Source organism: Osmia lignaria, unplaced genomic scaffold, assembly GCF_051020975.1.
Source record: "Osmia lignaria lignaria isolate PbOS001 unplaced genomic scaffold, iyOsmLign1 scaffold0002, whole genome shotgun sequence".
Classification (NCBI taxonomy): domain Eukaryota; kingdom Metazoa; phylum Arthropoda; class Insecta; order Hymenoptera; family Megachilidae; genus Osmia; species Osmia lignaria.
Window position 1 is genome coordinate 20,602,796 of NW_027478159.1, and position 72,089 is coordinate 20,674,884.

Consider the following 72,089-nt stretch of genomic DNA (forward strand, 5'->3'; position numbering starts at 1 on the left):
AGGTCTCTTAACATTTCGCCATAGCTCGCTTCGTTTCCGAGATATTTGCAGATTTATCTCAAGGGAAGGGGCCTGTCGGACATATTTCGAGATATTTCTTCTTCTTGTTGTTCTTCTTCTGCACAGCTAAGCTGGAAGTGGCATTTGCGGCTCGCACTAGTGCAGACTTATCTCAAAGAAAGGGGCCACGGTGTTTCTGTATCTCTATTATGTTGGTGCGGCTTCGGAACTTTTAAATATCTCGATATATCTCGAAAACTACGCTTCTGATCAAAAAATATGATAGAACATAAATTGTAGGAAACATAATTCTCTACAAAAAACGTCTCTTAACATTTTGCCATAGCTCGCTTCGTTTCCGAGATATTTGCAGATTCAGCTCAAAGGAACTGGCCTGACGGACATATTTCGAGATATTTCTTCTTCTTGTTGTTCTTCCTCTGCACAGCTAAGCTGGAAGTGGCATTAGCAGCTCGCAATAGTGCAGAGTTATCTCAAAGAAAGGGGCCACGGTGTTTCTGTATCTCTATTATGTTGGTGCGGCTTCGGAACTTTTAAATATCTCGATATATCTCGAAAACTACGCTTCTGATCAAAAAATGTCATAGAACGTAAATTGTAGGAAACATTATTCTCTACAAAAAAGGTCTGTTAACATTTTGCCATAGCTCGCTTCGTTTCCGAGATATTTGCAGATTTATCTCAAGGGAAGGGGCCTGACGGACATATTTCGAGATATTTCTTCTTCTTGTTGTTCTTCTTCTGCACAGCTGAGGTGGAAGTGGCATTTGCAGGTCGCAATAGTGCAGAGTTATCTCAAAGAAAGGGGCCACGGTGTTTCGGTATCTCTATTATGTTGGTGCGGCTTTGGAACTTTTAAATATCTCGATATATCTCGAAAACCACGCTTCTGATCAAAAAATATCATAGAACATAAATTGTAGGAAACTTAATTCTCTACAAAAAAGGTCTCTTAACATTTTGCCATAGCTCGCTTCGTTTCCGAGATATTTGCAGATTTATCTCAAGGGAAGGGGCCTGACGGGCATATTTCGAGATATTTCTTCTTCTTGTTGTTCTTCTTCTGCACAGCTAAGCTGGAAGTGGCATTTGCAGCGCGCAATAGTGCAGAGTTATCTCAAAGAAAGGGGCCACGGTGTTTCTGTATCTCTATTATGTTGGTGCGGCTTCGGAACTTTTAAATATCTTGATATATCTCGAGAACTACGCATCTGATCAAAAAATATCGTAGAAGATAAAAAGTAGGAAACTTAATTCTCTACAAAAAAGGTCTCTTAACATTTCGCCATAGCTCGCTTCGTTTCCGAGATATTTGCAGATTTATCTCAAGGGAAGGGGCCTGTCGGACATATTTCGAGATATTTCTTCTTCTTGTTGTTCTTCTTCTGCACAGCTAAGCTGGAAGTGGCATTTGCGGCTCGCACTAGTGCAGAGTTATCTCAAAGAAAGGGGCCACGGTGTTTCTGTATCTCTATTATGTTGGTGCGGCTTCGGAACTTTTAAATATCTCGATATATCTCGAAAACTACGCTTCTGATCAAAAAATATGATAGAACATAAATTGTAGGAAACATAATTCTCTACAAAAAACGTCTCTTAACATTTTGCCATAGCTCGCTTCGTTTCCGAGATATTTGCAGATTCAGCTCAAAGGAACGGGCCTGACGGACATATTTCGAGATACTTCTTCTTCTTGTTGTTCTTCCTCTGCACAGCTAAGCTGGAAGTGGCATTTGCAGCTCGCAATAGTGCAGAGTTATCAAAGAAAGGGGCCACGGTGTTTCTGTATCTCTATTATGTTGGTGCGGCTTCGGAACTTTTAAATATCTTGATATATCTCGAGAACTACGCATCTGATCAAAAAATATCATAGAACATAAAAAGTAGGAAACTTAATTCTCTACAAAAAAGGTCTCTGAACATTTTGCCATAGCTCGCTTCGTTTCCGAGATATTTGCAGATTTATCTCAAGGGAAGGGGCCTGACGGACATATTTCGAGATATTTCTTCTTCTTGTTGTTCTTCTTCTGCACAGCTAAGCTGGAAGTGGCATTTGCGGCTCGCACTAGTGCAGAGTTATCTCAAAGAAAGGGGCCACGGTGTTTCTGTATCTCTATTATGTTGGTGCGGCTTCGGAACTTTTAAATATCTCGATATATCTCGAAAACTACGCTTCTGATCAAAAAATATCATACAACATAAATTGTAGGAAACAGAATTCTCTACAAAAAACGTCTCTTAACATTTTGCCATAGCTCGCTTCGTTTCCGAGATATTTGCAGATATATCTCAAGGGAAGGGGCCTGACGGACATATTTCGAGATATTTCTTCTTCTTGTTGTTCTTCTTCTGCACAGCTAAGCTGGAAGTGGCATTTGCAGCTCGCAATAGTGCAGAGTTATCTCAAAGAAAGGGGCCACGGTGTTTCTGTATCTCTATTATGTTGGTGCGGCTTCGGAACTTTTAAATATCTTAATATATCTCGAGAACTACGCGTCTGATCAAAAAATATCATAGAACATAAAAAGTAGGAAACATAATTCTGTACCAAAAAGGTCTCCTAACATTTTGCCATAGCTCGCTTCGTTTCCGAGATATTTGCAGATTTATCTAAAGGGAAGGGGCCTGTCGGACATATTTCGAGATATTTCTTCTTCTTGTTGTTCTTCTTCTGCACAGCTAAGCTGGAAGTGGCATTTGCGGCTCGCACTAGTGCAGACTTATCTCAAAGAAAGGGGCCACGGTGTTTCTGTATCTCTATTATGTTGGTGCGGCTTCGGAACTTTTAAATATCTCGATATATCTCGAAAACTACGCTTCTGATCAAAAAATATGATAGAACATAAATTATAGGAAACATAATTCTCTACAAAAAACGTCTCTTAACATTTTGCCATAGCTCGCTTCGTTTCCGAGATATTTGCAGATTCAGCTCAAAGGAACTGGCCTGACGGACATATTTCGAGATATTTCTTCTTCTTGTTGTTCTTCCTCTGCACAGCTAAGCTGGAAGTGGCATTAGCAGCTCGCAATAGTGCAGAGTTATCTCAAAGAAAGGGGCCACGGTGTTTCTGTATCTCTATTATGTTGGTGCGGCTTCGGAACTTTTAAATATCTCGATATATCTCGAAAACTACGCTTCTGATCAAAAAATGTCATAGAACGTAAATTGTAGGAAACATTATTCTCTACAAAAAAGGTCTTTTAACATTTTGCCATAGCTCGCTTCGTTTCCGAGATATTTGCAGATTTATCTCAAGGGAAGGGGCCTGACGGACATATTTCGAGATACTTCTTCTTCTTGTTGTTCTTCCTCTGCACAGCTAAGCTGGAAGTGGCATTTGCAGCTCGCAATAGTGCAGAGTTATCAAAGAAAGGGGCCACGGTGTTTCTGTATCTCTATTATGTTGGTGCGGCTTCGGAACTTTTAAATATCTTGATATATCTCGAGAACTACGCATCTGATCAAAAAATATCATAGAACATAAAAAGTAGGAAACTTAATTCTCTACAAAAAAGGTCTCTGAACATTTTGCCATAGCTCGCTTCGTTTCCGAGATATTTGCAGATTTATCTCAAGGGAAGGGGCCTGACGGACATATTTCGAGATATTTCTTCTTCTTGTTGTTCTTCTTCTGCACAGCTAAGCTGGAAGTGGCATTTGCGGCTCGCACTAGTGCAGAGTTATCTCAAAGAAAGGGGCCACGGTGTTTCTGTATCTCTATTATGTTGGTGCGGCTTCGGAACTTTTAAATATCTCGATATATCTCGAAAACTACGCTTCTGATCAAAAAATATCATACAACATAAATTGTAGGAAACAGAATTCTCTACAAAAAACGTCTCTTAACATTTTGCCATAGCTCGCTTCGTTTCCGAGATATTTGCAGATATATCTCAAGGGAAGGGGCCTGACGGACATATTTCGAGATATTTCTTCTTCTTGTTGTTCTTCTTCTGCACAGCTAAGCTGGAAGTGGCATTTGCAGCTCGCAATAGTGCAGAGTTATCTCAAAGAAAGGGGCCACGGTGTTTCTGTATCTCTATTATGTTGGTGCGGCTTCGGAACTTTTAAATATCTTAATATATCTCGAGAACTACGCGTCTGATCAAAAAATATCATAGAACATAAAAAGTAGGAAACATAATTCTGTACCAAAAAGGTCTCCTAACATTTTGCCATAGCTCGCTTCGTTTCCGAGATATTTGCAGATTTATCTAAAGGGAAGGGGCCTGTCGGACATATTTCGAGATATTTCTTCTTCTTGTTGTTCTTCTTCTGCACAGCTAAGCTGGAAGTGGCATTTGCGGCTCGCACTAGTGCAGACTTATCTCAAAGAAAGGGGCCACGGTGTTTCTGTATCTCTATTATGTTGGTGCGGCTTCGGAACTTTTAAATATCTCGATATATCTCGAAAACTACGCTTCTGATCAAAAAATATGATAGAACATAAATTATAGGAAACATAATTCTCTACAAAAAACGTCTCTTAACATTTTGCCATAGCTCGCTTCGTTTCCGAGATATTTGCAGATTCAGCTCAAAGGAACTGGCCTGACGGACATATTTCGAGATATTTCTTCTTCTTGTTGTTCTTCCTCTGCACAGCTAAGCTGGAAGTGGCATTAGCAGCTCGCAATAGTGCAGAGTTATCTCAAAGAAAGGGGCCACGGTGTTTCTGTATCTCTATTATGTTGGTGCGGCTTCGGAACTTTTAAATATCTCGATATATCTCGAAAACTACGCTTCTGATCAAAAAATGTCATAGAACGTAAATTGTAGGAAACATTATTCTCTACAAAAAAGGTCTTTTAACATTTTGCCATAGCTCGCTTCGTTTCCGAGATATTTGCAGATTTATCTCAAGGGAAGGGGCCTGACGGACATATTTCGAGATACTTCTTCTTCTTGTTGTTCTTCCTCTGCACAGCTAAGCTGGAAGTGGCATTTGCAGCTCGCAATAGTGCAGAGTTATCAAAGAAAGGGGCCACGGTGTTTCTGTATCTCTATTATGTTGGTGCGGCTTCGGAACTTTTAAATATCTTGATATATCTCGAGAACTACGCATCTGATCAAAAAATATCATAGAACATAAAAAGTAGGAAACATAATTCTCTATAAAAAACGTCTCTTAACATTTTGCCATAGCTCGCTTCGTTTCCGAGATATTTGCAGATTCAGCTCAAAGGAACTGGCCTGACGGACATATTTCGAGATATTTCTTCTTCTTGTTGTTCTTCCTCTGCACAGCTAAGCTGGAAGTGGCATTTGCAGCTCGCAATAGTGCAGAGTTATCTCAAAGAAAGGGGCCACGGTGTTTCTGTATCTCTATTATGTTGGTGCGGCTTCGGAACTTTTAAATATCTCGATATATCTCGAAAACTACGCTTCTGATCAAAAAATATCATAGAACATAAATTGTAGGAAACAGAATTCTCTACAAAAAAGGTCTCTTAACATTTTGCCATAGCTCGCTTCGTTTCCGAGATATTTGCAGATATATCTCAAGGGAAGGGGCCTGACGGACATATTTCGAGATATTTCTTCTTCTTGTTGTTCTTCTTCTGCACAGCTAAGCGGGAAGTGGCATTTGCGGCTCGCACTAGTGCAGAGTTATCTCAAAGAAAGGGGCCACGGTGTTTCTGTATCCCTATTATGTTGGTGCGGCTTCGGAACTTTTAAATATCTCGATATATCTCGAAAACTACGCTTCTGATCAAAAAATATCATAGAACATAAATTGTAGGAAACATAATTCTCTACAAAAAACGTCTCTTAACATTTTGCCATAGCTCGCTTCGTTTCCGAGATATTTGCAGATTCAGCTCAAAGGAACTGGCCTGACGGACATATTTCGAGATATTTCTTCTTCTTGTTGTTCTTCCTCTGCACAGCTAAGCTGGAAGTGGCATTTGCAGCTCGCAATAGTGCAGAGTTATCTCAAAGAAAGGGGCCACGGTGTTTCTGTATCTCTATTATGTTGGTGCGGCTTCGGAACTTTTAAATATCTTGATATATCTCGAGATCTACGCATCTCATCAAAAAATATCATACAACATAAAAAGTAGGAAACTTAATTCTCTACAAAAAAGGTCTCTTAACATTTTGCCATAGCTCGCTTCGTTTCCGAGATATTTGCAGATTTATCTCAAGGGAAGGGGCCTGACGGACATATTTCGAGATATTTCTTCTTCTTGTTGTTCTTCTTCTGCACAGCTAAGCTGGAAGTGGCATTTGCGGCTCGCACTAGTGCAGAGTTATCTCAAAGAAAGGGGCCACGGTGTTTCTGTATCTCTATTATGTTGGTGCGGCTTCGGAACTTTTAAATATCTTGATATATCTCGAGAACTACGCATCTGATCAAAAAATATCATAGAACATAAAAAGTAGGAAACTTAATTCTCTACAAAAAAGGTCTCTTAACATTTCGCCATAGCTCGCTTCGTTTCCGAGATATTTGCAGATTTATCTCAAGGGAAGGGGCCTGACGGACATATTTCGAGATATTTCTTCTTCTTGTTGTTCTTCTTCTGCACAGCTAAGCTGGAAGTGGCATTTACAGCTCGCAATCGTGCAGAGTTATCTCAAAGAAAGGGGCCACGGTGTTTCTGTATCTCTTATTATGTTGGTGCGGCTTCGGAACTTTTAAATATCTTGATATATCTCGAGAACTACGCATCTGATCAAAAAATATCATAGAACATAAAAAGTAGGAAACTTAATTCTCTACAAAAAAGGTCTCTTAACATTTCGCCATAGCTCGCTTCGTTTCCGAGATATTTGCAGATTTATCTCAAGGGAAGGGGCCTGACGGACATATTTCGAGATATTTCTTCTTCTTGTTGTTCTTCTTCTGCACAGCTAAGCTGGAAGTGGCATTTGCGGCTCGCACTAGTGCAGAGTTATCTCAAAGAAAGGGGCCACGGTGTTTCTGTATCCCTATTATGTTGGTGCGGCTTCGGAACTTTTAAATATCTCGATATATCTCGAAAACTACGCTTCTGATCAAAAAATATCATAGAACATAAATTGTAGGAAACATAATTCTCTATAAAAAACGTCTCTTAACATTTTGCCATAGCTCGCTTCGTTTCCGAGATATTTGCAGATTCAGCTCAAAGGAACTGGCCTGACGGACATATTTCGAGATATTTCTTCTTCTTGTTGTTCTTCCTCTGCACAGCTAAGCTGGAAGTGGCATTTGCAGCCCGCAATAGTGCAGAGTTATCTCAAAGAAAGGGGCCACGGTGTTTCTGTATCTCTATTATGTTGGTGCGGCTTCGGAACTTTTAAATATCTTGATATATCTCGAGAACTACGCATCTGATCAAAAAATATCATACAACATAAAAAGTAGGAAACTTAATTCTCTACAAAAAAGGTCTCTTAACATTTTGCCATAGCTCGCTTCGTTTCCGAGATATTTGCAGATATATCTCAAGGGAAGGGGCCTGACGGACATATTTCGAGATATTTCTTCTTCTTGTTGTTCTTCTTCTGCACAGCTAAACTGGAAGTGGCATTTCCAGCTCGCAATAGTGCAGAGTTATCTCAAAGAGAGGGGCCACGGTGTTTCTGTATCTCTATTATGTTGGTGCGGCTTCGGAACTTTTAAATATCTTGATATATCTCGAGAGCTACGCGTCTGATCAAAAAATATCATAGAAGATAAAAAGTGGGAAACATAATTCTCTACAAAAAAGGTCTCTTAACATTTTGCCATAGCTCGCTTCGTTTCCGAGATATTTGCAGATTTATCTCAAGGGAAGTGGCCTGACGGACATATTTCGAGATATTTCTTCTTCTTGTTGTTCTTCTTCTGCACAGCTAAGCTGGAAGTGGCATTTGCGGCTCGCACTAGTGCAGAGTTATCTCAAAGAAAGGGGCCACGGTGTTTCTGTATCTCTATTATGTTGGTGCGGCTTTGGAACTTTTAAATATCTCGATATATCTCGAAAACTACGCTTCTGATCAAAAAATATCATAGAACATAAATTGTAGGAAACATAATTCTCTACAAAAAAGGTCTCTTAACATTTTGCCATAGCTCGCTTCGTTTCCGAGATATTTGCAGATATATCTCAAGGGAAGGGGCCTGACGGACATATTTCGAGATATTTCTTCTTCTTGTTGTTCTTCTCCTGCACAGCTAAGCTGGAAGTGGCATTTACAGCTCGCAATACTGCAGAGTTATCTCAAAGAAAGGGGCCACGGTGTTTCTGTATCTCTATTATGTTGGTGCGGCTTCGGAACTTTTAAATATCTTGATATATCTCGAGAACTACGCATCTGATCAAAAAATATCATAGAACATAAAAAGTAGGAAACTTAATTCTCTACAAAAAAGGTCTCTTAACATTTTGCCATAGCTCGCTTCGTTTCCGAGATATTTGCAGATTTATCTCAAGGGAAGGGGCCTGACGGACATATTTCGAGATATTTCTTCTTCTTGTTGTTCTTCTTCTGCACAGCTAAGCTGGAAGTGGCATTTGCGGCTCGCACTAGTGCAGAGTTATCTCAAAGAAAGGGGCCACGGTGTTTCTGTATCCCTATTATGTTGGTGCGGCTTCGGAACTTTTAAATATCTCGATACATCTCGAAAACTACGCTTCTGATCAAAAAATATCATAGAACATAAATTGTAGGAAACATAATTCTCTACAAAAAACGTCTCTTAACATTTTGCCATAGCTCGCTTCGTTTCCGAGATATTTGCAGATATATCTCAAGGGAAGGGGCCTGACGGACATATTTCGAGATATGTCTTCTTCTTGTTGTTCTTCTTCTGCACAGCTAAGCTGGAAGTGGCATTTGCGGCTCGCACTAGTGCAGAGTTATTTCAAAGAAAGGGGCCACGGTGTTTCTGTATCTCTATTATGTTGGTGCGGCTTCGGAACTTTTAAATATCTTGATATATCTCGAGAACTACGCATCTGATCAGAAAATATCATAGAAGATAAAAAGTAGGAAACTTAATTCTCTACAAAAAAGGTCTCTTAACATTTTGCCATAGCTCGCTTCGTTTCCGAGATATTTGCAGATTCAGCTCAAAGGAACTGGCCTGACGGACATATTTCGAGATATTTCTTCTTCTTGTTGTTCTTCCTCTGCACAGCTAAGCTGGAAGTGGCATTTGCAGCTCGCAATAGTGCAGAGTTATCTCAAAGAAAGGGGCCACGGTGTTTCTGTATCTCTATTATGTTGGTGCGGCTTCGGAACTTTTAAATATCTCGATATATCTCGAAAACTACGCTTCTGATCAAAAAATATCATAGAACATAAAAAGTAGGAAACATAATTCTCTACAAAAAAGGTCTCTTAACATTTTGCCATAGCTCGCTTCGTTTCCGAGATATTTGCAGATTTATCTCAAGGGAAGGGGCCTAACGGACATATTTCGAGATATTTCTTCTTCTTGTTGTTCTTCTTCTGCACAGCTAAACTGGAAGTGGCATTTCCAGCTCGCAATAGTGCAGAGTTATCTCAAAGAGAGGGGCCACGGTGTTTCTGTATCTCTATTATGTTGGTGCGGCTTCGGAACTTTTAAATATCTTGATATATCTCGAGAGCTACGCGTCTGATCAAAAAATATCATAGAACATAAAAAGTAGGAAACATAATTCTGTACAAAAAAGGTCTCTTAACATTTTGCCATAGCTCGCTTCGTTTCCGAGATATTTGCTGATTTATCTCAAGGGAAGTGGCCTGACGGACATATTTCGAGATATTTCTTCTTCTTGTTGTTCTTCTTCTGCACCGCTAAGCTGGAAGTGGCATTTGCGGCTCGCACTAGTGCAGAGTTATCTCAAAGAAAGGGGCCACGGTGTTTCTGTATCTCTATTATGTTGGTGCGGCTTCGGAACTTTTAAATATTTTGATATATCTCGAGAACTACGCATCTGATCAGAAAATATCATAGAAGATAAAAAGTAGGAAACTTAATTCTCTACAAAAAACGTCTCTTAACATTTTGCCATAGCTCGCTTCGTTTCCGAGATATTTGCAGATTTATCTCAAGGTAAGGGGCCTGACGGACATATTTCGAGATATTTCTTCTTCTTGTTGTTCTTCTTCTGCACAGCTAAGCTGGAAGTGGCATTTACAGCTCGCAATAGTGCATAGTTATCTGAAAGAAAGGGGCCACGGTGTTTCTGTATCTCTATTATGTTGGTGCGGCTTCGGAACTTTTAAATATCTTGATATATCTCGAGAACTACGCATCTGATCAAAAAATATCATAGAACATAAAAAGTAGGAAACTCAATTCTCTACAAAAAAGGTCTCTTAACATTTTGCAATAGCTCGCTTCGTTTCCGAGATATTTGCAGATTTATCTCAAGGGAAGGGGCCTGACGGACATATTTCGAGATATTTCTTCTTCTTGTTGTTCTTCTTCTGCACAGCTAAGCTGGAAGTGGCATTTGCGGCTCGCACTAGTGCAGAGTTATCTCAAAGAAAGGGGCCACGGTGTTTCTGTATCCCTATTATGTTGGTGCGGCTTCGGAACTTTTAAATATCTCGATACATCTCGAAAACTACGCTTCTGATCAAAAAATATCATAGAACATAAATTGTAGGAAACATAATTCTCTACAAAAAACGTCTCTTAACATTTTGCCATAGCTCGCTTCGTTTCCGAGATATTTGCAGATATATCTCAAGGGAAGGGGCCTGACGGACATATTTCGAGATATGTCTTCTTCTTGTTGTTCTTCTTCTGCACAGCTAAGCTGGAAGTGGCATTTGCGGCTCGCACTAGTGCAGAGTTATTTCAAAGAAAGGGGCCACGGTGTTTCTGTATCTCTATTATGTTGGTGCGGCTTCGGAACTTTTAAATATCTTGATATATCTCGAGAACTACGCATCTGATCAGAAAATATCATAGAAGATAAAAAGTAGGAAACTTAATTCTCTACAAAAAAGGTCTCTTAACATTTTGCCATAGCTCGCTTCGTTTCCGAGATATTTGCAGATTCAGCTCAAAGGAACTGGCCTGACGGACATATTTCGAGATATTTCTTCTTCTTGTTGTTCTTCCTCTGCACAGCTAAGCTGGAAGTGGCATTTGCAGCTCGCAATAGTGCAGAGTTATCTCAAAGAAAGGGGCCACGGTGTTTCTGTATCTCTATTATGTTGGTGCGGCTTCGGAACTTTTAAATATCTCGATATATCTCGAAAACTACGCTTCTGATCAAAAAATATCATAGAACATAAAAAGTAGGAAACATAATTCTCTACAAAAAAGGTCTCTTAACATTTTGCCATAGCTCGCTTCGTTTCCGAGATATTTGCAGATTTATCTCAAGGGAAGGGGCCTAACGGACATATTTCGAGATATTTCTTCTTCTTGTTGTTCTTCTTCTGCACAGCTAAACTGGAAGTGGCATTTCCAGCTCGCAATAGTGCAGAGTTATCTGAAAGAAAGGGGCCACGGTGTTTCTGTATCTCTATTATGTTGGTGCGGCTTCGGAACTTTTAAATATCTTGATATATCTCGAGAACTACGCATCTGATCAAAAAATATCATAGAACATAAAAAGTAGGAAACTTAATTCTCTACAAAAATGGTCTCTTAACATTTTGCCATAGCTCTCTTCGTTTCCGAGATATTTGCAGATTTATCTCAAGGGAAGGGGCCTGACGGATACATTTCGAGATATTTCTTCTTCTTGTTGTTCTTCTTCTGCACAGCTAAGCTGGAAGTGGCATTTGCAGCTCGCAATAGTGCAGAGTTATCTCAAAGAGAGGCGCCACGGTGTTTCTGTATCTCTATTATGTTGGTGCGGCTTCGGAACTTTTAAATATCTTGATATATCTCGAGAACTACGCATCTGATCAAAAAATATCATAGAACATAAAAAGTAGGAAACTTAATTCTCTACAAAAAGGTCTCTCAACATTTTGCCATAGCTCGCTTCGTTTCCGAGATATTTGCAGATTTATCTCAAGGGAAGGGGCCTGACGGACATATTTCGAGATATTTCTTCTTCTTGTTGTTCTTCTTCTGCACAGCTAAGCTGGAAGTGGCATTTGCGGCTCGCACTAGTGCAGAGTTATCTCAAAGAAAGGGGCCACGGTGTTTCTGTATCTCTATTATGTTGGTGCTGCTTCGGAACTTTTAAATATCTCGATATATCTCGAAAACTACGCTTCTGATCAAAAAATATCATAGAACATAAATTGTAGGAAACATAATTCTCTACAAAAAACGTCTCTTAACATTTTGCCATAGCTCGCTTCGTTTCCGAGATATTTGCAGATTTATCTCAAGGGAAGGGGCCTAACGGACATATTTCGAGATATTTCTTCTTCTTGTTGTTCTTCTTCTGCACAGCTAAACTGGAAGTGGCATTTCCAGCTCGCAATAGTACAGAGTTATCTCAAAGAAAGGGGCCACGGTGTTTCTGTATCTCTATTATGTTGGTGCGGCTTCGGAACTTTTAAATATCTTGATATATCTCGAGAACTACGCATCTGATCAAAAAATATCATAGAACATAAAAAGTAGGAAACTTAATTCTCTACAAAAATGGTCTCTTAACATTTTGCCATAGCTCTCTTCGTTTCCGAGATATTTGCAGATTTATCTCAAGGGAAGGGGCCTGACGGACACATTTCGAGATATTTCTTCTTCTTGTTGTTCTTCTTCTGCACAGCTAAGCTGGAAGTGGCATTTGCAGCTCGCAATAGTGCAGAGTTATCTCAAAGAGAGGCGCCACGGTGTTTCTGTATCTCTATTATGTTGGTGCGGCTTCGGAACTTTTAAATATCTTGATATATCTCGAGAACTACGCATCTGATCAAAAAATATCATAGAACATAAAAAGTAGGAAACTTAATTCTCTACAAAAAAGGTCTCTCAACATTTTGCCATAGCTCGCTTCGTTTCCGAGATATTTGCAGATTTATCTCAAGGGAAGGGGCCTGACGGACATATTTCGAGATATTTCTTCTTCTTGTTGTTCTTCTTCTGCACAGCTAAGCTGGAAGTGGCATTTGCGGCTCGCACTAGTGCAGAGTTATCTCAAAGAAAGGGGCCACGGTGTTTCTGTATCTCTATTATGTTGGTGCGGCTTTGGAACTTTTAAATATCTCGATATATCTCGAAAACTACGCTTCTGATCAAAAAATATCATAGAACATAAATTGTAGGAAACATAATTCTCTACAAAAAAGGTCTCTTAACATTTTGCCATAGCTCGCTTCGTTTCCGAGATATTTGCAGATATATCTCAAGGGAAGGGGCCTGACGGACATATTTCGAGATATTTCTTCTTCTTGTTGTTCTTCTCCTGCACAGCTAAGCTGGAAGTGGCATTTACAGCTCGCAATACTGCAGAGTTATCTCAAAGAAAGGGGCCACGGTGTTTCTGTATCTCTATTATGTTGGTGCGGCTTCGGGACTTTTAAATATCTTGATATATCTCGAGAACTACGCATCTGATCAAAAAATATCATAGAACATAAAAAGTAGGAAACTTAATTCTCTACAAAAAAGGTCTCTTAACATTTTGCCATAGCTCGCTTCGTTTCCGAGATATTTGCAGATTTATCTCAAGGGAAGGGGCCTGACGGACATATTTCGAGATATTTCTTCTTCTTGTTGTTCTTCTTCTGCACAGCTAAGCTGGAAGTGGCATTTGCGGCTCGCACTAGTGCAGAGTTATCTCAAAGAAAGGGGCCACGGTGTTTCTGTATCCCTATTATGTTGGTGCGGCTTCGGAACTTTTAAATATCTCGATATATCTCGAGAACTACGCTTCTGATCAAAAAATATCATAGAACATAAATTGTAGGAAACATAATTCTCTACAAAAAACGTCTCTTAACATTTTGCCATAGCTCGCTTCGTTTCCGAGATATTTGCAGATTCAGCTCAAAGGAACTGGCCTGACGGACATATTTCGAGATATTTCTTCTTCTTGTTGTTCTTCCTCTGCACAGCTAAGCTGGAAGTGGCATTTGCAGCTCGCAATAGTGCAGAGTTATCTCAAAGAAAGGGGCCACGGTGTTTCTGTATCTCTATTATGTTGGTGCGGCTTCGGAACTTTTAAATATCTTGATATATCTCGAGAACTACGCATCTGATCAAAAAATATCATAGAACATAAAAAGTAGGAAACTTAATTCTCTACAAAAAAGGTCTCTCAACATTTTACCATAGCTCGCTTCGTTTCCTAGATATTTGCAGATTTATCTCAAGGGAAGGGGCCTGACGGACATATTTCGAGATATTTCTTCTTCTTGTTGTTCTTCTTCTGCACAGCTAAACTGGAAGTGGCATTTCCAGCTCGCAATAGTGCAGAGTTATCTCAAAGAGAGGGGCCACGGTGTTTCTGTATCTCTATTATGTTGGTGCGGCTTCGGAACTTTTAAATATCTTGATATATCTCGAGAGCTACGCGTCTGATCAAAAAATATCATAGAACATAAAAAGTAGGAAACATAATTCTCTACAAAAAAGGTCTCTTAACATTTTGCCATAGCTCGCTTCGTTTCCGAGATATTTGCAGATTTATCTCAAGGGAAGTGGCCTGACGGACATATTTCGAGATATTTCTTCTTCTTGTTGTTCTTCTGCTGCACAGCTAAGCTGGAAGTGGCATTTGCGGCTCGCACTAGTGCAGAGTTATTTCAAAGAAAGGGGCCACGGTGTTTCTGTATCTCTATTATGTTGGTGCGGCTTCGGAACTTTTAAATATCTTGATATATCTCGAGAACTACGCATCTGATCAGAAAATATCATAGAAGATAAAAAGTAGGAAACTTAATTCTCTACAAAAAAGGTCTCTTAACATTTTGCCATAGCTCGCTTCTTTTCCGAGATATTTGCAGATTCAGCTCAAAGGAACTGGCCTGACGGACATATTTCGAGATATTTCTTCTTCTTGTTGTTCTTCCTCTGCACAGCTAAGCTGGAAGTGACATTTGCAGCTCGCAATAGTGCAGAGTTATCTCAAAGAAAGGGGCCACGGTGTTTCTGTATCTCTATTATGTTGGTGCGGCTTCGGAACTTTTAAATATCTCGATATATCTCGAAAACTACGCGTCTGATCAAAAAATATCATAGAACATAAAAAGTAGGAAACATAATTCTCTACAAAAAAGGTCTCTTAACATTTTGCCATAGCTCGCTTCGTTTCCGAGATATTTGCAGATTTATCTCAAGGGAAGTGGCCTGACGGACATATTTCGAGATATTCCTTCTTCTTGTTGTTCTTCTTCTGCACAGCTAAACTGGAAGTGGCATTTCCAGCTCGCAATAGTGCAGAGTTATCTCAAAGAGAGGGGCCACGGTGTTTCTGTATCTCTATTATGTTGGTGCTGCTTCGGAACTTTTAAATATCTTGATATATCTCGAGAACTACGCATCTGATCAAAAAATATCATAGAACATAAAAAGTAGGAAACTCAATTCTCTACAAAAAAGGTCTGTTAACATTTTGCAATAGCTCGCTTCGTTTCCGAGATGTTTGCAGATTTATCTCAAGGGAAGGGGCCTGACGGACATATTTCGAGATATTTCTTCTTCTTGTTGTTCTTCTTCTGCACAGCTAAACTGGAAGTGGCATTTCCAGCTCGCAATAGTACAGAGTTATCTCAAAGAAAGGGGCCACGGTGTTTCTGTATCTCTATTATGTTGGTGCGGCTTCGGAACTTTTAAATATCTTGATATATCTCGAGAACTACGCATCTGATCAAAAAATATCATAGAACATAAAAAGTAGGAAACTTAATTCTCTACAAAAAAGGTCTCTTAACATTTTGCCATAGCTCTCTTCGTTTCCGAGATATTTGCAGATTTATCTCAAGGGAAGGGGCCTGACGGACACATTTCGAGATATTTCTTCTTCTTGTTGTTCTTCTTCTGCACAGCTAAGCTGGAAGTGGCATTTGCAGCTCGCAATAGTGCAGAGTTATCTCAAAGAAAGGGGCCACGGTGTTTCTGTATCTCTATTATGTTGGTGCGGCTTCGGAACTTTTAAATATCTTGATATATCTCGAGAACTACGCATCTGATCAAAAAATATCATAGAACATAAAAAGTAGGAAACTTAATTCTCTACAAAAAAGTCTCGTAAGATTTTGCCATAGCTCGCTTCGTTTCCGAGATATTTGCAGATTTATCTCAAGGGAAGGGGCCTGACGGACATATTTCGAGATATTTCTTCTTCTTGTTGTTCTTCTTCTGCACAGCTAAGCTGGAAGTGGCATTTGCAGCTCGCAATTGTGCAGAGTTATCTCAAAGAAAGGGGCCACGGTGTGTCTGTATCTCTATTATGTTGGTGCGGCTTCGGAACTTTTAAGTATCTTGATATATCTCGAGAACTACGCATCTGATCAAAAAATATCATAGAACATAAAAAGTAGGAAACTTAATTCGCTACAAAAAGGTCTCTTAACATTTTGCCATAGCTCGCTTCGTTTCCGAGATATTTGCAGATTTATCTCAAGGGAAGGGGCCTAACGGACATATTTCGTGATATTTCTTCTTCTTGTTGTTCTTCTTCTGCACAGCTAAGCTGGAAGTGGCATTTGCAGCTCGCATTAGTGCAGAGTTATGTCAAAGAAAGGGGCCACGGTGTTTCTGTATCTCTATTATGTTGGTGCGGCTTCTGAACTTTTAAATATCTTGATATATCTCGAGAACTACGCATCTGATCAAAAAATATCATAGAACATAGAAAGTAGGAAACTCAATCCTCTACAAAAAAGGTCTCTTAACATTTTGCAATAGCTCGCTTCGTTTCCGAGATATTTGCAGATTTATCTCAAGGGAAGGGGCCTGACGGACATATTTCGAGATATTTCTTCTTCTTGTTGTTCTTCTTCTGCACAGCTAAGCTGGAAGTGGCATTTGCAGCTCGCAATTGTGCAGAGTTATCTCAAAGAGAGGGGCCACGGTGTTTCTGTATCTCTATTATGTTGGTGCGGCTTCGGAACTTTTAAATATCTTGATATATCTCGAGAACTACGCATCTGATCAAAAAATATCATAGAACATAGAAAGTAGGAAACTCAATCCTCTACAAAAAAGGTCTCTTAACATTTTGCAATAGCTCGCTTCGTTTCCGAGATATTTGCAGATTTATCTCAAGGGAAGGGGCCTGACGGACATATTTCGAGATATTTCTTCTTCTTGTTGTTCTTCTTCTGCACAGCTAAGCTGGAAGTGGCATTTGCAGCTCGCAATTGTGCAGAGTTATCTCAAAGAGAGGGGCCACGGTGTTTCTGTATCTCTATTATGTTGGTGCGGCTTCGGAACTTTTAAATATCTTGATATATCTCGAGAACTACGCATCTGATCAAAAAATATCATAGAACATAAAAAGTAGGAAACTTAATTCTCTACAAAAAAGTCTCGTAAGATTTTGCCATAGCTCGCTTCGTTTCCGAGATATTTGCAGATTTATCTCAAGGGAAGGGGCCTGACGGACATATTTCGAGATATTTCTTCTTCTTGTTGTTCTTCTTCTGCACAGCTAAGCTGGAAGTGGCATTTGCAGCTCGCAATTGTGCAGAGTTATCTCAAAGAGAGGGGCCACGGTGTTTCTGTATCTCTATTATGTTGGTGCGGCTTCGGAACTTTTAAATATCTTGATATATCTCGAGAACTACGCATCTGATCAAAAAATATCATAGAACATAAAAAGTAGGAAACTTAATTCGCTACAAAAAAGGTCTCTTAACATTTTGCCATAGCTCGCTTCGTTTCCGAGATATTTGCAGATTTATCTCAAGGGAAGGGGCCTAACGGACATATTTCGTGATATTTCTTCTTCTTGTTGTTCTTCTTCTGCACAGCTAAACTGGAAGTGGCATTTGCAGCTCGCAATAGTGCAGAGTTATCTCAAAGAGAGGGGCCACGGTGTTTCTGTATCTCTATTATGTTGGTGCGGCTTCGGAACTTTTAAATATCTTGATATATCTCGAGAACTACGAATCTGATCAGAAAATATCATAGAAGATAAAAAGTAGGAAACTTAATTCTCTACAAAAAAGGTCTGTTAACATTTTGCCATAGCTCGCTTCGTTTCCGAGATATTTGCAGATTTATCTCAAGGGAAGGGGCCTGACGGACATATTTCGAGATATTTCTTCTTCTTGTTGTTCTTCTTCTGCACAGCTAAGCTGGAAGTGGCATTTGCAGCTCGCAATAGTGCACAGTTATCTCAAAGAAAGGGGCCACGGTGTTTCTGTATCTCTATTATGTTGGTGCGGCTTCGGAACTTTTAAATATCTCGATATATCTCGAGAACTACGCATCTGATCAAAAAATATCATAGAACATAAAAAGTAGGAAACTTAATTCTCTACAAATAAGGTCTCTTAACATTTTGGCATAGCTCGCATTCGTTTCCGAGATATTTGCAGATTTATCTCAAGGGAAGGGGCCTGACGGACATATTTCGAGATATTTCTTCTTCTTGTTGTTCTTCTTCTCCACAGCTAAGCTGGAAGTGGCATTTGCAGCTCGCAATAGTGCAGAGTTATCTCAAAGAAAGGGGCCACGGTGTTTCTGTACCTCTATTATGTTGGTGCAGCTTCGGAGCTTTTAAATATCTTGATATATCTCGAGAACTACGCATCTGATCAAAAAATATCATAGAACATAAAAAGTAGGAAACCTAATTTTCTACAAAACAGGTCTCTTAACATTTTGCCATAGCTCGCTTCGTTTCCGAGATATTTGCAGATTTATCTCAAGGGAAGGGGCCTGACGGACATATTTCGAGATATTTCTTCTTCTTGTTGTTCTTCTTCTGCACAGCTAAGCTGGAAGTGGCATTTGCAGCTCGCAGTAGTGCAGAGTTGTCTCAAAGAAAGGGGCCACGGTGTTTCTGTATCTCTATTATGTTGGTGCGGCTTCGGAACTTTTAAATATCTTGATATATCTCGAGAACTACGCATCTGATCAAAAAATATCATAGAACATAAAAAGTAGGAATCCTAATTTTCTACAAAAAAGGTCTCTTAACATTTTGCCGTAGCTCGCTTCGTTTCCGAGATATTTGCAGATTTATCTCAAGGGAAGGGGCCTGACGGACATATTTCCAGATATTTCTTCTTCTTGTTGTTCTTCTTCTGCACAGCTAAGCTGGAAGTGGCATTTGCAGCTCGCAATAGTGCAGAGTTATCTCAAAGAAAGGGGCGACGGTGTGTCTGTATCTCTATTATGTTGGTGCGGCTTCGGAACTTTTAAATATCTTGATATATCTCGAGAACTACGCATCTGATCGAAAAATATCATAGAACATAAAAAGTAGGAAACTTAATTCTCTACAAAAGAGGTCTCTTAACATTTTGCCATAGCTCGCTTCGTTTCCGAGATATTTGCAGATTTATCTCAAGGGAAGGGGCCTGACGGACATATTTCGAGATATTTCTTCTTTTTGTTGTTCTTCTTCTGCACAGCTAAGCTGGAAGTGGCATTTGCAGCTCGCAATAGTGCAGAGTTATCTCAAAGAAAGGGGCCACGGTGTTTCTGTATCTCTATTATGTTGGTGCGGCTTCGGAACTTTTAAATATCTTTATATATCTCGAGAACTACGCATCCGATCAAAAAATATCATAGAACATAAAAAGTAGGAAACTTAATTCTCTACAAAAAAGGTCTCTCAACATTTTGCCATAGCTCGCTTCGTTTCCGAGATATTTGCAGATTTATCTCGAGGGAAGGGGCCTGACGGACATATTTCGAGATATTTCTTCTTCTTGTTGTTCTTCTTCTGCACAGCTAAGCTGGAAGCGGCATTTGCGGCTCGCACTAGTGCAGAGTTATCTCAAAGAAAGGGGCCACGGTGTTTCTGTATCTCTATTATGTTGGTGCAGCTTCGGATCTTTTAAATATCTCGATATATCTCGAAAACTACGTTTCTGATCAAAAAATATCATAGAACATAAATGGTAGGAAACATAATTCTCTACAAAAAAGGTCTCTTAACATTTTGCCATAGCTCGTTTCGTTTCCGAGATATTTGCAGATTTATCTCAAGGGAAGGGGCCTGACGGACATATTTCGAGATATTTCTTCTTCTTGTTGTTCTTCTTCTGCACAGCTAAGCTGGAAGTGGCATTTGCAGCTCGCAATAGTGCAGAGTTATCTCAAAGAAAGGGGCCACGGTGTTTCTGTATCTCTATTATGTTGGTGCGGCTTCGGATCTTTTAAATATCTCGATATATCTCGAAAACTACGCTTCTGATCAAAAAATATCATAGAACGTAAATTGTGGGAAACATAATTCTCTACAAAAAATGTCTCTTAACATTTTGCCATAGCTCGCTTCGTTTCCGAGATATTTGCAGATTTATCTCAAGGGAAGGGGTCTGACGGACATATTTCGAGATATTTCTTCTTCTTGTTGTTCTTCTTCTGCACAGCTAAACTGGAAGTGGCATTTCCAGCTCGCAGTAGTGCCGAGTTATCTCAAAGAAAGGGGCCACGGTGTTTCTGTATCTCTATTATGTTGGTGCGGCTTCGGAACTTTTAAATATCTTGATATATCTCGAGAACTACGCATCTGATCAAAAAATATCATACAACATAAAAAGTAGAAAACTTAATTCTCTACAAAAAAGGTCTCTCAACATTTTGCCATAGCTCGCTTCGTTTCCGAGATATATGCAGATTTATCTCAAGGGAAGGGGCCTGACGGACATATTTCGAGATATTTCTTCTTCTTGTTGTTCTTCTTCTGCACAGCTAAGCTGGACGTGGCATTTACAGCTCGCAATAGTGCAGAGTTATCTCAAAGAAAGGGGCCACGGTGTTTCTGTATCTCTATTATGTTGGTGCGGCTTCGGAACTTTTAAATATCTTGATATATCTCGAGAACTACGCATCTGATCAAAAAATATCATAGAACATAAAAAGTAGGAAACATAATTCTCTACAAAAAAGGTCTCTTAACATTTTGCCATAGCTCGCTTCGCTTCCGAGATATATGCAGATTTATCTCAAGGGAAGGGGCCTGACGGACATATTTCGAGATATTTCTTCTTCTTGTTGTTCTTCTTCTGCACAGCTAAGCTGGAAGTGGCATTTGCAGCTCGCAATAGTGCAGAGTTATCTCAAAGAAAGGGGCCACGGTGTTTCTGTATCTCTATTATGTTGGTGCGGCTTCGGAACTTTTAAATATCTTGATATATCTCGAGAACTACGCATCTGATCAAATAATATCATAGAACATAAAAAGTAGGAAACTTAATTCTCCACAAATAAGGTCTCTTAACATTTTGCCATAGCTCGCTTCGTTTCCGAGATATTTGCAGATTTATCTCAAGGGAAGGGGCCTGACGGACATATTTCGAGATATTTCTTCTTCTTGTTGTTCTTCTTCTGCACAGCTAAGCTGGACGTGGCATTTACAGCTCGCAATAGTGCAGAGTTATCTCAAAGAAAGGGGCCACGGTGTTTCTGTATCTCTATTATGTTGGTGCGGCTTCGGAACTTTTAAATATCTTGATATATCTCGAGAACTACGCATCTGATCAAAAAATATCATAGAACATAAAAGGTAGGAAACTTAATTGTCTACAAATAAGGTCTCTGAACATTTTGCCATAGCTCGCTTCGTTTCCAAGATACTTGCAGATTTATCTCAAGGGAAGGGGCCTGACGGACATATTTCGAGATATTTCTTCTTCTTGTTGTTCTTCTTCTGCACAGCTAAACTGGAAGTGGCATTTCCAGCTCGCAGTAGTGCCGAGTTATCTCAAAGAAAGGGGCCACGGTGTTTCTGTATCTCTATTATGTTGGTGCGGCTTCGGAACTTTTAAATATCTTGATATATCTCGAGAACTACGCATCTGATCAAAAAATATCATAGAACATAAAAAGTAGAAAACTTAATTCTCTACAAAAAAGGTCTCTCAACATTTTGCCATAGCTCGCTTCGTTTCCGAGATATATGCAGATTTATCTCAAGGGAAGGGGCCTGACGGACATATTTCGAGATATTTCTTCTTCTTGTTGTTCTTCTTCTGCACAGCTAAACTGGAAGTGGCATTTCCAGCTCGCAATAGTGCAGAGTTATCTGAAAGAAAGGGGCCACGGTGTTTCTGTATCTCTATTATGTTGGTGCGGCTTCGGAACTTTTAAATATCTTGATATATCTCGAAAACTACGCTTCTGATCAAAAAATATCATAGAACATAAATTGTAGGAAACATAATTCTCTACAAAAAAGGTCTCTTAACATTTTGCCATAGCTCGCTTCGTTTCCAAGATACTTGCAGATTTATCTCAAGGGAAGGGGCCTGACGGACATATTTCGAGATATTTCTTCTTCTTGTTGTTCTTCTTCTGCACAGCTAAGCTGGACGTGGCATTTACAGCTCGCAATAGTGCAGAGTTATCTCAAAGAAAGGGGCCACGGTGTTTCTGTATCTCTATTATGTTGGTGCGGCTTCGGAACTTTTAAATATCTTGATATATCTCGAGAACTACGCATCTGATCAAAAAATATCATAGAACATAAAAAGTAGGAAACTTAATTCTCTCCAAATAAGGTCTCTTAACATTTTGCCATAGCTCGCTTCGTTTCCAAGATACTTGCAGATTTATCTCAAGGGAAGGGGCCTGACGGACATATTTCGAGATATTTCTTCTTCTTGTTGTTCTTCTTCTGCACAGCTAAACTGGAAGTGGCATTTCCAGCTCGCAGTAGTGCCGAGTTATCTCAAAGAAAGGGGCCACGGTGTTTCTGTATCTCTATTATGTTGGTGCGGCTTCGGAACTTTTAAATATCTTGATATATCTCGAGAACTACGCATCTGATCAAAAAATATCATAGAACATAAAAAGTAGAAAACTTAATTCTCTACAAAGAAGGTCTCTCAACATTTTGCCATAGCTCGCTTCGTTTCCGAGATATATGCAGATTTATCTCAAGGGAAGGGGCCTGACGGACATATTTCGAGATATTTCTTCTTCTTGTTGTTCTTCTTCTGCACAGCTAAACTGGAAGTGGCATTTCCAGCTCGCAATAGTGCAGAGTTATCTGAAAGAAAGGGGCCACGGTGTTTCTGTATCTCTATTATGTTGGTGCGGCTTCGGAACTTTTAAATATCTTGATATATCTCGAAAACTACGCTTCTGATCAAAAAATATCATAGAACATAAATTATAGGAAACATAATTCTCTACAAAAAATGTCTCTTAACATTTTGCCATAGCTCGCTTCGCTTCCGAGATATATGCAGATTTATCTCAAGGGAAGGGGCCTGACGGACATATTTCGAGATATTTCTTCTTCTTGTTGTTCTTCTTCTGCACAGCTAAGCTGGAAGTGGCATTTGCAGCTCGCAATAGTGCAGAGTTATCTCAAAGAAAGGGGCCACGGTGTTTCTGTATCTCTATTATGTTGGTGCGGCTTCGGAACTTTTAAATATCTTGATATATCTCGAGAACTACGCATTTGATCAAATAATATCATAGAACATAAAAAGTAGGAAACTTAATTCTCCACAAATAAGGTCTCTTAACATTTTGCCATAGCTCGTTTCGTTTCCGAGATATTTGCAGATTTATCTCAAGGGAAGGGGCCTGACGGACATATTTCGAGATATTTCTTCTTCTTGTTGGTCTTCTTCTGCACAGCTAAGCTGGAAGTGGCATTTGCAGCTCGCAATAGTGCAGAGTTATCTCGAAGAAAGGGGCCACGGTGTTTCTGTATTTCTATTATGTTGGTGCGGCTTCGGAACTTTAAAATATCTTGATATATCTCGAGAACTACGCATCTGATCAAAAAATATCATAGAACGTAAAAAGTAGGAAACTTAATTCTCTACAAATAAAGTCGCTTAACATTTTGCCATAGCTCGCTTCGTTTCCGAGATATTTGCAGATTTATCTCAAGGGAAGGGGCCTGACGGACATATTTCGAGATATTTCTTCTTCTTGTTGTTCTTCTTCTGCACAGCTAAGCTGGAAGTGGCATTTGCAGCTCGCAATAGTGCAGAGTTATCTCAAAGAAAGGGGCCACGGTGTTTCTGTATCTCTATTATGTTGGTGCGGCTTCGGAACTTTTAAATATCTTGATATATCTCGAGAACTACGCATCTGATCAAAAAATATCATAGAACATAAAAAGTAGGAAACTTCATTCTCTACCAAAAAGGTCTCTTAAAATTTTGCCATAGCTCGCTTCGTTTCCGAGATATATGCAGATTTATCTCAAGGGAAGGGGCCTGACGGACATATTTCGGGATATTTCTTCTTCTTGTTGTTCTTCTTCTGCACAGCTAAACAGGAAGTGGCATTTCCAGCTCGCAATAGTGCAGAGTTATCTGAAAGAAAGGGGCCACGGTGTTTCTGTGTCTCTATTATGTTGGTGCGGCTTCGGAACTTTTAAATATCTTGATATATCTCGAGAACTACGCATCTGATCAAAAAATATCATAGAACATAAAAAGTAGAAAACTTAATTCTCTACAAAAAAGGTCTCTCAACATTTTGCCATAGCTCGCTTCGTTTCCGAGATATATGCAGATTTATCTCAAGGGAAGGGGCCTGACGGACATATTTCGAGATATTTCTTCTTCTTGTTGTTCTTCTTCTGCACAGCTAAACTGGAAGTGGCATTTCCAGCTCGCAATAGTGCAGAGTTATCTGAAAGAAAGGGGCCACGGTGTTTCTGTATCTCTATTATGTTGGTGCGGCTTCGGAACTTTTAAATATCTTGATATATCTCGAAAACTACGCTTCTGATCAAAAAATATCATAGAACATAAATTGTAGGAAACATAATTCTCTACAAAAAAGGTCTCTTAACATTTTGCCATAGCTCGCTTCGCTTCCGAGATATATGCAGATTTATCTCAAGGGAAGGGGCCTGACGGACATATTTCGAGATATTTCTTCTTCTTGTTGTTCTTCTTCTGCACAGCTAAGCTGGAAGTGGCATTTGCAGCTCGCAATAGTGCAGAGTTATCTCAAAGAAAGGGGCCACGGTGTTTCTGTATCACTATTATGTTGGTGCGGCTTCGGAACTTTTAAATATCTTGATATATCTCGAGAACTCCGCATCTGATCAAAAAATATCATACAACATAAAAAGTAGGAAACTTCATTCTCTACCAAAAAGGTCTCTTAACATTTTGCCATAGCTCGCTTCGTTTCCGAGATATATGCAGATTTATCTCAAGGGAAGGGGCCTGACGGACATATTTCGGGATATTTCTTCTTCTTGTTGTTCTTCTTCTGCACAGCTAAACAGGAAGTGGCATTTCCAGCTCGCAATAGTGCAGAGTTATCTGAAAGAAAGGGGCCACGGTGTTTCTGTATCTCTATTATGTTGGTGCGGCTTCGGAACTTTTAAATATCTTGATATATCTCGAGAACTACGCATCTGATCAAATAATATCATAGAACATAAAAAGTAGGAAACTTAATTCTCTACAAATAAGGTCTCTTAACATTTTGCCATAGCTCGCTTCGTTTCCGAGATATTTGCAGATTTATCTCAAGGGAAGGGGCCTGACGGACATTTTTCGAGATATTTCTTCTTCTTGTTGTTCTTCTTCTGCACAGCTAAGCTGGAAGTGGCATTTGCAGCTCGCAATAGTGCAGAGTTATCTCGAAGAAAGGGGCCACGGTGTTTCTGTATCTCTATTATGTTGGTGCGGCTTCGGAACTTTTAGATATCTTGATATATCTCGAGAACTACGCATCTGATCAAAAAATATCATAGAACATAAAAAGGAGGAAACTTAATTCTCTACAAAAAAGGTCTCTTAACATTTTGCCATAGCTCGCTTCGTTTCCGAGATATATGCAGATTTATCTCAAGGGAAGGGGCCTGACGGACATATTTCGAGATATTTCTTCTTCTTGTTGGTCTTCTTCTGCACAGCTAAGCTGGAAGTGGCATTTGCAGCTCGCAATGGTGCAGAGTTATCTCAAAGAAAGGGGCCACGGTGTTTCTGTATCTCTATTATGTTGGTGCGGCTTCGGATCTTTTAAATATCTTGATATATCTCGAGAACTACGCATCTGATCAAATAATATCATAGAACATAAAAAGTAGGAAACTTAATTCTCTACCAAAAAGGTCTCTTAAAATTTTGCCATAGCTCGCTTCGTTTCCGAGATATATGCAGATTTATCTCAAGGGAAGGGGCCTGACGGACATATTTCGGGATATTTCTTCTTCTTGTTGTTCTTCTTCTGCACAGCTAAACAGGAAGTGGCATTTCCAGCTCGCAATAGTGCAGAGTTATCTGAAAGAAAGGGGCCACGGTGTTTCTGTGTCTCTATTATGTTGGTGCGGCTTCGGAACTTTTAAATATCTTGATATATCTCGAGAACTACGCATCTGATCAAAAAATATCATAGAACATAAAAAGTAGAAAACTTAATTCTCTACAAAAAAGGTCTCTCAACATTTTGCCATAGCTCGCTTCGTTTCCGAGATATATGCAGATTTATCTCAAGGGAAGGGGCCTGACGGACATATTTCGAGATATTTCTTCTTCTTGTTGTTCTTCTTCTGCACAGCTAAACTGGAAGTGGCATTTCCAGCTCGCAATAGTGCAGAGTTATCTGAAAGAAAGGGGCCACGGTGTTTCTGTATCTCTATTATGTTGGTGCGGCTTCGGAACTTTTAAATATCTTGATATATCTCGAAAACTACGCTTCTGATCAAAAAATATCATAGAACATAAATTGTAGGAAACATAATTCTCTACAAAAAAGGTCTCTTAACATTTTGCCATAGCTCGCTTCGCTTCCGAGATATATGCAGATTTATCTCAAGGGAAGGGGCCTGACGGACATATTTCGAGATATTTCTTCTTCTTGTTGTTCTTCTTCTGCACAGCTAAGCTGGAAGTGGCATTTGCAGCTCGCAATAGTGCAGAGTTATCTCAAAGAAAGGGGCCACGGTGTTTCTGTATCACTATTATGTTGGTGCGGCTTCGGAACTTTTAAATATCTTGATATATCTCGAGAACTCCGCATCTGATCAAAAAATATCATACAACATAAAAAGTAGGAAACTTCATTCTCTACCAAAAAGGTCTCTTAACATTTTGCCATAGCTCGCTTCGTTTCCGAGATATATGCAGATTTATCTCAAGGGAAGGGGCCTGACGGACATATTTCGGGATATTTCTTCTTCTTGTTGTTCTTCTTCTGCACAGCTAAACAGGAAGTGGCATTTCCAGCTCGCAATAGTGCAGAGTTATCTGAAAGAAAGGGGCCACGGTGTTTCTGTATCTCTATTATGTTGGTGCGGCTTCGGAACTTTTAAATATCTTGATATATCTCGAGAACTACGCATCTGATCAAATAATATCATAGAACATAAAAAGTAGGAAACTTAATTCTCTACAAATAAGGTCTCTTAACATTTTGCCATAGCTCGCTTCGTTTCCGAGATATTTGCAGATTTATCTCAAGGGAAGGGGCCTGACGGACATTTTTCGAGATATTTCTTCTTCTTGTTGTTCTTCTTCTGCACAGCTAAGCTGGAAGTGGCATTTGCAGCTCGCAATAGTGCAGAGTTATCTCGAAGAAAGGGGCCACGGTGTTTCTGTATCTCTATTATGTTGGTGCGGCTTCGGAACTTTTAGATATCTTGATATATCTCGAGAACTACGCATCTGATCAAAAAATATCATAGAACATAAAAAGGAGGAAACTTAATTCTCTACAAAAAAGGTCTCTTAACATTTTGCCATAGCTCGCTTCGTTTCCGAGATATATGCAGATTTATCTCAAGGGAAGGGGCCTGACGGACATATTTCGAGATATTTCTTCTTCTTGTTGGTCTTCTTCTGCACAGCTAAGCTGGAAGTGGCATTTGCAGCTCGCAATGGTGCAGAGTTATCTCAAAGAAAGGGGCCACGGTGTTTCTGTATCTCTATTATGTTGGTGCGGCTTCGGATCTTTTAAATATCTTGATATATCTCGAGAACTACGCATCTGATCAAATAATATCATAGAACATAAAAAGTAGGAAACTTAATTCTCTACAAAAAAGGTCTCTTAACATTTTGCCATAGCTCGTTTCGTTTCCGAGATATTTGCAGATATATCTCAAGGGAAGGGGCCTGACGGACATATTTCGAGATATTTCCTCTTCTTGTTGTTCTTCTTCTGCACAGCTAAACTGGAAGTGGCATTTCCAGCTCGCAATAGCGCAGAGTTATCTCAAAGAAAGGGGCCACGGTGTTTCTGTATCTCTATTATGTTGGTGCGGCTTCGGAACTTTTAAATATCTTGATATATCTCGAGAACTACGCATCTGATCAAAAAATATCATAGAACATAAAAAGTAGGAAACTTAATTCTCTACAAATAAGGTCTCTTAACATTTTGCCATAGCTCGCTTCGTTTCCGAGATATTTGCAGATTTATCTCAAGGGAAGGGGCCTGACGAACATTTTTCGAGATATTTCTTCTTCTTGTTGTTCTTCTTCTGCACAGCTAAGCTGGAAGTGGCATTTGCAGCTCGCAATAGTGCAGAGTTATCTCGAAGAAAGGCGCCACGGTGTTTCTGTATCTCTATTATGTTGGTGCGGCTTCGGAACTTTTAGATATCTTGATAGATCTCGAGAACTACGCATCTGATCAAATAATATCATAGAACATAAAAAGTAGGAAACTTAATTCTCTACAAAAAAGGTCTCTTAACATTTTGCCATAGCTCGCTTCGTTTCCGAGATATTTGCAGATTTATCTCGAGGGAAGGGGCCTGACGGACATATTTCGAGATATTTCTTCTTCTTGTTGTTCTTCTTCTGCACAGCTAAGCTGGAAGCGGCATTTGCGGCTCGCACTAGTGCAGAGTTATCTCAAAGAAAGGGGCCACGGTGTTTCTGTATCTCTATTATGTTGGTGCAGCTTCGGATCTTTTAAATATCTCGATATATCTCGAAAACTACGCTTCTGATCAAAAAATATCATAGAACATAAATTGTAGGAAACATAATTCTCTACAAAAAAGGTCTCTTAACATTTTGCCATAGCTCGTTTCGTTTCCGAGATATTTGCAGATATATCTCAAGGAAAGGGGCCTGACTGACATATTTCGAGATATTTCCTCTTCTTGTTGTTCTTCTTCTGCACAGCTAAACTGGAAGTGGCATTTCCAGCTCGCAATAGCGCAGAGTTATCTCAAAGAAAGGGGCCACGGTGTTTCTGTATCTCTATTAAGTTGGTGCGGCTTCGGAACTTTTAAATATCTTGATATATCTCGAGAACTACGCATCTGATCAAAAAATATCATAGAACATAAAAAGTAGGAAACCTAATTCTCTACAAATAAGGTCTCTTAACATTTTGCCATAGCTCGCTTCGTTTCCGAGATATTTGCAGATTTATCTCAAGGGAAGGGGCCTGACGGACATTTTTCGAGATATTTCTTCTTCTTGTTGTTCTTCTTCTGCACAGCTAAGCTGGAAGTGGCATTTGCAGCTCGCAATAGTGCAGAGTTATCTCGAAGAAAGGGGCCACGGTGTTTCTGTATCTCTATTATGTTGGTGCGGCTTCGGAACTTTTAGATATCTTGGTATATCTCGAGAACTACGCATCTGATCAGAAAATATCATAGAACATAAAAAGTAGGAAACTTAATTCTCTACCAAAAAGGTCTCTTAACATTTTGCCATAGCTCGCTTCGTTTCCGAGATATTTGCAGATTTATCTCGAGGGAAGGGGCCTGACGGACATATTTCGAGATATTTCTTCTTCTTGTTGTTCTTCTTCTGCACAGCTAAGCTGGAAGTGGCATTTGCAGCTCGCAATAGTGCAGAGTTATCTCAAAGAAAGGGGCCACGGTGTTTCTGTATCTCTATTATGTTGGTGCGGCTTCGGAACTTTTAAATATCTTGATATATCTCGAGAACTACGCATCCGATCAAAAAATATCATAGAACATAAAAAGTAGGAAACCTAATTCTCTACAAATAAGGTCTCTTAACATTTTGCCATAGCTCGCTTCGTTTCCGAGATATTTGCAGATTTATCTCAAGGGAAGGGGCCTGACGGACATTTTTCGAGATATTTCTTCTTCTTGTTGTTCTTCTTCTGCACAGCTAAGCTGGAAGTGGCATTTGCAGCTCGCAATAGTGCAGAGTTATCTCGAAGAAAGGGGCCACGGTGTTTCTGTATCTCTATTATGTTGGTGCGGCTTCGGAACTTTTAGATATCTTGATATATCTCGAGAACTACGCATCTGATCAAAAAATATCATAGAACATAAAAAGGAGGAAACTTAATTCTCTACAAAAAAGGTCTCTTAACATTTTGCCATAGCTCGCTTCGTTTCCGAGATATATGCAGATTTATCTCAAGGGAAGGGGCCTGACGGACATATTTCGGGATATTTCTTCTTCTTGTTGTTCTTCTTCTGCACAGCTAAACTGGAAGTGGCATTTCCAGCTCGCAATAGTGCAGAGTTATCTGAAAGAAAGGGGCCACGGTGTTTCTGTATCTCTATTATGTTGGTGCGGCTTCGGAACTTTTAAATATCTTGATATATCTCGAGAACTACGCATCTGATCAAATAATATCATAGAACATAAAAAGTAGGAAACTTAATTCTCTACAAATAAGGTCTCTTAACATTTTGCCATAGCTCGCTTCGTTTCCGAGATATTTGCAGATTTATCTCAAGGGAAGGGGCCTGACGGACATATTTCGAGATATTTCTTCTTCTTGTTGGTCGTCTTCTGCACAGCTAAGCTGGAAGTGGCATTTGCAGCTCGCAATGGTGCAGAGTTATCTCAAAGAAAGGCGCCACGGTGTTTCTGTATCTCTATTATGTTGGTGCGGCTTCGGAACTTTTAAATATCTTGATATATCTCGAGAACTACGCATCCGATCAAAAAATATCATAGAACATAAAAAGTAGGAAACTTAATTCTCTACAAAAAAGGTCTCTTAACATTTTGCCATAGCTCGCTTCGTTTCCGAGATATTTGCAGATTTATCTCGAGGGAAGGGGCCTGACGGACATATTTCGAGATATTTCTTCTTCTTGTTGTTCTTCTTCTGCACAGCTAAGCTGGAAGCGGCATTTGCGGCTCGCACTAGTGCAGAGTTATCTCAAAGAAAGGGGCCACGGTGTTTCTGTATCTCTATTATGTTGGTGCAGCTTCGGATCTTTTAAATATCTCGATATATCTCGAAAACTACGCTTCTGATCAAAAAATATCATAGAACATAAATTGTAGGAAACATAATTCTCTACAAAAAAGGTCTCTTAACATTTTGCCATAGCTCGTTTCGTTTCCGAGATATTTGCAGATATATCTCAAGGGAAGGGGCCTGACTGACATATTTCGAGATATTTCCTCTTCTTGTTGTTCTTCTTCTGCACAGCTAAACTGGAAGTGGCATTTCCAGCTCGCAATAGCGCAGAGTTATCTCAAAGAAAGGGGCCACGGTGTTTCTGTATCTCTATTATGTTGGTGCGGCTTCGGAACTTTTAAATATCTTGATATATCTCGAGAACTACGCATCTGATCAAAAAATATCATAGAACATAAAAAGTAGGAAACCTAATTCTCTACAAATAAGGTCTCTTAACATTTTGCCATAGCTCGCTTCGTTTCCGAGATATTTGCAGATTTATCTCAAGGGAAGGGGCCTGACGGACATTTTTCGAGATATTTCTTCTTCTTGTTGTTCTTCTTCTGCACAGCTAAGCTGGAAGTGGCATTTGCAGCTCGCAATAGTGCAGAGTTATCTCGAAGAAAGGGGCCACGGTGTTTCTGTATCTCTATTATGTTGGTGCGGCTTCGGAACTTTTAGATATCTTGATATATCTCGAGAACTACGCATCTGATCAAAAAATATCATAGAACATAAAAAGTAGGAAACTTAATTCTCTACCAAAAAGGTCTCTTAACATTTTGCCATAGCTCGCTTCGTTTCCGAGATATTTGCAGATTTATCTCGAGGGAAGGGGCCTGACGGACATATTTCGAGATATTTCTTCTTCTTGTTGTTCTTCTTCTGCACAGCTAAGCTGGAAGTGGCATTTGCAGCTCGCAATAGTGCAGAGTTATCTCAAAAGAAAGGGGCCACGGTGTTTCTGTATCTCTATTATGTTGGTGCGGCTTCGGATCTTTTAAATATCTCGATATATCTCGAAAACTACGCTTCTGATCAAAAAATATCATAGAACCTAAATTGTGTGAAATATAATTCTCTACAAAAAAGGTCTCTTAACATTTTGCCGTAGCTCGCTTCGTTTCCGAGATATTTGCAGATTTATCTCAAGGGAAGGGGCCTGACGGACATATTTCGAGATATTTCTTCTTCTTGTTGTTCTTCTTCTGCACAGCTAAGCTGGAAGCGGCATTTGCGGCTCGCACTAGTGCAGGATTATCTCAAAGAAAGGGGCCACGGTGTTTCTGTATCTCTATTATGTTGGTGCGGCTTCGGATCTTTTAAATATCTCGATATATCTCGAAAACTACGCTTCTGATTAAAAAATATCATAGAACATAAATTGTAGGAAACATAATTCTCTACAAAAAAGGTCTCTTAACATTTTGCCATAGCTCGTTTCGTTTCCGAGATATTTGCAGATATATCTCAAGGGAAGGGGCCTGACGGACATATTTCGAGATATTTCCTCTTCTTGTTGTTCTTCTTCTGCACAGCTAAACTGGAAGTGGCATTTCCAGCTCGCAATAGCGCAGAGTTATCTCAAAGAAAGGGGCCACGGTGTTTCTGTATCTCTATTATGTTGGGGCGGCTTCGGAACTTTTAAATATCTCGATATATCTCGAAAACTACGCTTCTGATCAAAAAATATCATAGAACATAAATTGTAGGAAACATAATTCTCTACAAAAAAGGTCTCTTAACATTTTGCCATAGCTCTCTTCGTTTCCGAGATATTTGCAGATTTATCTCAAGGGAAGGGGCCTGACGGACATATTTCGAGATATTTCTTCTTCTTGTTGTTCTTCTTCTGCACAGCTTAGCTGGAAGTGGCATTTGCAGCTCGCAATAGTGCACAGTTATCTCAAAGAAAGGGGCCACGGTGTTTCTGTACCTCTATTATGTTGGTGCAGCTTCGGAACTTTTAAATATCTCGATATATCTCGAAAACTACGCTTCTGATCAAAAAATATCATAGAACATAAATAGTAGGAAACATAATTCTCTACAAAAAAGGTCTCTTAACATTTTGCCATAGCTCGCTTCGTTTCCGAGATATTTGCAGATTCAACTCAAAGGAACTGGCCTGACGGACATACTTCGAGATATTTCTTCTTCTTGTTGTTCTTCTTCTGCACAGCTAAGCTGGAAGTGGCATTTGCGGCTCGCACTAGTGCACAGTTATCTCAAAGAAAGGGGCCACGGTGTTTCTGTATCTCTATTATGTTGGTGCGGCTTCGGAACTTTTAAGTATCTCGATATATCTCGAAAACTACGCTTCTGATCAAAAAATATCATAGAACATAAATTGTAGGAAACATAATTCTCTACAAAAAACGTCTCTTAACATTTTGCCATAGCTCGCTTCGTTTCCGAGATATTTGCAGATTTATCTCAAGGGAAGGGGCCTGACGGACATATTTCGAGATATTTCTTCTTCTCGTTGTTCTTCTTCTGCACAGCTAAGCTGTAAGTGGCATTTGCGGCTCGCACTAGTGCAGAGTTATCTCAAAGAAAGGGGCCGCGGTGTTTTTGTATCTCTATTATGTTGGTGCGGCTTCGGAACCTTTAAATATCTCGATATATCTCGAAAACTACGCTTCTGATCAAAAAATATCATAGAACATAAATTGTAGGAAACATAATTCTCTACAAAAAAGGTCTCTTAACATTTTGCCATAGCTCGCTTCGTTTCCGAGGTATTTGCAGATATATCTCAAGGGCAGGGGCCTGACGGACATATTTCGAGATACTTCTTCTTCTTGTTGTTCTTCTTCTGCACAGCTAAGCTGGAAGTGGCATTTGCAGCTCGCAATAGTGCAGAGTTATCTCAAAGAAAGGGGCCACGGTGTTTCTGTATCTCTATTATGTTGGTGCGGCTTCGGAACTTTTAAATATCTTAATATATCTCGAGAACTACGCATCTCATCAAAAAATATCATAGAACATAAAAAGTAGGAAACTTAATTCTCTACAAAAAAGGTCTCTTAACATTTTGCCATAGCTCGCTTCGTTTCCGAGATATTTGCAGATTTATCTCAAGGGAAGGGGCCTGACGGACATATTTCGAGATACTTCTTCTTCTTGTTGTTCTTCTTCTGCACAGCTAAGCTGGAAGTGGTATTTGCAGCTCGCAATAGTGCAGAGTTAGCTCAAAGAAAGGGGCCACGGTGTTTCTGTATCTCTATTATGTTGGTGCGGCTTCGGAACTTTTAAATATCTTGATATATCTCGAGAACTACGCATCTGATCAAAAAATATCATAGAACATAAAAAGTAGGAAACCTAATTCTCTACAAAAAAGGTCTCTTAACATTTTGCCATAGCTCGCTTCGTTTCCGAGATATTTGCAGATTTATCTCAAGGGAAGGGGCCTGACGGACATATTTCGAGATATTTCTTCTTCTTGTTGTTCTTCTTCTGCACAGCTAAGCTGGAAGTGGCATTTGCGGCTCGCACTAGTGCAGGGTTATCTCAAAGAAAGGGGCCACGGTGTTTCTGTATCTCTATTATGTTGGTGCGGCTTCGGAACCTTTAAATATCTCGATATATCTCGAAAACTACGCTTCTGATCAAAAAATATCATAGAACATAAATTGTAGGAAACATAATTCTCTACAAAAAAGGTCTCTTAACATTTTGCCATAGCTCGCTTCGTTTCCGAGATATTTGCAGATATATCTCAAGGGCAGGGGCCTGACGGACATATTTCGAGATATTTCTTCTTCTTGTTGTTCTTCTTCTGCACAGCTAAGCTGGAAGTGGCATTTGCAGCCCGCAATAGTGCAGAGTTATCTCAAAGAAAGGGGCCACGGTGTTTCTGTATCTCTATTATGTTGGTGCGGCTTCGGAACTTTTAAATATCTTAATATATCTCGAGAACTACGCATCTGATCAAAAAATATCATAGAACATAAAAAGTAGGAAACTTAATTCTCTACAAAAAAGGTCTCTTAACATTTTGCCATAGCTCGCTTCGTTTCCGAGATATTTGCAGATTTATCTCAAGGGAAGGGGCCTCACGGACATATTTCGAGATATTTCTTCTTCTTGTTGTTCTTCTTCTGCACAGCTAAGCTGGAACTGGCATTTGCAGCTCGCAATAGTGCAGAGATATCTCAAAGAAAGGGGCCGCGGTGTTTCTGTATCTCTATTATGTTGGTGCGGCTTCGGAACTTTTAAATATCTTGATATATCTCGAGAACTACGCGTCTGATCAAAAAATATCATAGAACATAAAAAGTAGGAAACATAATTCTGTACAAAAAAGGTCTCCTAACATTTTGCCATAGCTCGCTTCGTTTCCGAGATATTTGCAGATTTATCTCAAGGGAAGGGGCCTGACGGACATATTTCGAGATATTTCTTCTTCTTGTTGTTCTTCTTCTGCACAGCTAAGCTGGAAGTGGCATTTGCGGCTCGCACTAGTGCAGAGTTATCTCAAAGAAAGGGGCCACGGTGTTTCTGTATCTCTATTATGTTGGTGCGGCTTCGGAACCTTTAAATATCTCGATATATCTCGAAAACTACGCTTCTGATCAAAAAATATCATAGAACATAAATTGTAGGAAACATAATTCTCTACAAAAAAGGTCTCTTAACATTTTGCCATAGCTCGCTTCGTTTCCGAGATATTTGCAGATATATCACAAGGGCAGGGGCCTGACGGACATATTTCGAGATATTTCTTCTTCTTGTTGTTCTTCTTCTGCACAGCTAAGCTGGAAGTGGCATTTACAGCTCGCAATAGTGCAGAGTTATCTCAAAGAAAGGGGCCACGGTGTTTCTGTATCTCTATTATGTTGGTGCGGCTTCGGAACTTTTAAATATCTTAATATATCTCGAGAACTACGCATCTCATCAAAAAATATCATAGAACATAAAAAGTAGGAAACTTAATTGTCTACAAAAAAGGTCTCTTAACATTTTGCCATAGCTCGCTTCGTTTCCGAGATATTTGCAGATTTATCTCAAGTGAAGGGGCCTGACGGACATATTTCGAGATACTTCTTGTTCTTGTTGTTCTTCTTCTGCACAGCTAAGCTGGAAGTGGCATTTGCAGCCCGCAATAGTGCAGAGTTATCTCAAAGAAAGGGGCCACGGTGTTTCTGCATCTCTATTATGTTGGTGCGGCTTCGGAACTTTTAAATATCTTAATATATCTCGAGAACTACGCATCTGATCAAAAAATATCATAGAACATAAAAAGTAGGAAACTTAATTCTCTACAAAAAAGGTCTCTTAACATTTTGCCATAGCTCGCTTCGTTTCCGAGATATTTGCAGATTTATCTCAAGGGAAGGGGCCTGACGGACATATTTCGAGATATTTCTTCTTCTCGTTGTTCTTCTTCTGCACAGCTAAGCTGTAAGTGGCATTTGCGGCTCGCGCTAGTGCAGAGTTATCTCAAAGAAAGGGGCCACGGTGTTTCTGTATCTCTATTATGTTGGTGCGGCTTCGGAACTTTTAAATATCTTGATATATCTCGAGAACTACGCGTCTGATCAAAAAATATCATAGAACATAAAAAGTAGGAAACATAATTCTGTACAAAAAAGGTCTCCTAACATTTTGCCATAGCTCGCTTCGTTTCCGAGATATTTGCAGATTTATCTCAAGGGAAGGGGCCTGACGGACATATTTCGAGATATTTCTTCTTCTTGTTGTTCTTCTTCTGCACAGCTAAGCTGGAAGTGGCATTTGCGGCCCGCACTAGTGCACAGTTATCTCAAAGAAAGGGGCCACGGTGTTTCTGTATCTCTATTATGTTGGTGCGGCTTCGGAACTTTTAAATACCTTAATATATCTCGAGAACTACGCATCTGATCAAAAAATATCATAGAACATAAAAAGTAGGAAACTTAATTCTCTACAAAAAAGATCTCTTAACATTTTGCCATAGCTCGCTTCGTTTCCGAGATATTTGCAGATTTATCTCAAGGGAAGGGGCCTGACGGACATATTTCGAGATACTTCTTCTTCTTGTTGTTCTTCTTCTGCACAGCTAAGCTGGAAGTGGCATTTGCAGCTCGCAATAGTGCAGAGTTATCTCAAAGAAAGGGGCCACGGTGTTTCTGTATCTCTATTATGTTGGTGCGGTTTCGGAACTTTTAAATATCTTAATATATCTCGAGAACTACGCATCTGATCAAAAAATATCATAGAACATAAAAAGTAGGAAACTTAATTCTCTACAAAAAAGGTCTCTTAACATTTTGCCATAGCTCGCTTCGTTTCCGAGATATTTGCAGATTTATCTCAAGGGAAGGGGCCTCACGGACATATTTCGAGATATTTCTTCTTCTTGTTGTTCTTCTTCTGCACAGCTAAGCTGGAAGTGGCATTTGCAGCTCGCAATAGTGCAGAGATATCTCAAAGAAAGGGGCCACGGTGTTTCTGTATCTCTATTATGTTGGTGCGGCTTCGGAACTTTTAAGTATCTCGATATATCTCGAAAACTACGCTTCTGATCAAAAAATATCATAGAACATAAAAAGTAGGAAACTTAATTCTCTACAAAAAAGATCTCTTAACATTTTGCCATAGCTCGCTTCGTTTCCGAGATATTTGCAGATTTATCTCAAGGGAAGGGGCCTGACGGACATATTTCGAGATATTTCTTCTTCTCGTTGTTCTTCTTCTGCACAGCTAAGCTGTAAGTGGCATTTGCGGCTCGCGCTAGTGCAGAGTTATCTCAAAGAAAGGGGCCACGGTGTTTCTGTATCTCTATTATGTTGGTGCGGCTTCGGAACTTTTAAATATCTTGATATATCTCGAGAACTACGCATCTGATCAAAAAATATCATAGAACATAAAAAGTAGGAAACTTAATTCTCTACAAAAAAGATCTCTTAACATTTTGCCATAGCTCGCTTCGTTTCCGAGATATTTGCAGATTTATCTCAAGGGAAGGGGCCTGACGGACATATTTCGAGATACTTCTTCTTCTTGTTGTTCTTCTTCTGCACAGCTAAGCTGGAAGTGGCATTTGCAGCTCGCAATAGTGCAGAGTTATCTCAAAGAAAGGGGCCACGGTGTTTCTGTATCTCTATTATGTTGGTGCGGTTTCGGAACTTTTAAATATCTTAATATATCTCGAGAACTACGCATCTGATCAAAAAATATCATAGAACATAAAAAGTAGGAAACTTAATTCTCTACAAAAAAGGTCTCTAAACATTTTGCCATAGCTCGCTTCGTTTCCGAGATATTTGCAGATTTATCTCAAGGGAAGGGGCCTCACGGACATATTTCGAGATATTTCTTCTTCTTGTTGTTCTTCTTCTGCACAGCTAAGCTGGAAGTGGCATTTGCAGCTCGCAATAGTGCAGAGATATCTCAAAGAAAGGGGCCACGGTGTTTCAGTATCTCTATTATGATGGTGCGGCTTCGGAACTTTTAAATATCTTGATATATCTCGAGAACTACGCGTCTGATCAAAAAATATCATAGAACATAAAAAGTAGGAAACATAATTCTGTACAAAAAAGGTCTCCTAACATTTTGCCATAGCTCGCTTCGTTTCCGAGATATTTGCAGATTTATCTCAAGGGAAGGGGCCTGACGGACATATTTCGAGATATTTCTTCTTCTTGTTGTTCTTCTTCTGCACAGCTAAGCTGGAAGTGGCATTTGCGGCTCGCACTAGTGCACAGTTATCTCAAAGAAAGGGGCCACGGTGTTTCTGTATCTCTATTATGTTGGTGCGGCTTCGGAACTTTTAAGTATCTCGATATATCTCGAAAACTACGCTTCTGATCAAAAAATATCATAGAACATAAATTGTAGGAAACATAATTCTCTACAAAAAACGTCTCTTAACATTTTGCCATAGCTCGCTTCGTTTCCGAGATATTTGCAGATTCAGCTCAAAGGAACTGGCCTGACGGACATATTTCGAGATATTTCTTCTTCTTGTTGTTCTTCCTCTGCACAGCTAAGCTGGAAGTGGCATTTGCAGCTCGCAATAGTGCAGAGTTATCTCAAAGAAAGGGGCCACGGTGTTTCTGTATCTCTATTATGTTGGTGGGGCTTCGGAACTTTTAAATATCTTGATATATCTCGAGAACTACGCATCTGCTCAAAAAATATCATAGAACATAAAAAGTAGGACACTTAATTCTCTACAAAAAAGGTCGCTTAACATTTTGCCATAGCTCGCTTCGTTTCCGAGATATTTGCATATTTATCTCAAGGGAAGGGGCCTGACGGACATATTTCGAGATATTTCTTCTTCTTGTTGTTCTTCTTCTGCACAGCTAAGCTGGAAGTGGCATTTGCGGCTCGCACTAGTGCAGAGTTATCTCAAAGAAAGGGGCCACGGTGTTTCTGTATCTCTATTATGTTGGTGCGGCTTCGGAACTTTTAAATATCTCGATATATCTCGAAAACTACGCTTCGGATCAAAAAATATCATAGAACATAAATTGTAGGAAACATAATTCTCTACAAAAAAGGTCTCTTAACATTTTGCCATAGCTCGCTTCGTTTCCGAGATATTTGCAGATTTATCTCAAGGGAAGGGGCCTAACGGACATATTTCGAGATATTTCTTCTTCTTGTTGTTCTTCTTCTGCACAGCTAAGCTGGAAGCGGCATTTGCGGCTCGCACTAGTGCAGAGTTATCTCAAAGAATGGGGCCACGGTGTTTCTGTATCTCTGTTATGTTGGTGCGGTTTCGGAACTTTTAAATATCTTGATATATCTCGAGAACTACGCATCTGAGCAAAAAATATCATAGAACATAAATTGTAGGAAACATAATTCTCTACAAAAAAGGTCTCTTAACATTTTGCCATAGCTCGCTTCGTTTCCGAGATATTTGCAGATATATCTCAAGGGCAGGGGCCTGACGGACATATTTCGAGATATTTCTTCTTCTTGTTGTTCTTCTTCTGCACAGCTAAGCTGGAAGTGGCATTTGCGGCTCGCACTAGTGCACAGTTATCTCAAAGAAAGGGGCCACGGTGTTTCTGTATCTCTATTATGTTGGTGCGGCTTCGGAACTTTTAAATATCACGATATATCTCGAAAACTACGCTTCTGATCAAAAAATATCATAGAACATAAATTGTAGGAAACATAATTCTCTACAAAAAAGGTCTCTTAACATTTTGCCATAGCTCGCTTCGTTTCCGAGATATTTGCAGATATATCTCAAGGGCAGGGGCCTGACGGACATATTTCGAGGTACTTCTTCTTCTTGTTGTTCTTCTTCTGCACAGCTAAGCTGGAGGTGGCATTTACAGCTCGCAATAGTGCAGAGTTATCTCAAAGAAAGGGGCCACGGTGTTTCTGTATCTCTATTATGTTGGTGCGGCTTCGGAACTTTTAAATATCTCGATATATCTCGAAAACTACGCTTCTGATCAAAAAATATCGTAGAACATAAATTGTAGGAAACATAATTCTCTACAAAAAACGTCTCTTAACATTTTGCCATAGCTCGCTTCGTTTCCGAGATATTTGCAGATTCAGCTCAAAGGAACGGGCCTGACGGACATATTTCGAGATACTTCTTCTTCTTGTTGTTCTTCCTCTGCACAGCTAAGCTGGAAGTGGCATTTGCAGCTCGCAATAGTGCAGAGTTATCTCAAAGAAAGGGGCCACTGTGTTTCTGTATCTCTATTATGTTGGTGGGGCTTCGGAACTTTTAAATATCTTGATATATCTCGAGAACTACGCATCTGCTCAAAAAATATCATAGAACATAAAAAGTAGGACACTTAATTCTCTACAAAAAAGGTCGCTTAACATTTTGCCATAGCTCGCTTCGTTTCCGAGATATTTGCATATTTATCTCAAGGGAAGGGGCCTGACGGACATATTTCGAGATATTTCTTCTTCTTGTTGTTCTTCTTCTGCACAGCTAAGCTGGAAGTGGCATTTGCGGCTCGCACTAGTGCAGAGTTATCTCAAAGAAAGGGGCCACGGTGTTTCTGTATCTCTATTATGTTGGTGCGGCTTCGGAACTTTTAAATATCTCGATATATCTCGAAAACTACGCTTCTGATCAAAAAATATCATAGAACATAAATTGTAGGAAACATAATTCTCTACAAAAAAGGTCTCTTAACATTTTGCCATAGCTCGCTTCGTTTCCGAGATATTTGCAGATATATCTCAAGGGCAGGGGCCTGACGGACATATTTCGAGATATTTCTTCTTCTTGTTGTTCTTCTTCTGCACAGCTAAGCTGGAAGTGGCATTTACAGCTCGCAATAGTGCAGAGTTATCTCAAAGAAAGGGGCCACGGTGTTTCTGTATCTCTATTATGTTGGTGCGGCTTCGGAACTTTTAAATATCTTGATATATCTCGAGAACTACGCATCTGATAAAAAAATATCATAGAACATAAAAAGTAGGAAACTTAATTCTCTACAAAAAAGGTCTCTTAACATTTTGCCATAGCTCGCTTCGTTTCCCAGATATTTGCAGATTTATCTCAAGGGAAGGGGCCTGACGGACATATTTCGAGATACTTCTTCTTCTTGTTGTTCTTCTTCTGCACAGCTAAGCTGGAAGTGGCATTTGCAGCTCGCAATAGTGCAGAGTTATCTCAAAGAAAGGGGCCACGGTGTTTCTGTATCTCTATTATGTTGGTGCGGCTTCGGAACTTTTAAATATCTTAATATATCTCGAGAACTACGCATCTCATCAAAAAATATCATAGAACATAAAAAGTAGGAAACTTAATTCTCTACAAAAAAGGTCTCTTAACATTTTGCCATAGCTCGCTTCGTTTCCGAGATATTTGCAGATTTATCTCAAGGGAAGGGGCCTGACGGACATATTTCGAGATACTTCTTCTTCTTGTTGTTCTTCTTCTGCACAGCTAAGCTGGAAGTGGCATTTGCAGCTCGCAATAGTGCAGAGTTATCTCAAAGAAAGGGGCCACGGTGTTTCTGTATCTCTATTATGTTGGTGCGGCTTCGGAACTTTTAAATATCTTAATATATCTCGAGAACTACGCATCTGATCAAAAAATATCATAGAACATAAAATGTAGGAAACTTAATTCTCTACAAAAAAGGTCTCTTAACATTTTGCCATAGCTCGCTTCGTTTCCGAGATATTTGCAGATTTATCTCAAGGGAAGGGGCCTAACGGACATATTTCGAGATATTTCTTCTTCTTGTTGTTCTTCTTCTGCACAGCTAAGCTGGAAGTGGCATTTACAGCTCGCAATAGTGCAGAGTTATCTCAAAGAAAGGGGCCACGGTGTTTCTGTATCTCTATTATGTTGGTGCGGCTTCGGAACTTTTAAATATCTTGATATATCTCGAGAACTACGCATCTGATAAAAAAATATCATAGAACATAAAAAGTAGGAAACTTAATTCTCTAGAAAAAAGGTCTCTTAACATTTTGCCATAGCTCGCTTCGTTTCCCAGATATTTGCAGATTTATCTCAAGGGAAGGGGCCTGACGGACATATTTCGAGATACTTCTTCTTCTTGTTGTTCTTCTTCTGCACAGCTAAGCTGGAAGTGGCATTTGCAGCTCGCAATAGTGCAGAGTTATCTCAAAGAAAGGGGCCACGGTGTTTCTGTATCTCTATTATGTTGGTGCGGCTTCGGAACTTTTAAATATCTTAATATATCTCGAGAACTACGCATCTCATCAAAAAATATCATAGAACATAAAAAGTAGGAAACTTAATTCCCTACAAAAAAGGTCTCTTAACATTTTGCCATAGCTCGCTTCGTTTCCGAGATATTTGCAGATTTATCTCAAGGGAAGGGGCCTGACGGACATATTTCGAGATACTTCTTCTTCTTGTTGTTCTTCTTCTGCACAGCTAAGCTGGAAGTGGCATTTGCAGCTCGCAATAGTGCAGAGTTATCTCAAAGAAAGGGGCCACGGTGTTTCTGTATCTCTATTATGTTGGTGCGGCTTCGGAACTTTTAAATATCTTAATATATCTCGAGAACTACGCATCTGATCAAAAAATATCATAGAACATAAAATGTAGGAAACTTAATTCTCTACAAAAAAGGTCTCTTAACATTTTGCCATAGCTCGCTTCGTTTCCGAGATATTTGCAGATTTATCTCAAGGGAAGGGGCCTAACGGACATATTTCGAGATATTTCTTCTTCTTGTTGTTCTTCTTCTGCACAGCTAAGCTGGAAGCGGCATTTGCGGCTCGCACTAGTGCAGAGTTATCTCAAAGAATGGGGCCACGGTGTTTCTGTATCTCTGTTATGTTGGTGCGGTTTCGGAACTTTTAAATATCTTGATATATCTCGAGAACTACGCATCTGATCAAAAAATATCATAGAACATAAATTGTAGGAAACATAATTCTCTACAAAAAAGGTCTCTTAACATTTTGCCATAGCTCGCTTCGTTTCCGAGATATTTGCAGATATATCTCAAGGGCAGGGGCCTGACGGACATATTTCGAGGTACTTCTTCTTCTTGTTGTTCTTCTTCTGCACAGCTAAGCTGGAGGTGGCATTTACAGCTCGCAATAGTGCAGAGTTATCTCAAAGAAAGGGGCCACGGTGTTTCTGTATCTCTATTATGTTGGTGCGGCTTCGGAACTTTTAAATATCTCGATATATCTCGAAAACTACGCTTCTGATCAAAAAATAACGGAGAACATAAATTGTAGGAAACATAATTCTCTACAAAAAACGTCTCTTAACATTTTGCCATAGCTCGCTTCGTTTCCGAGATATTTGCAGATTTATCTCAAGGGAAGGGGCCTGACGGACATATTTCGAGATACTTCTTCTTCTTGTTGTTCTTCTTCTGCACAGCTAAGCTGGAAGTGGCATTTGCAGCTCGCAATAGTGCAGAGTTATCTCAAAGAAAGGGGCCACGGTGTTTCTGTATCTCTATTATGTTGGTGCGGCTTCGGAACTTTTAAATATCTTAATATATCTCGAGAACTACGCATCTGATCAAAAAATATCATAGAACATAAAATGTAGGAAACTTAATTCTCTACAAAAAAGGTCTCTTAAGATTTTGCCATAGCTCGCTTCGTTTCCCAGATATTTGCAGATTTATCTCAAGGGAAGGGGCCTGACGGACATATTTCGAGATACTTCTTCTTCTTGTTGTTCTTCTTCTGCACAGCTAAGCTGGAAGTGGCATTTGCAGCTCGCAATAGTGCAGAGTTATCTCAAAGAAAGGGGCCACGGTGTTTCTGTATCTCTATTATGTTGGTGCGGCTTCGGAACTTTTAAATATCTTAATATATCTCGAGAACTACGCATCTCATCAAAAAATATCATAGAACATAAAAAGTAGGAAACTTAATTCTCTACAAAAAAGGTCTCTTAACATTTTGCCATAGCTCGCTTCGTTTCCGAGATATTTGCAGATTCAGCTCAAAGGAACTGGCCTGACGGACATATTTCGAGATATTTCTTCTTCTTGTTGTTCTTCCTCTGCACAGCTAAGCTGGAAGTGGCATTTGCAGCTCGCAATAGTGCAGAGTTATCTCAAAGAAAGGGGCCACGGTGTTTCTGTATCTCTATTATGTTGGTGCGGCTTCGGAACTTTTAAATATCTTGATATATCTCGAGAACTACGCCTCTGATCAAAAAATATCATAGAACGTAAATTGTAGGAAACATTATTCTCTACAAAAAAGGTCTCTTAACATTTTGCCATAGCTCGCTTCGTTTCCGAGATATTTGCAGATTTATCTCAAGGGAAGGGTCCTGATGGACATATTTCGAGATATTTCTTCTTCTTGTTGTTCTTCTTCTGCACAGCTAAACTGGAAGTGGCATTTCCAGCTCGCAATCGTGCAGAGTTATCTCAAAGAACGGGGCCACGGTGTTTCTGTATCTCTATTATGTTGGTGCGGCTTCGGAACTTTTAAATATCTTGATATATCTCGAGAACTACGCCTCTGATCGAAAAATATCATAGAACGTAAAAAGTAGGAAACTTAATTCTCTACAAAAAAGGTCTCTTAACATTTTGCCATAGCTCGCTTCGTTTCCGAGATATTTGCAGATTTATCTCAAGGGAAGGGGCCTGACGGACATATTTCGAGATATTTCTTCTTCTTGTTGTTCTTCTTCTGCACAGCTGAGCTGGAAGTGGCATTTGCAGGTCGCAATAGTGCAGAGTTATCTCAAAGAAAGGGGCCACGGTGTTTCTGTATCTCTATTATGTTCGTGCGGCTTCGGAACTTTTAAATATCTCGATATATCTCGAAAACTACGCTTCTGATCAAAAAATATCATAGAACATAAATTGTAGGAAACATAATTCTCTACAAAAAACGTCTCTTAACATTTTGCCATAGCTCGCTTCGTTTCCGAGATATTTGCAGATTCAGCTCAAAGGAACTGGCCTGACGGACATATTTCGAGATATTTCTTCTTCTTGTTGTCCTTCCTCTGCACAGCTAAGCTGGAAGTGGCATTTGCAGCTCGCAATAGTGCAGAGTTATCTCAAAGAAAGGGGCCACGGTGTTTCTGTATCTCTATTATGTTGGTGCGGCTTCGGAACTTTTAAATATCTTGATATATCTCGAGAACTACGCCTCTGATCAAAAAATATCATAGAACGTAAATTGTAGGAAACATTATTCTCTACAAAAAAGGTCTCTTAACATTTTGCCATAGCTCGCTTCGTTTCCGAGATATTTGCAGATTTATCTCAAGGGAAGGGTCCTGATGGACATATTTCGAGATATTTCTTCTTCTTGTTGTTCTTCTTCTGCACAGCTAAACTGGAAGTGGCATTTCCAGCTCGCAATCGTGCAGAGTTATCTCAAAGAACGGGGCCACGGTGTTTCTGTATCTCTATTATGTTGGTGCGGCTTCGGAACTTTTAAATATCTTAATATATCTCGAGAACTACGCATCTCATCAAAAAATATCATAGAACATAAAAAGTAGGAAACTTAATTCTCTACAAAAAAGGTCTCTTAACATTTTGCCATAGCTCGCTTCGTTTCCGAGATATTTGCAGATTTATCTCAAGGGAAGGGGCCTGACGGACATATTTCGAGATACTTCTTCTTCTTGTTGTTCTTCTTCTGCACAGCTAAGCTGGAAGTGGCATTTGCAGCTCGCAATAGTGCAGAGTTATCTCAAAGAAAGGGGCCACGGTGTTTCTGTATCTCTATTATGTTGGTGCGGCTTCGGAACCTTTAAATATCTTAATATATCTCGAGAACTACGCATCTGATCAAAAAATATCATAGAACATAAAATGTAGGAAACTTAATTCTCTACAAAAAAGGTCTCTTAACATTTTGCCATAGCTCGCTTCGTTTCCGAGATATTTGCAGATTTATCTCAAGGGAAGGGGCCTAACGGACATATTTCGAGATATTTCTTCTTCTTGTTGTTCTTCTTCTGCACAGCTAAGCTGGAAGCGGCATTTGCGGCTCGCAATAGTGCAGAGTTATCTCAAAGAAAGGGGCCACGGTGTTTCTGTATCTCTATTATGTTGGTGCGGCTTCGGAACTTTTAAATATCTTAATATATCTCGAGAACTACGCATCTGATCAAAAAATATCATAGAACATAAAATGTAGGAAACTTAATTCTCTACAAAAAAGGTCTCTTAAGATTTTGCCATAGCTCGCTTCGTTTCCGAGATATTTGCAGATTTATCTCAAGGGAAGGGGCCTAACGGACATATTTCGAGATATTTCTTCTTCTTGTTGTTCTTCTTCTGCACAGCTAAGCTGGAAGTGGCATTTACAGCTCGCAATAGTGCAGAGTTATCTCAAAGAAAGGGGCCACGGTGTTTCTGTATCTCTATTATGTTGGTGCGGCTTCGGAACTTTTAAATATCTTGATATATCTCGAGAACTACGCATCTGATAAAAAAATATCATAGAACATAAAAAGTAGGAAACTTAATTCTCTACAAAAAAGGTCTCTTAACATTTTGCCATAGCTCGCTTCGTTTCCCAGATATTTGCAGATTTATCTCAAGGGAAGGGGCCTGACGGACATATTTCGAGATACTTCTTCTTCTTGTTGTTCTTCTTCTGCACAGCTAAGCTGGAAGTGGCATTTGCAGCTCGCAATAGTGCAGAGTTATCTCAAAGAAAGGGGCCACGGTGTTTCTGTATCTCTATTATGTTGGTGCGGCTTCGGAACTTTTAAATATCTTAATATATCTCGAGAACTACGCATCTCATCAAAAAATATCATAGAACATAAAAAGTAGGAAACTTAATTCTCTACAAAAAAGGTCTCTTAACATTTTGCCATAGCTCGCTTCGTTTCCGAGATATTTGCAGATTCAGCTCAAAGGAACTGGCCTGACGGACATATTTCGAGATATTTCTTCTTCTTGTTGTTCTTCCTCTGCACAGCTAAGCTGGAAGTGGCATTTGCAGCTCGCAATAGTGCAGAGTTATCTCAAAGAAAGGGGCCACGGTGTTTCTGTATCTCTATTATGTTGGTGCGGCTTCGGAACTTTTAAATATCTTGATATATCTCGAGAACTACGCCTCTGATCAAAAAATATCATAGAACGTAAATTGTAGGAAACATTATTCTCTACAAAAAAGGTCTCTTAACATTTTGCCATAGCTCGCTTCGTTTCCGAGATATTTGCAGATTTATCTCAAGGGAAGGGTCCTGATGGACATATTTCGAGATATTTCTTCTTCTTGTTGTTCTTCTTCTGCACAGCTAAACTGGAAGTGGCATTTCCAGCTCGCAATCGTGCAGAGTTATCTCAAAGAACGGGGCCACGGTGTTTCTGTATCTCTATTATGTTGGTGCGGCTTCGGAACTTTTAAATATCTTGATATATCTCGAGAACTACGCCTCTGATCGAAAAATATCATAGAACGTAAAAAGTAGGAAACTTAATTCTCTACAAAAAAGGTCTCTTAACATTTTGCCATAGCTCGCTTCGTTTCCGAGATATTTGCAGATTTATCTCAAGGGAAGGGGCCTGACGGACATATTTCGAGATATTTCTTCTTCTTGTTGTTCTTCTTCTGCACAGCTAAGCTGGAAGTGGCATTTGCAGCGCGCAATAGTGCAGAGTTATCTCAAAGAAAGGGGCCACGGTGTTTCTGTATCTCTATTATGTTGGTGCGGCTTCGGAACTTTTAAATATCTCGATATATCTCGAAAACTACGCTTCTGATCAAAAAATATCGGAGAACATAAATTGTAGGAAACATAATTCTCTACAAAAAACGTCTCTTAACATTTTGCCATAGCTCGCTTCGTTTCCGAGATATTTGCAGATTCAGCTCAAAGGAACGGGCCTGACGGACATATTTCGAGATACTTCTTCTTCTTGTTGTTCTTCCTCTGCACAGCTAAGCTGGAAGTGGCATTTGCAGCTCGCAATAGTGCAGAGTTATCTCAAAGAAAGGGGCCACGGTGTTTCTGTATCTCTATTATGTTGGTGCGGCTTCGGAACTTTTAAATATCTTGATATATCTCGAGAACTACGCATCTGATCAAAAAATATCATAGAACATAAAAAGTAGGAAACTTAATTCTCTACAAAAAAGGTCTCTTAACATTTTGCCATAGCTCGCTTCGTTTCCGAGATATTTGCAGATTTATCTCAAGGGAAGGGGCCTGACGGACATATTTCGAGATATTTCTTCTTCTTGTTGTTCTTCTTCTGCACAGCTGAGCTGGAAGTGGCATTTGCAGGTCGCAATAGTGCAGAGTTATCTCAAAGAAAGGGGCCACGGTGTTTCTGTATCTCTATTATGTTCGTGCGGCTTCGGAACTTTTAAATATCTCGATATATCTCGAAAACTACGCTTCTGATCAAAAAATATCATAGAACATAAATTGTAGGAAACATAATTCACTACAAAAAACGTCTCTTAACATTTTGCCATAGCTCGCTTCGTTTCCGAGATATTTGCAGATTCAGCTCAAAGGAACGGGCCTGACGGACATATTTCGAGATACTTCTTCTTCTTGTTGTTCTTCCTCTGCACAGCTAAGCTGGAAGTGGCATTTGCAGCTCGCAATAGTGCAGAGTTATCTCAAAGAAAGGGGCCACGGTGTTTCTGTATCTCTATTATGTTGGTGCGGCTTCGGAACTTTTAAATATCTTGATATATCTCGAGAACTACGCATCTGATAAAAAAATATCATAGAACATGAAAAGTAGGAAACTTAATTCTCTACAAAAAAGGTCTCTTAACATTTTGCCATAGCTCGCTTCGTTTCCCAGATATTTGCAGATTTATCTCAAGGGAAGGGGCCTGACGGACATATTTCGAGATACTTCTTCTTCTTGTTGTTCTTCTTCTGCACAGCTAAGCTGGAAGTGGCATTTGCAGCTCGCAATAGTGCAGAGTTATCTCAAAGAAAGGGGCCACGGTGTTTCTGTATCTCTATTATGTTGGTGCGGCTTCGGAACTTTTAAATATCTTAATATATCTCGAGAACTACGCATCTCATCAAAAAATATCATAGAACATAAAAAGTAGGAAACTTAATTCTCTACAAAAAAGGTCTCTTAACATTTTGCCATAGCTCGCTTCGTTTCCGAGATATTTGCAGATTTATCTCAAGGGAAGGGGCCTGACGGACATATTTCGAGATACTTCTTCTTCTTGTTGTTCTTCTTCTGCACAGCTAAGCTGGAAGTGGCATTTGCAGCTCGCAATAGTGCAGAGTTATCTCAAAGAAAGGGGCCACGGTGTTTCTGTATCTCTATTATGTTGGTGCGGCTTCGGAACTTTTAAATATCTCGATATATCTCGAAAACTACGCTTCTGATCAAAAAATATCATAGAACGTAAATTGTAGGAAACATTATTCTCTACAAAAAAGGTCTCTTAACATTTTGCCATAGCTCGCTTCGTTTCCGAGATATTTGCAGATATATCTCAAGGGAAGGGGCCTGCCGGACATATTTCGAGATATTTCTTCTTCTTGTTGTTCTTCTTCTGCACAGCTAAGCTGGAAGTGGCATTTACAGCTCGCAATAGTGCAGATTTATCTCAAAGAAAGGGGCCGCGGTGTTTCTGTATCTCTATTATGTTGGTGCGGCTTCGGAACTTTTAAATATCTTGATATATCTTGAGAACTACGCCTCTGATCGAAAAATATCATAGAACATAAAAAGTAGGAAACTTAATTCTCTACAAAAAAGGTCTCTTAACATTTTGCCATAGCTCGCTTCGTTTCCGAGATATTTGCAGATTTATCTCAAGGGAAGGGGCCTGACGGACATATTTCGAGATATTTCTTCTTCTTGTTGTTCTTCTTCTGCACAGCTAAGCTGGAAGTGGCATTTGCGGCTCGCACTAGTGCAGAGTTATCTCAAAGAAAGGAGCCACGGTGTTTCTGTATCTCTATTATGTTGGTGCGGCTTCGGAACTTTTAAATATCTCGATATATCTCGAAAACTACGCTTCTGATCAAAAAATATCATAGAACATAAATTGTAGGAAACATAATTCACTACAAAAAACGTCTCTTAACATTTTGCCATAGCTCGCTTCGTTTCCGAGATATTTGCAGATTCAGCTCAAAGGAACGGGCCTGACGGACATATTTCGAGATACTTCTTCTTCTTGTTGTTCTTCCTCTGCACAGCTAAGCTGGAAGTGGCATTTGCAGCTCGCAATAGTGCAGAGTTATCTCAAAGAAAGGGGCCACGGTGTTTCTGTATCTCTATTATGTTGGTGCGGCTTCGGAACTTTTAAATATCTTGATATATCTCGAGAACTACGCATCTGATAAAAAAATATCATAGAACATAAAAAGTAGGAAACTTAATTCTCTACAAAAAAGGTCTCTTAACATTTTGCCATAGCTCGCTTCGTTTCCCAGATATTTGCAGATTTATCTCAAGGGAAGGGGCCTGACGGACATATTTCGAGATACTTCTTCTTCTTGTTGTTCTTCTTCTGCACAGCTAAGCTGGAAGTGGCATTTGCAGCTCGCAATAGTGCAGAGTTATCTCAAAGAAAGGGGCCACGGTGTTTCTGTATCTCTATTATGTTGGTGCGGCTTCGGAACTTTTAAATATCTTAATATATCTCGAGAACTACGCATCTCATCAAAAAATATCATAGAACATAAAAAGTAGGAAACTTAATTCTCTACAAAAAAGGTCTCTTAACATTTTGCCATAGCTCGCTTCGTTTCCGAGATATTTGCAGATTTATCTCAAGGGAAGGGACCTGACGGACATATTTCGAGATACTTCTTCTTCTTGTTGTTCTTCTTCTGCACAGCTAAGCTGGAAGTGGCATTTGCAGCTCGCAATAGTGCAGAGTTATCTCAAAGAAAGGGGCCACGGTGTTTCTGTATCTCTATTATGTTGGTGCGGCTTCGGAACTTTTAAATATCTCGATATATCTCGAAAACTACGCTTCTGATCAAAAAATATCATAGAACGTAAATTGTAGGAAACATTATTCTCTACAAAAAAGGTCTCTTAACATTTTGCCATAGCTCGCTTCGTTTCCGAGATATTTGCAGATATATCTCAAGGGAAGGGGCCTGCCGGACATATTTCGAGATATTTCTTCTTCTTGTTGTTCTTCTTCTGCACAGCTAAGCTGGAAGTGGCATTTGCGGCTCGCACTAGTGCAGAGTTATCTCAAAGAATGGGGCCACGGTGTTTCTGTATCTCTGTTATGTTGGTGCGGTTTCGGAACTTTTAAATATCTTGATATATCTCGAGAACTACGCATCTGATCAAAAAATATCATAGAACATAAATTGTAGGAAACATAATTCTCTACAAAAAAGGTCTCTTAACATTTTGCCATAGCTCGCTTCGTTTCCGAGATATTTGCAGATATATCTCAAGGGCAGGGGCCTGACGGACATATTTCGAGGTACTTCTTCTTCTTGTTGTTCTTCTTCTGCACAGCTAAGCTGGAGGTGGCATTTACAGCTCGCAATAGTGCAGAGTTATCTCAAAGAAAGGGGCCACGGTGTTTCTGTATCTCTATTATGTTGGTGCGGCTTCGGAACTTTTAAATATCTCGATATATCTCGAAAACTACGCTTCTGATCAAAAAATATCGGAGAACATAAATTGTAGGAAACATAATTCTCTACAAAAAACGTCTCTTAACATTTTGCCATAGCTCGCTTCGTTTCCGAGATATTTGCAGATTCAGCTCAAAGGAACGGGCCTGACGGACATATTTCGAGATACTTCTTCTTCTTGTTGTTCTTCTTCTGCACAGCTAAGCTGGAAGTGGCATTTGCAGCTCGCAATAGTGCAGAGTTATCTCAAAGAAAGGGGCCACGGTGTTTCTGTATCTCTATTATGTTGGTGCGGCTTCGGAACTTTTAAATATCTTAATATATCTCGAGAACTACGCATCTCATCAAAAAATATCATAGAACATAAAAAGTAGGAAACTCAATTCTCTACAAAAAAGGTCTCTTAACATTTTGCCATAGCTCGCTTCGTTTCCGAGATATTTGCAGATTTATCTCAAGGGAAGGGGCCTGACGGACATATTTCGAGATACTTCTTCTTCTTGTTGTTCTTCTTCTGCACAGCTAAGCTGGAAGTGGCATTTGCAGCTCGCAATAGTGCAGAGTTATCTCAAAGAAAGGGGCCACGGTGTTTCTGTATCTCTATTATGTTGGTGCGGCTTCGGAACTTTTAAATATCTCGATATATCTCGAAAACTACGCTTCTGATCAAAAAATATCATAGAACGTAAATTGTAGGAAACATTATTCTCTACAAAAAAGGTCTCTTAACATTTTGCCATAGCTCGCTTCGTTTCCGAGATATTTGCAGATATATCTCAAGGGAAGGGGCCTGCCGGACATATTTCGAGATATTTCTTCTTCTTGTTGTTCTTCTTCTGCACAGCTAAGCTGGAAGTGGCATTTGCGGCTCGCACTAGTGCAGAGTTATCTCAAAGAATGGGGCCACGGTGTTTCTGTATCTCTGTTATGTTGGTGCGGTTTCGGAACTTTTAAATATCTTGATATATCTCGAGAACTACGCATCTGATCAAAAAATATCATAGAACATAAATTGTAGGAAACATAATTCTCTACAAAAAAGGTCTCTTAACATTTTGCCATAGCTCGCTTCGTTTCCGAGATATTTGCAGATATATCTCAAGGGCAGGGGCCTGACGGACATATTTCGAGGTACTTCTTCTTCTTGTTGTTCTTCTTCTGCACAGCTAAGCTGGAGGTGGCATTTACAGCTCGCAATAGTGCAGAGTTATCTCAAAGAAAGGGGCCACGGTGTTTCTGTATCTCTATTATGTTGGTGCGGCTTCGGAACTTTTAAATATCTCGATATATCTCGAAAACTATGCTTCTGATCAAAAAATATCGGAGAACATAAATTGTAGGAAACATAATTCTCTACAAAAAACGTCTCTTAACATTTTGCCATAGCTCGCTTCGTTTCCGAGATATTTGCAGATTCAGCTCAAAGGAACGGGCCTGACGGACATATTTCGAGATACTTCTTCTTCTTGTTGTTCTTCCTCTGCACAGCTAAACTGGAAGTGGCATTTCCAGCTCGCAATCCTGCAGAGTTATCTCAAAGAACGGGGCCACGGTGTTTCTGTATCTCTATTATGTTGGTGCGGCTTCGGAACTTTTAAATATCTTGATATATCTCGAGAACTACGCCTCTGATCGAAAAATATCATAGAACGTAAAAAGTAGGAAACTTAATTCTCTACAAAAAAGGTCTCTTAACATTTTGCCATAGCTCGCTTCGTTTCCGAGATATTTGCAGATTTATCTCAAGGGAAGGGGCCTGACGGACATATTTCGAGATATTTCTTCTTCTTGTTGTTCTTCTTCTGCACAGCTAAGCTGGAAGTGGCATTTGCGGCTCGCACTAGTGCAGAGTTATCTCAAAGAAAGGAGCCACGGTGTTTCTGTATCTCTATTATGTTGGTGCGGCTTCGGAACTTTTAAATATCTCGATATATCTCGAAAACTACGCTTCTGATCAAAAAATATCATAGAACATAAATTGTAGGAAACATAATTCACTACAAAAAACGTCTCTTAACATTTTGCCATAGCTCGCTTCGTTTCCGAGATATTTGCAGATTCAGCTCAAAGGAACGGGCCTGACGGACATATTTCGAGATACTTCTTCTTCTTGTTGTTCTTCCTCTGCACAGCTAAGCTGGAAGTGGCATTTGCAGCTCGCAATAGTGCAGAGTTATCTCAAAGAAAGGGGCCACGGTGTTTCTGTATCTCTATTATGTTGGTGCGGCTTCGGAACTTTTAAATATCTTGATATATCTCGAGAACTACGCATCTGATCAAAAAATATCATAGAACATAAAAAGTAGGACACTTAATTCTCTACAAAAAAGGTCTCTTAACATTTTGCCATAGCTCGCTTCGTTTCCGAGATATTTGCAGATTTATTTCAAGGGAATGGGCCTGACGGACATATTTCGAGATATTTCTTCTTCTTGTTGTTCTTCTTCTGCACAGCTAAGCTGGAAGTGGCATTTGCGGCTCGCACTAGTGCAGAGTTATCTCAAAGAAAGGAGCCACGGTGTTTCTGTATCTCTATTATCTTGGTGCGGCTTCGGAACTTTTAAATATCTCGATATATCTCGAAAACCACGCTTCTGATCGACAAATATCATAGAACATAAATTGTAGGAAACATAATTCTCTACAAAAAACGTCTCTTAACATTTTGCCATAGCTCGCTTCGTTTCCCAGATATTTGCAGATTCAGTTCAAAGGAACGGGCCTGACGGACATATTTCGAGATACTTCTTCTTCTTGTTGTTCTTCCTCTGCACAGCTAAGCTGGAAGTGGCATTTGCAGCTCGCAATAGTGCAGAGTTATCTCAAAGGATGGGGCCACGGTGTTTCTGTATCTCTATTATGTTGGTGCGGCTTCGGAACTTTTAAGTATCTTGATATATCTCGAGAACTACGCATCTGATCAAAAAATATCATAGAACATAAAAAGTAGGAAACTTAATTCTCTACAAAAAAGGTCTCTTAACATTTTGCCATAGCTCGCTTCGTTTCCGAGATATTTGCAGATTTATCTCAAGGGAAGGGGCCTGACGGACATATTTCGAGATATTTCTTCTTCTTGTTGTTCTTCTTCTGCACAGCTAAGCTGGAAGTGGCATTTGCAGCTCGCACTAGTGCAGAGTTATCTCAAACAAAGGGGCCACGGTGTTGCTGTATCTCTATTATGTTGGTGCGGCTTCGGAACTTTTAAATATCTCGATATATCTCGAAAACTACGCTTCTGATCAAAAAATATCATAGAACATAAATTGTAGGAAACATAATTCTCTACAAAAAAGGTCTCTTAACATTTTGCCATAGCTCGCTTCGTTTCCGAGATATTTGCAGATATATCTCAAGGGAAGGGGCCTGACGGACATATTTCGAGATATTTCTTCTTCTTGTTGTTCTTCTTCTGCACAGCTAAACTGGAAGTGGCATTTCCAGCTCGCAATCGTGCAGAGTTATCTCAAAGAAAGGGGCCACGGTGTTTCTGTATCTCTATTATGTTGGTGCGGCTTCGGAGCTTTTAAATATCTTGATATATCTCGAGAACTACGCCTCTAATCGAAAAATATCATAGAACATAAAAAGTAGGAAACTTAATTCTCTACAAAAAAGGTCTGTTAACATTTTGCCATAGCTCGCTTCGTTTCCGAGATATTTGCAGATTTATCTCAAGGGAAGGGGCCTGACGGACATATTTCGAGATATTTCTTCTTCTTGTTGTTCTTCTTCTGCACAGCTAAACTGGAAGTGGCATTTCCAGCTCGCAATCGTGCAGAGTTATCTCAAAGAAAGGGGCCACGGTGTTTCTGTATCTCTATTATGTTGGTGCGGCTTCGGAGCTTTTAAATATCTTGATATATCTCGAGAACTACGCCTCTAATCGAAAAATATCATAGAACATAAAAAGTAGGAAACTTAATTCTCTACAAAAAAGGTCTCTTAACATTTTGCCATAGCTCGCTTCGTTTCCGAGATATTTGCAGATTTATCTCAACGGAAGGGGCCTGACGGACATATTTCGAGATATTTCTTCTTCTTGTTGTTCTTCTTCTGCACAGCTGAGCTGGAAGTGGCATTTGCAGGTCGCAATAGTGCAGAGTTATCTCAAAGAAAGGGGCCACGGTGTTTCTGTATCTCTATTATGTTGGGGCGGCTTCGGAATTTTTAAATATCTTGATATATCTCGAGAACTACGCATCTGATCAAAAAATATCATAGAACATAAAAAGTAGGAAACTTAATTCTCTACAAAAAAGGTCTCTTAACATTTTGCCATAGCTCGCTTCGTTTCCGAGATATTTGCAGATATATCTCAAGGGAAGGGGCCTGCCGGACATATTTCGAGATATTTCTTCTTCTTGTTGTTCTTCTTCTGCACAGCTAAGCTGGAAGTGGCATTTACAGCTCGCAATAGTGCAGAGCTATCTCAAAGAAAGGGGCCACGGTGTTTCTGTATCTCTATTATGTTGGTGCTGCTTCGAAACTTTTAAATATCTTGATATATCTCGAGAACTACGCATCTGATCAAAAAATATCATAGAACATAAAAAGTAGGAAACTTAATTCTCTACAAAAAAGGTCTCTTAACATTTTGCCATAGCTCGCTTTGTTTCCGAGATATTTGCAGATTTATCTCAAGGGAAGGGGCCTGACGGACATATTTCGAGATATTTCTTCTTCTTGTTGTTCTTCTTCTGCACAGCTAAGCTGGAAGTGGCATTTGCAGCTCGCACTAGTGCAGAGTTATCTCAAACAAAGGGGCCACGGTGTTGCTGTATCTCTATTATGTTGGTGCGGCTTCGGAACTTTTAAATATCTCGATATATCTCGAAAACTACGATTCTGATCAAAAAATATCATAGAACATAAATTGTAGGAAACATAATTCTCTACAAAAAAGGTCTCTTAACATTTTGCCATAGCTCGCTTCGTTTCCGAGATATTTGCAGATATATCTCAAGGGAAGGGGCCTGACGGACATATTTCGAGATATTTCTTCTTCTTGTTGTTCTTCTTCTGCACAGCTAAACTGGAAGTGGCATTTCCAGCTCGCAATCGTGCAGAGTTATCTCAAAGAAAGGGGCCACGGTGTTTCTGTATCTCTATTATGTTGGTGCGGCTTCGGAGCTTTTAAATATCTTGATATATCTCGAGAACTACGCCTCTAATCGAAAAATATCATAGAACATAAAAAGTAGGAAACTTAATTCTCTACAAAAAAGGTCTGTTAACATTTTGCCATAGCTCGCTTCGTTTCCGAGATATTTGCAGATTTATCTCAAGGGAAGGGGCCTGACGGACATATTTCGAGATATTTCTTCTTCTTGTTGTTCTTCTTCTGCACAGCTAAACTGGAAGTGGCATTTCCAGCTCGCAATCGTGCAGAGTTATCTCAAAGAAAGGGGCCACGGTGTTTCTGTATCTCTATTATGTTGGTGCGGCTTCGGAGCTTTTAAATATCTTGATATATCTCGAGAACTACGCCTCTAATCGAAAAATATCATAGAACATAAAAAGTAGGAAACTTAATTCTCTACAAAAAAGGTCTCTTAACATTTTGCCATAGCTCGCTTCGTTTCCGAGATATTTGCAGATTTATCTCAACGGAAGGGGCCTGACGGACATATTTCGAGATATTTCTTCTTCTTGTTGTTCTTCTTCTGCACAGCTGAGCTGGAAGTGGCATTTGCAGGTCGCAATAGTGCAGAGTTATCTCAAAGAAAGGGGCCACGGTGTTTCTGTATCTCTATTATGTTGGGGCGGCTTCGGAATTTTTAAATATCTTGATATATCTCGAGAACTACGCATCTGATCAAAAAATATCATAGAACATAAAAAGTAGGAAACTTAATTCTCTACAAAAAAGGTCTCTTAACATTTTGCCATAGCTCGCTTCGTTTCCGAGATATTTGCAGATATATCTCAAGGGAAGGGGCCTGCCGGACATATTTCGAGATATTTCTTCTTCTTGTTGTTCTTCTTCTGCACAGCTAAGCTGGAAGTGGCATTTACAGCTCGCAATAGTGCAGAGCTATCTCAAAGAAAGGGGCCACGGTGTTTCTGTATCTCTATTATGTTGGTGCTGCTTCGAAACTTTTAAATATCTTGATATATCTCGAGAACTACGCATCTGATCAAAAAATATCATAGAACATAAAAAGTAGGAAACTTAATTCTCTACAAAAAAGGTCTCTTAACATTTTGCCATAGCTCGCTTTGTTTCCGAGATATTTGCAGATTTATCTCAATGGAAGGGGCCTGACGGACATATTTCGAGATATTTCTTCTTCTTGTTGTTCTTCTTCTGCACAGCTAAACTGGAAGTGGCATTTCCAGCTCGCAATCGTGCAGAGTTATCTCAAAGAAAGGGGCCACGGTGTTTCTGTATCTCTATTATGTTGGTGCGGCTTCGGAACTTTTAAATATCTCGATATATCTCGAAAACTACGCTTCTGATCAAAAAATATCATAGAACATAAATTGTAGGAAACATAATTCACTACAAAAAACGTCTCTTAACATTTTGCCATAGCTCGCTTCGTTTCCGAGATATTTGCAGATTCAGCTCAAAGGAACGGGCCTGACGGACATATTTCGAGATACTTCTTCTTCTTGTTGTACTTCCTCTGCACAGCTAAGCTGGAAGTGGCATTTGCAGCTCGCACTAGTGCAGAGTTATCTCAAAGAAAGGGGCCACGGTGTTTCTGTATCTCTATTATGTTGGTGCTGCTTCGGAACTTTTAAATATCTTGATATATCTCGAGAACTACGCATCTGATCAAAAAATATCATAGAACATGAAAAGTAGGAAACTTAATTCTCTACAAAAAAGGTCTCTTAACATTTTGCCATAGCTCTCTTCGTTTCCGAGATATTTGCAGATTTATCTCAAGGGAAGGGGCCTGACGGACATATTTCGAGATATTTCTTCTTCTTGTTGTTCTTCTTCTGCACAGCTAAGCTGGAAGTGGCATTTGCAGCTCGCAATAGTGCAGAGTTATCTCAGAGAAAGGGGCCACGGTGTTACTGTATCTCTATTATGTTGGTGCGGCTTCGGAACTTTTAAATATCTTGATATATCTCGAGAACTACGCATCTGATCAAAAAATGTCATAGAACATAAAAAGTAGGAAACTTAATTCTCTACAAATAAGGTCTCTTAACATTTTGCCATAGCTCGCTTCGTTTCCGAGATATTTGCAGATTTATCTCAAGGGAAGGGTCCTGATGGACATATTTCGAGATATTTCTTCTTCTTGTTGTTCTTCTTCTGCACAGCTAAGCTGGAAGTGGCATTTGCGGCTCGCACTAGTGCAGAGTTATCTCAAAGAAAGGAGCCACGGTGTTTCTGTATCTCTATTATGTTGGTGCGGCTTCGGAACTTTTAAATATCTCGATATATCTCGAGAACTACGCATCTGATCAAAAAATATCATAGAACATAAATTGTAGGAAACATAATTCACTACAAAAAAGGTCTGTTAACATTTTGCCATAGCTCGCTTCGTTCCCGAGATATTTGCAGATTTATCTCAAGGGAAGGGGCCTGACGGACATATTTCGAGATATTTCTTCTTCTTGTTGTTCTTCTTCTGCACAGCTAAGCTGGAAGTGGCATTTGCGGCTCGCACTAGTGCAGAGTTATCTCAAAGAAAGGGGCCACGGTGTTTCTGTATCTCTATTATGTTGGTGCGGCTTCGGAACTTTTAAATATCTCGATATATCTCGAAAACTACGCATCTGACCAAAAAATATCATAGAACCTAAATTGTAGGAAACATAATTCTCTACAAAAAAGGTCTCTTAACATTTTGCCATAGCTCGCTTCGTTTCCGAGATATTTGCAGATATATCTCAAGGGAAGGGGCCTGACGGACATATTTCGAGATATTTCTTCTTCTTGTTGTTCTTCTTCTGCACAGCTAAACTGGAAGTGGCATTTCCAGCTCGCAATCGTGCAGAGTTATCTCAAAGAAAGGGGCCACGGTGTTTCTGTATCTCTATTATGTTGATGCGGCTTCGGCACTTTTAAATATCTTGATATATCTCGAGAACTACGCATCTGATCAAAAAATATCATAGAAGATAAAAAGTAGGAAACTTAATTCTCTACAAAAAAGGTCTCTTAACATTTCGCCATAGCTCGCTTCGTTTCCGAGATATTTGCAGATTTATCTCAAGGGAAGGGGCCTGTCGGACATATTTCGAGATATTTCTTCTTCTTGTTGTTCTTCTTCTGCACAGCAAAGCTGGAAGTGGCATTTGCGGCTCGCACTAGTGCAGAGTTATCTCAAAGAAAGGAGCCACGGTGTTTCTGTATCTCTATTATGTTGGTGCGGCTTCGGAACTTTTAAATATCTCGATATATCTCGAGAACTACGCATCTGATCAAAAAATATCATAGAACCTAAATTGTAGGAAACATAATTCTCTACAAAAAAGGTCTCTTAACATTTTGCCATAGCTCGCTTCGTTTCCGAGATATTTGCAGATATATCTCAAGGGAAGGGGCCTGACGGACATATTTCGAGATATTTCTTCTTCTTGTTGTTCTTCTTCTGCACAGCTAAACTGGAAGTGGCATTTCCAGCTCGCAATCGTGCAGAGTTATCTCAAAGAAAGGGGCCACGGTGTTTCTGTATCTCTATTATGTTGATGCGGCTTCGGCACTTTTAAATATCTTGATATATCTCGAGAACTACGCATCTGATCAAAAAATATCATAGAAGATAAAAAGTAGGAAACTTAATTCTCTACAAAAAAGGTCTCTTAACATTTCGCCATAGCTCGCTTCGTTTCCGAGATATTTGCAGATTTATCTCAAGGGAAGGGGCCTGTCGGACATATTTCGAGATATTTCTTCTTCTTGTTGTTCTTCTTCTGCACAGCTAAGCTGGAAGTGGCATTTGCGGCTCGCACCAGTGCAGAGTTATCTCAAAGAAAGGGGCCACGGTGTTTCTGTATCTCTATTATGTTGGTGCGGCTTCGGAACTTTTAAATATCTCGATATATCTGGAAAACCACGCTTCTGATAAAAAAATATCATAGAACATAAATTGTAGGAAACTTAATTCTCTACAAAAAAGGTCTCTTAACATTTTGCCATAGCTCGCTTCGTTTCCGAGATATTTGCAGATTTATCTCAAGGGAAGGGGCCTGACGGACATATTTCGAGATATTTCTTCTTCTTGTTGTTCTTCTTCTGCACAGCTAAGCTGGAAGTGGCATTTGCAGCGCGCAATAGTGCAGAGTTATCTCAAAGAAAGGGGCCACGGTGTTTCTGTATCTCTATTATGTTGGTGCGGCTTCGGAACTTTTAAATATCTTGATATATCTCGAGAACTACGCATCTGATCAAAAAATATCGTAGAAGATAAAAAGTAGGAAACTTAATTCTCTACAAAAAAGGTCTCTTAACATTTCGCCATAGCTCGCTTCGTTTCCGAGATATTTGCAGATTTATCTCAAGGGAAGGGGCCTGTCGGACATATTTCGAGATATTTCTTCTTCTTGTTGTTCTTCTTCTGCACAGCTAAGCTGGAAGTGGCATTTGCGGCTCGCACTAGTGCAGAGTTATCTCAAAGAAAGGGGCCACGGTGTTTCTGTATCTCTATTATGTTGGTGCGGCTTCGGAACTTTTAAATATCTCGATATATCTCGAAAACTACGCTTCTGATCAAAAAATATGATAGGACATAAATTGTAGGAAACATAATTCTCTACAAAAAAGGTCTCTTAACATTTCGCCATAGCTCGCTTCGTTTCCGAGATATTTGCAGATTTATCTCAAGGGAAGGGGCCTGATGGACATATTTCGAGATATTTCTTCTTCTTGTTGTTCTTCTTCTGCACAGCTAAGCTGGAAGTGGCATTTGCGGCTCGCACTAGTGCAGAGTTATCTCAAAGAAAGGAGCCACGGTGTTTCTGTATCTCTATTATGTTGGTGCGGCTTCGGAACTTTTAAATATCTCGATATATCTCGAGAACTACGCATCTGATCAAAAAATATCATAGAACATAAATTGTAGGAAACATAATTCACTACAAAAAAGGTCTGTTAACATTTTGCCATAGCTCGCTTCGTTCCAGAGATATTTGCAGATTTATCTCAAGGGAAGGGGCCTGACGGACATATTTCGAGATATTTCTTCTTCTTGTTGTTCTTCTTCTGCACAGCTAAGCTGGAAGTGGCATTTGCGGCTCGCACTAGTGCAGAGTTATCTCAAAGAAAGGGGCCACGGTGTTTCTGTATCCCTATTATGTTGGTGCGGCATCGGAACTTTTAAATATCTCGATATATCTCGAAAACTACGCTTCTGATCAAAAAATATCATAGAACATAAATTGTAGGAAACATAATTCTCTACAAAAAACGTCTCTTAACATTTTGCCATAGCTCGCTTCGTTTCCGAGATATTTGCAGATTCAGCTCAAAGGAACTGGCCTGACGGACATATTTCGAGATATTTCTTCTTCTTGTTGTTCTTCCTCTGCACAGCTAAGCTGGAAGTGGCATTTGCAGCTCGCAATAGTGCAGAGTTATCTCAAAGAAAGGGGCCACGGTGTTTCTGTATCTCTATTATGTTGGTGCTGCTTCGAAACTTTTAAATATCTTGATATATCTCGAGAACTACGCATCTGATCAAAAAATATCATAGAACATGAAAAGTAGGAAACTTAATTCTCTACAAAAAAGGTCTCTTAACATTTTGCCATAGCTCGCTTCGTTTCCGAGATATTTGCAGATTTATCTCAAGGGAAGGGTCCTGATGGACACATTTCGAGATATTTCTTCTTCTTGTTGTTCTTCTTCTGCACAGCTAAACTGGAAGTGGCATTTCCAGCTCGCAATAGTGCAGAGTTATCTCAAAGAAAGGGGCCACGGTGTTTCTGTATCTCTATTATGTTGGTGCGGCTTCGGAACTTTTAAATATCTTGATATATCTCGAGAACTACGCATCTGATCAAAAAATATCATAGAACATAAAAAGTAGGAAACTTAATTCTCTACAAAAAAGGTCTCTCAACATTTTGCCATAGCTCGCTTCGTTCCCGAGATATTTGCAGATTTATCTCAAGGGAAGGGTCCTGATGGACATATTTCGAGATATTTCTTCTTCTTGTTGTTCTTCTTCTGCACAGCTAAGCTGGAAGTGGCATTTGCGGTTCGCACTAGTGCAGAGTTATCTCAAAGAAAGGGGCCACGGTGTTTCTGTATCTCTATTATGTTGGTGCGGCTTCGGAACTTTTAAATATCTCGATATATCTCGAAAACTACGCTTCTGACCAAAAAATATCATAGAACCTAAATTGTAGGAAACATAATTCTCTACAAAAAAGGTCTCTTAACATTTTGCCATAGCTCGCTTCGTTTCCGAGATATTTGCAGATATATCTCAAGGGAAGGGGCCTGACGGACATATTTCGAGATATTTCTTCTTCTTGTTGTTCTTCTTCTGCACAGCTAAGCTGGAAGTGGCATTTGCAGCGCGCAATAGTGCAGAGTTATCTCAAAGAAAGGGGCCACGGTGTTTCTGTATCTCTATTATGTTGGTGCGGCTTCGGAACTTTTAAATATCTTGATATATCTCGAGAACTACGCATCTGATCAAAAAATATCGTAGAAGATAAAAAGTAGGAAACTTAATTCTCTACAAAAAAGGTCTCTTAACATTTCGCCATAGCTCGCTTCGTTTCCGAGATATTTGCAGATTTATCTCAAGGGAAGGGGCCTGTCGGACATATTTCGAGATATTTCTTCTTCTTGTTGTTCTTCTTCTGCACAGCTAAGCTGGAAGTGGCATTTGCGGCTCGCACTAGTGCAGAGTTATCTCAAAGAAAGGGGCCACGGTGTTTCTGTATCTCTATTATGTTGGTGCGGCTTCGGAACTTTTAAATATCTCGATATATCTCGAAAACTACGCTTCTGATCAAAAAATATGATAGGACATAAATTGTAGGAAACATAATTCTCTACAAAAAAGGTCTCTTAACATTTCGCCATAGCTCGCTTCGTTTCCGAGATATTTGCAGATTTATCTCAAGGGAAGGGGCCTGTCGGACATATTTCGAGATATTTCTTCTTCTTGTTGTTCTTCTTCTGCACAGCTAAGCTGGAAGTGGCATTTGCGGCTCGCACTAGTGCAGAGTTATCTCAAAGAAAGGGGCCACGGTGTTTCTGTATCTCTATTATGTTGGTGCGGCTTCGGAACTTTTAAATATCTCGATATATCTCGAAAACTACGCTTCTGATCAAAAAATATGATAGAACATAAATTGTAGCAAACATAATTCTCTACAAAAAACGTCTCTTAACATTTTGCCATAGCTCGCTTCGTTTCCGAGATATTTGCAGATTCAGCTCAAAGGAACGGGCCTGACGGACATATTTCGAGATACTTCTTCTTCTTGTTGTTCTTCCTCTGCACAGCTAAGCTGGAAGTGGCATTTGCAGCTCGCAATAGTGCAGAGTTATCTCAAAGAAAGGGGCCACGGTGTTTCTGTATCTCTATTATGTTGGTGCGGCTTCGGAACTTTTAAATATCTTGATATATCTCGAGAACTACGCATCTGATCAAAAAATATCATAGAACATAAAAAGTGGGAAACTTAATTCTCTACAAAAAAGGTCTCTTAACATTTTGCCATAGCTCGCTTCGTTTCCGAGATATTTGCAGATTTATCTCAAGGGAAGGGGCCTGACGGACATATTTCGAGATATTTCTTCTTCTTGTTGTTCTTCTTCTGCACAGCTGAGCTGGAAGTGGCATTTGCAGGTCGCAATAGTGCAGACTTATCTCAAAGAAAGGGGCCACGGTGTTTCTGTATCTCTATTATGTTGGTGCGGCTTCGGAACTTTTAAATATCTCGATATATCTCGAAAACTACGCTTCTGATCAAAAAATATCATAGAACGTAAATTGTAGGAAACATTATTCTCTACAAAAAAGGTCTCTTAACATTTTGCCATAGCTCGCTTCGTTCCCGAGATATTTGCAGATTTATCTCAAGGGAAGGGTCCTGATGGACATATTTCGAGATATTTCTTCTTCTTGTTGTTCTTCTTCTGCACAGCTAAGCTGGAAGTGGCATTTGCGGTTCGCACTAGTGCAGAGTTATCTCAAAGAAAGGGGCCACGGTGTTTCTGTATCTCTATTATGTTGGTGCGGCTTCGGAACTTTTAAATATCTCGATATATCTCGAAAACTACGCTTCTGACCAAAAAATATCATAGAACCTAAATTGTAGGAAACATAATTCTCTACAAAAAAGGTCTCTTAACATTTTGCCATAGCTCGCTTCGTTTCCGAGATATTTGCAGATATATCTCAAGGGAAGGGGCCTGACGGACATATTTCGAGATATTTCTTCTTCTTGTTGTTCTTCTTCTGCACAGCTAAGCTGGAAGTGGCATTTGCAGCGCGCTATAGTGCAGAGTTATCTCAAAGAAAGGGGCCACGGTGTTTCTGTATCCCTATTATGTTGGTGCGGCTTCGGAACTTTTAAATATCTCGATATATCTCGAAAACTACGCTTCTGATCAAAAAATATCATAGAACATAAATTGTAGGAAACATAATTCTCTACAAAAAACGTCTCTTAACATTTTGCCATAGCTCGCTTCGTTTCCGAGATATTTGCAGATTCAGCTCAAAGGAACTGGCCTGACGGACATATTTCGAGATATTTCTTCTTCTTGTTGTTCTTCCTCTGCACAGCTAAGCTGGAAGTGGCATTTGCAGCTCGCAATAGTGCAGAGTTATCTCAAAGAAAGGGGCCACGGTGTTTCTGTATCTCTATTATGTTGCTGCGGCTTCGGAACTTTTAAATATCTTGATATATCTCGAGAACTACGCATCTGATCAAAAAATATTATAGAACATAAAAAGTAGGAAACTTAATTCTCTACAAAAAAGGTCTCTTAACATTTTGCCATAGCTCGCTTCGTTTCCGAGATATTTGCAGATTTATCTCAAGGGAAGGGGCCTGACGGACATATTTCGAGATATTTCTTCTTCTTGTTGTTCTTCTTCTGCACAGCTGAGCTGGAAGTGGCATTTGCAGGTCGCAATAGTGCAGAGTTATCTCAAAGAAAGGGGCCACGGTGTTTCTGTATCTCTATTATGTTGGTGCGGCTTCGGAACTTTTAAATATCTCGATATATCTCGAAAACTACGCTTCTGATCAAAAAATATCATAGAACGTAAATTGTAGGAAACATTATTCTCTACAAAAAAGGTCTCTTAACATTTTGCCATAGCTCGCTTCGTTTCCGAGATATTTGCAGATTTATCTCAAGGGAAGGGTCCTGATGGACATATTTCGAGATATTTCTTCTTCTTGTTGTTCTTCTTCTGCACAGCTAAACTGGAAGTGGCATTTCCAGCTCGCAATAGTGCAGAGTTATCTCAAAGAAAGGGGCCACGGTGTTTCTGTATCTCTATTATGTTGGTGCGGCTTCGGAACTTTTAAATATCTTGATATATCTCGAGAACTACGCATCTGATCAAAAAATATCATAGAACATAAAAAGTAGGAAACTTAATTCTCTACAAAAAAGGTCTCTTAACATTTTGCCATAGCTCGCTTCGTTCCCGAGATATTTGCAGATTTATCTCAAGGGAATGGTCCTGATGGACATATTTCGAGATATTTCTTCTTCTTGTTGTTCTTCTTCTGCACAGCTAAGCTGGAAGTGGCATTTGCGGCTCGCACTAGTGCAGAGTTATCTCAAAGAAAGGGGCCACGGTGTTTCTGTATCCCTATTATGTTGGTGCGGCTTCGGAACTTTTAAATATCTCGATATATCTCGAAAACTACGCTTCTGATCAAAAAATATCATAGAACATAAATTGTAGGAAACATAATTCTCTACAAAAAACGTCTCTTAACATTTTGCCATAGCTCGCTTCGTTTCCGAGATATTTGCAGATTCAGCTCAAAGGAACTGGCCTGACGGACATATTTCGAGATATTTCTTCTTCTTGTTGTTCTTCCTCTGCACAGCTAAGCTGGAAGTGGCATTTGCAGCTCGCAATAGTGCAGAGTTATCTCAAAGAAAGGGGCCACGGTGTTTCTGTATCTCTATTATGTTGCTGCGGCTTCGGAACTTTTAAATATCTTGATATATCTCGAGAACTACGCATCTGATCAAAAAATATTATAGAACATAAAAAGTAGGAAACTTAATTCTCTACAAAAAAGGTCTCTTAACATTTTGCCATAGCTCGCTTCGTTTCCGAGATATTTGCAGATTTATCTCAAGGGAAGGGGCCTGACGGACATATTTCGAGATATTTCTTCTTCTTGTTGTTCTTCTTCTGCACAGCTGAGCTGGAAGTGGCATTTGCAGGTCGCAATAGTGCAGAGTTATCTCAAAGAAAGGGGCCACGGTGTTTCTGTATCTCTATTATGTTGGTGCGGCTTCGGAACTTTTAAATATCTCGATATATCTCGAAAACTACGCTTCTGATCAAAAAATATCATAGAACGTAAATTGTAGGAAACATTATTCTCTACAAAAAAGGTCTCTTAACATTTTGCCATAGCTCGCTTCGTTTCCGAGATATTTGCAGATTTATCTCAAGGGAAGGGTCCTGATGGACATATTTCGAGATATTTCTTCTTCTTGTTGTTCTTCTTCTGCACAGCTAAACTGGAAGTGGCATTTCCAGCTCGCAATAGTGCAGAGTTATCTCAAAGAAAGGGGCCACGGTGTTTCTGTATCTCTATTATGTTGGTGCGGCTTCGGAACTTTTAAATATCTTGATATATCTCGAGAACTACGCATCTGATCAAAAAATATCATAGAACATAAAAAGTAGGAAACTTAATTCTCTACAAAAAAGGTCTCTTAACATTTTGCCATAGCTCGCTTCGTTCCCGAGATATTTGCAGATTTATCTCAAGGGAATGGTCCTGATGGACATATTTCGAGATATTTCTTCTTCTTGTTGTTCTTCTTCTGCACAGCTAAGCTGGAAGTGGCATTTGCGGCTCGCACTAGTGCAGAGTTATCTCAAAGAAAGGGGCCACGGTGTTTCTGTATCTCTATTATGTTGGTGCGGCTTCGGAACTTTTAAATATCTCGATATATCTCGAAAACTACGCTTCTGACCAAAAAATATCATAGAACCTAAATTGTAGGAAACATAATTCTCTACAAAAAAGGTCTCTTAACATTTTCCCATAGCTCGCTTCGCTTCCGAGATATTTGCAGATTTATCTCAAGGGAAGGGGCCTGACGGACATATTTCGAGATATTTCTTCTTCTTGTTGTTCTTCTTCTGCACAGCTAAGCTGGAAGTGGCATTTGCGGCTCGCACTAGTGCAGAGTTATCTCAAAGAAAGGGGCCACGGTGTTTCTGTATCCCTATTATGTTGGTGCGGCATCGGAACTTTTAAATATCTCGATATATCTCGAAAACTACGCTTCTGATCAAAAAATATCATAGAACATAAATTGTAGGAAACATAATTCTCTACAAAAAACGTCTCTTAACATTTTGCCATAGCTCGCTTCGTTTCCGAGATATTTGCAGATTCAGCTCAAAGGAACTGGCCTGACGGACATATTTCGAGATATTTCTTCTTCTTGTTGTTCTTCCTCTGCACAGCTAAGCTGGAAGTGGCATTTGCAGCTCGCAATAGTGCAGAGTTATCTCAAAGAAAGGGGCCACGGTGTTTCTGTATCTCTATTATGTTGGTGCTGCTTCGAAACTTTTAAATATCTTGATATATCTCGAGAACTACGCATCTGATCAAAAAATATCATAGAACATGAAAAGTAGGAAACTTAATTCTCTACAAAAAAGGTCTCTTAACATTTTGCCATAGCTCGCTTCGTTTCCGAGATATTTGCAGATTTATCTCAAGGGAAGGGTCCTGATGGACATATTTCGAGATATTTCTTCTTCTTGTTGTTCTTCTTCTGCACAGCTAAACTGGAAGTGGCATTTCCAGCTCGCAATAGTGCAGAGTTATCTCAAAGAAAGTGGCCACGGTGTTTCTGTATCTCTAATATGTTGGTGCGGCTTCGGAACTTTTAAATATCTTGATATATCTCGAGAACTACGCATATGATCAAAAAGTATCATAGAACATGAAAAGTAGGAAACTTAATTCTCTACAAAAAAGGTCTCTTAACATTTTGCCATAGCTCGCTTCGTTCCCGAGATATTTGCAGATTTATCTCAAGGGAAGGGTCCTGATGGACATATTTCGAGATATTTCTTCTTCTTGTTGTTCTTCTTCTGCACAGCTAAGCTGGAAGTGGCATTTGCGGTTCGCACTAGTGCAGAGTTATCTCAGAGAAAGGGGCCACGGTGTTTCTGTATCTCTATTATGTTGGTGCGGCTTCGGAACTTTTAAATATCTCGATATATCTCGAAAACTACGCTTCTGACCAAAAAATATCATAGAACCTAAATTGTAGGAAACATAATTCTCTACAAAAAAGGTCTCTTAACATTTTGCCATAGCTCGCTTCGTTTCCGAGATATTTGCAGATATATCTCAAGGGAAGGGGCCTGACGGACATATTTCGAGATATTTCTTCTTCTTGTTGTTCTTCTTCTGCACAGCTAAGCTGGAAGTGGCATTTACAGCTCGCAATAGTGCAGAGTTATCTCAAAGAAAGGGGCCACGGTGTTTCTGTATCTCTATTATGTTGGTGCTGCTTCGGAACTTTTAAATATCTTGATATATCTCGAGAACTACGCATCTGATCAAAAAATATCATAGAACATGAAAAGTAGGAAACTTAATTCTCTACAAAAAAGGTCTCTTAACATTTTGCCATAGCTCTCTTCATTTCCGAGATATTTGCAGATTTATCTCAAGGGAAGGGGCCTGACGGACATATTTCGAGATATTTCTTCTTCTTGTTGTTCTTCTTCTGCACAGCTAAGCTGGAAGTGGCATTTGCAGCTCGCAATAGTGCAGAGTTATCTCAGAGAAAGGGGCCACGGTGTTTCTGTATCTCTATTATGTTGGTGCGGCTTCGGAACTTTTAAATATCTTGATATATCTCGAGAACTACGCATCTGATCAAAAAATGTCATAGAACATAAAAAGTAGGAAACTTAATTCTCTACAAAAAAGGTCTCTTAACATTTTGCCATAGCTCGCTTCGTTTCCGAGATATTTGCAGATTTATCTCAAGGGAAGGGTCCTGATGGACATATTTCGAGATATTTCTTCTTCTTGTTGTTCTTCTTCTGCACAGCTAAGCTGGAAGTGGCATTTGCAGCTCGCAATAGTGCAGAGTTATCTCAAAGAAAGGGGCCACGGTGTTTCTGTATCTCTATTATGTTGGTGCGGCTTCGGAACTTTTAAATATCTTGATATATCTCGAGAACTACGCATCTGATCAAAAAATATCATAGAACATAAAAAGTAGGAAACTTAATTCTCTACAAAAAAGGTCTCTTAACATTTTGCCATAGCTCGCTTCGTTCCCGAGATATTTGCAGATATATCTCAAGGGAAGGGGCCTGACGGACATATTTCGAGATATTTCTTCTTCTTGTTGTTCTTCTTCTGCACAGCTAAGCTGGAAGTGGCATTTGCAGCTCGCAATAGTGCAGAGTTATCTCAAAGAAAGGGGCCACGGTGTTTCTGTATCTCTATTATGTTGGTGCGGCTTCGGAACTTTTAAATATCTTGATATATCTCGAGAACTACGCATCTGATCAAAAAATATCATAGAACATAAAAAGTAGGAAACTTAATTCTCTACAAAAAAGGTCTCTTAACATTTTGCCATAGCTCGCTTCGTTCCCGAGATATTTGCAGATTTATCTCAAGGGAAGGGTCCTGATGGACATATTTCGAGATATTTCTTCTTCTTGTTGTTCTTCTTCTGCACAGCTAAGCTGGAAGTGGCATTTGCGGTTCGCACTAGTGCAGAGTTAGCTCAAAGAAAGGGGCCACGGTGTTTCTGTATCTCTATTATGTTGGTGCGGCTTCGGAACTTTTAAATATCTCGATATATCTCGAGAACTACGCATCTGATCAAAAAATATCATAGAACATAAATTGTAGGAAACATAATTCACTACAAAAAAGGTCTCTTAACATTTTGCCATAGCTCTCTTCGTTTCCGAGATATTTGCAGATTTATCTCAAGGGAAGGGGCCTGACGGACATATTTCGAGATATTTCTTCTTCTTGTTGTTCTTCTTCTGCACAGCTAAGCTGGAAGTGGCATTTGCGGCTCGCACTAGTGCAGAGTTATCTCAAAGAAAGGGGCCACGGTGTTTCTGTATCTCTATTATGTTGGTGCGGCTTCGGAAATTTTAAATATCTCGATATATCTCGAAAACTACGCTTCTGATCAAAAAATATGATAGAACATAAATTGTAGGAAACATAATTCTCTACAAAAAAGGTCTCTTAACATTTCGCCATAGCTCGCTTTGTTTCCGAGATATTTGCAGATTTATCTCAAGGGAAGGGGCCTGTCGGACATATTTCGAGATATTTCTTCTTCTTGTTGTTCTTCTTCTGCACAGCTAAGCTGGAAGTGGCATTTGCGGCTCGCACTAGTGCAGAGTTATCTCAAAGAAAGGGGCCACGGTGTTTCTGTATCTCTATTATGTTGGTGCGGCTTCGGAACTTTTAAATATCTCGATATATCTCGAAAACTACGCTTCTGATCAAAAAATATGATAGGACATAAATTGTAGGAAACATAATTCTCTACAAAAAACGTCTCTTAACATTTTGCCATAGCTCGCTTCGTTTCCGAGATATTTGCAGATTCAGCTCAAAGGAACGGGCCTGACGGACATATTTCGAGATACTTCTTCTTCTTGTTGTTCTTCCTCTGCACAGCTAAGCTGGAAGTGGCATTTGCAGCTCGCAATAGTGCAGAGTTATCTCAAAGAAAGGGGCCACAGTGTTTCTGTATCTCTATTATGTTGGTGCGGCTTCGGAACTTTTAAATATCTTGATATATCTCGAGAACTACGCATCTGATCAAAAAATATCATAGAACA